Source organism: Spea bombifrons, chromosome 9 (genome assembly GCF_027358695.1).
Source record: "Spea bombifrons isolate aSpeBom1 chromosome 9, aSpeBom1.2.pri, whole genome shotgun sequence".
NCBI classification, from domain to species: Eukaryota; Metazoa; Chordata; class Amphibia; order Anura; family Pelobatidae; genus Spea; species Spea bombifrons.
Window position 1 is genome coordinate 17,502,897 of NC_071095.1, and position 72,089 is coordinate 17,574,985.

At 40.4% G+C, this 72,089-nt stretch overlaps 2 protein-coding genes across 3 annotated transcripts; one reads left to right on the forward strand and one right to left on the reverse strand.

Moving 5' to 3' along the window:
• The first annotated feature begins 8,308 nt into the window (after positions 1 to 8,308).
• SV2A (synaptic vesicle glycoprotein 2A) lies at positions 8,309 to 41,189 on the forward strand. The gene is made up of 13 exons (XM_053474318.1): positions 8,309 to 8,435; positions 21,436 to 22,317; positions 31,466 to 31,646; positions 32,031 to 32,182; positions 32,571 to 32,704; positions 33,162 to 33,251; positions 33,557 to 33,667; positions 33,856 to 33,944; positions 37,092 to 37,256; positions 37,776 to 37,909; positions 38,374 to 38,580; positions 39,561 to 39,720; positions 40,489 to 41,189. The coding sequence occupies exons 2-13, from the start codon at positions 21,735 to 21,737 to the stop codon at positions 40,670 to 40,672; spliced, it is 2,190 nt and encodes a 729-aa protein (XP_053330293.1). The 5' UTR covers positions 8,309 to 8,435; positions 21,436 to 21,734; the 3' UTR covers positions 40,673 to 41,189.
• A 6,090-nt stretch (positions 41,190 to 47,279) lies between these two features.
• On the reverse strand, positions 47,280 to 48,820 carry BOLA1 (bolA family member 1). Of its 2 annotated transcripts, none has more exons than XM_053474319.1 (2): positions 48,726 to 48,820; positions 47,280 to 47,849 (listed from the first exon to the last, which is right to left on the reverse strand). In XM_053474319.1, the coding sequence occupies exon 2, from the start codon at positions 47,831 to 47,833 to the stop codon at positions 47,396 to 47,398; it is 438 nt and encodes a 145-aa protein (XP_053330294.1). In that variant the 5' UTR covers positions 47,834 to 47,849; positions 48,726 to 48,820; the 3' UTR covers positions 47,280 to 47,395. The 2 variants fall into 2 exon arrangements, with proteins under 2 accessions (XP_053330294.1, XP_053330295.1); XM_053474320.1 differs by lacking the exon at positions 48,726 to 48,820 and adding an exon at positions 48,623 to 48,695.
• Between the last annotated feature and the right edge of the window lie 23,269 nt (positions 48,821 to 72,089).

Below are 72,089 nucleotides of genomic sequence, written 5' to 3' on the forward strand. Positions count from 1 at the left end.
ATATATCCCCATGATCCGCTGGTCTCCCCGCTGCAACAGTTAAATGTCCACACTCGCGGACATTAATTCTGTCGAACTTGCAAACTAGTTTTTTGTTTTTTTTTGTATTAAACCATTACACGAAAGGATCATGGGAATATGTTTTATTTGAATAAATGCAAATGAGCACACTGCCACATATGGCTAATATATGTTCGGACAGAATGCTGCCCTCTGTTGGATTTACATTAAGTAGCATTGTTCCATATGCTTGAAAGAAATCCAAAGTTATTATGCAACTTAATGTTAAACCAACAGAGGGCAGCATTCTATCCAAACATATATTAGCCATATGTGGCAATGTGCTCATTTGCATTTATTCGTGCGAGTGAGCCTATTGGTCCCTTGCACAGCCCTTTAGCCTACGGATTTCTGCTCTCGTTATCCAACGCAGCATCGCAGGGGTTAACGGGAGCAGAAATCAGGAGTTAAAAAGGCAGTGCGAGTGAGCCTATTGGTCACCTGCAGGGTCTTCCTCTGGCATCAACCAATTGGTTGATGCCAGAGGAAGACCCTGCAGGTGACCAATAGGCTCACTCACACTGCCCTGTAACCCCTGACGACGAACCTGCGGGTTTCCACTTCAGTCAACTCCCGCGATGCTGTGAAGATAAGGTAAGTTAGATGGGGAAGGGACCGGGGAGATTAGTAGACGAAGGCGAAGATTCTTTGTGTGTGAGTCGTCGTCTTCGCCTATGTTTTACCGGCACTGTCTTCTCTTCTTCATGTCTTCAGAACGAACACGAAAACGCACTCTTCGTGTTCGTTTTCATGTTCGCCCGAAGATGAATGCACAAGTCTAATAATAACCTGAAAGTCTTGGAAACGATTGATAGAGCACAGAAGAAAGGCACGTCTGGTCTGATCTTGGGGAAGGAGACATCAGAAGCCAGTCTGGTCTGAAACTAACAGGTAGCCTTCTGAAGAACCCCGGCCTTCCTCCTACTGGAATACAGGTGGCGTCCCACCCTTATGCCGAACCCTTAGGATCCTGGGGCTGTTTGGGAAAGGAATCCGTACAATCTTTTTTTGCCAAGGGAATGGCCTCTGTGTCCCCACTCCCTGTGAGTCTTTTGGTGCCTGGAGCCATATCCCTGGTGCGGACCAGGAAGGTACGGACAGAAAAGCTGAAATCTTTTCACCACTGTGAATACCTCAAAGAAAATCACCTGTAGTTCTTTCTAACTGGGATTCAAGATCTTCCCCAAACATGGATCTGCCCCTGAAAGGGATATTAAGTAGCCTATTCAACCATACAGCTCTTCTGACAGCAACAGAAAGCAGGAGCACTGGCCGACATACTAATGGATTTGATAGAAGCGTCACACAAGAAGTCCACGGCGAATTTGACGGCAGCGATACTCTTGATAATTTCTTCTTTAGAAGTCTTAGCAACGATGTTCTCCTCCGTCTGTGACAGCCAAGACCCGACAGCTCTACCCACTGAAGCAGAGGAGATTTCCGTTTTGAAAGCCGAGGTGGAGGCTTCTCAATAACCGGTTCTGCCGACTCCTCCATCTGATCAGAAAAATTAGAACCATCTTCTAGCGGCAAGGGGGTCTTATTGTGAAACTTCCATGACTGCCGGATCCACTTCAGGTGCATCACAAACCTGATTAAAGCCATCAAAGGGAAACAAACACCCGGCCCGTCGGGACAGGTTCATCCGCCTTTCAGGTTGACCTCACTCACTAAGGGGGGGGGGTGTCACACTTTGGAGCGACATCTTCATAAACATGCATAGTGCAGGAAAAAGCACTACTAACACCACCAACACTACTAACACCACCAACACCACTAACACCACCAACACTGAAAATACTAATACCACCAATACTAACACTACTAATACCACAAACACCACCAACACCAGAGTGGCCCATGATCGTAGCTTTTATTAAACAGTAAATAGTAAAAAAATACTAGTTTACATGAATTAATATTTACTACTAAAACTTTTTTCCTATAAGGTAGTCTTATAGTCAAGCTTTTTTTCCCTAAATTAATATTTAGCTTTTGGGGGGTCGTCTTATAATCGGGGTCATCTTATAATCAAACAAATACGGTATTCCCCTATGAATACATTCATCGCTGTCATATGAATATATACTATCATCTTTGTACAGTATTCACGTAAAATAACATGACACCAGTTTATCTTTCCAGTTTCCAAAGTATTAATACCTAGGGTTAGCTGTCCTAGTGGATGATGTGTAGAATCAGGGTATACTAAAAATTAATTACAGTGCATTTGTGGCTCTTATATGAGGTGCAACTGGAACATTAGATAGGAAAATGTCAACTCAAATCTAGAAACCATTGGTACCAGTTTCTCCTGTAGGAAGGGTTGAGCTGGCCCTGTGTTGCAGATAAATTACTTTTCCAAGCTTAAGCACGCATTAGGCAGGCTCAGCTCTTTTTGCGATAGAGAACACCTCAGTTGGCCTTCATCACCCATATAGTGGTCAATACCTTCCAGGGGCCACCTCTGCAAATGCCTTAAAGTGTTTATGTACAGGTGCTTTTTCAGGTTTGTGAACAGACTCCGTACTCATGAAAGGTGTATAATTATTTAAAAAAAAATAGCCAGAGAACTTGAGTAGGAAAATCGATCAACCTACATTTGGTGGATTTGCGCTTTGCTCCTGATTTAGAAGGTATAGCATTCTAATCTGGTACATCCATCTTGTCTTCCGTTAATGAAGGTTGGGGTTCTTGTATCACCTTTCACAGCCTGAAGGCATAATGAGCTCTTTTACGTCTGTTAAGACGCCAAATTGTAGTTCCATTTTCCAGTGAGTAGTCTATGAAAAGAAATCAAGAACATTAAATGCGAAATAATTTTTTTGATATATATATATATATATATATATATATATATATATATTTTAAAATACACAAAACACTGGTTGCGCTTCTAGTATGTTAAGTAAACTATCTTCTCAAACCAGTCAGTCTTTCTGAAAGTTTTAAAAGTCTGTGTAGCTGGAAAACAATTTGTATTCTGATCATGGAGGGCAGAAGATATTTAACATATGATCAAAACAACCCCAGATGCATTCCTCTGCAGTACCTGGCCTTCAATTGATGTAAGTGCCAAAAGCTGACCCTTTGTTAAATGTCTATAGCGCCAGTATGGATATTTTAATTTGAAACAATCACTTTTATAACATACCGACTATGTTTCTTATAAATTTCAGAGCATCCGTCCTGATGGACTACAGTAAATATCTGCTTCAAATAATTTCGACAACAAGGTCTACGCCCAGGTCCTCCGTCATAAAATCTGGAGCCATGATTGGTGGAATTCCAGTAATGAAGATACATGTGAAACCTTGTCACATCAAACAACATAACAAATCATAAAAAGTAACAAACACTTTTGTGTGTCTTAATAAATGAAATCATCCAAACTATATTGTCCAAGGATCAGTCTGTTGTGAAATTGTCTGTGTTACTAATTTAGCTGAAGAAAAATGAGGGGGTTCCAGATCGAACTAGTTGTGGGCGCAAGTGGGGTATGACCCTCGTTCAAAACAATAGGTGGTTGCCTAACAATCTAGAACAATTCCAGGAAGTGTATTAGAAGGTTTCCCACATCTGAACTTTAACCCCTTCGAGACATACCTGATACTTCCTGATCACGTCACCCTCAGACCGGGACATACCAGGTACGTCATGTCAGAAAATTGCCACAATCGTGGTGATCGCAGGGGCGCTGCTGCTGTCTGCCCGGTTGTCTGAGCAGAAAGCACAGCCACCCAGAGCACGCCCCAAGCCTTCAATCCCTCCCACAGTTTTTCAGCGCGGCATTGAAGGGGTTAACGCTGCACTGACGCTCTCATGGAGCGAACAGGCAGCTTCAGGCAAGTGTTGGGGACCTGACACAACATTCCCCTGCTGCCTGAATGCTCCATGAGAGCGTCAGTAAAGCGTTAACCCCTTCATTGCCACGATCGCAGCACTTTAGGGGTAAATACCCTCACCCTAGCTACGGCCCTGATGTACGTGTCTCAGTTGAGACCCGGACCCAACAAACTGATCAAAATTCCATGTTTGAAAACTGAAATGCGCATGTTCCACTTTTGAACCCGCAGTGCCAAAGAGACATGTCCTACTCATGTATATGAGGTATTCCTGTATTCTGGGGGTGTTTCTAAATACAAATCACAAGTTGTTTCAGTCATTTTATGTACCCAGGATAAAAAATCAAAGCAGTTGTTGAGCAGTTTTTCTTTTTCTGGCCGCTATTGGGGCGCAACTCCCAGGATACCATTTCTTGTTTAGAAACAGCGATGCGCGTCATTCATATTTAACCCTGCAAGTGCCAAAATAAATGAAAATACCAGGCATATGAGGTGTTTCCAAAAACAGGACAAATACCCAAATACATTTTTGGAGTCCCCCCGCCCCATTTGCACTGGTTATATTAAGTTTTTATAGGTAAAACTGTGAAAATATTTCGGTTTTTCCCTAATTTCCCCCTACATTTTTTGGTATTTTTCATACTTAATGATGGTTTATATATATATAATTATTATTTCAAAAGAAATCCCTACTTGTGCTGAAAAAAAACAATATGATTTGTGTGGGTGCTCTAATTGAGAAGAGAGAATTTACAGTTGAAGAAAGCAAAAACACAAAAAATGGCTCCGGTCTTTTAGCGCAACCTTAGTAATGAAAACCCGGTCCTGAAGGGGTTAAAGGGTTGTCATGATCCTGTGGACTAAAGGTCCTAATTTGTGAATTGAGGTAGCCATGTCTCTAAATATATCAATGATGTCGCAGAGACAGTCCCATCAGCAGCGACCTAAATCATATCTAGGGCTCAGAATGCTGACTTCCAGCTTTCTTCCCCTTCCATGTGAATTTAAGGAAACAAAAGACCAGTTTGTCTGATGGGGAGTACTGGAAGCATCTGTAAGGGGTGAAGTAGACGTCCTGAGAAAGAGAGATGCAAGTGCGCCCGGTTCTATTCTGTTTGAATTTTCTAAATTATATGGGAGGATATTTAATGAATACAGAAGCGAGCGGTCTTTTGGAACACAGAGCCATAAATAAGTCACAAAAATGTCCCTTGTCTTTGCAATATTTATTTAAAAAAAAAATCCTTTATAGTGCCCCCTCTTTCCAGTAAAAAAAAGAACACTGCATCTAAATAGGATTGTGGATTGGTGACGTGTAACAGAGATCATCTACAAAAGCAGACACCCTACTATCCCGATCACTGTCTTATCCCATCAAAGTTATCAGAATCCTAATCAGAGTGTCGAGGGTGATATCAAACAAATAGGCCATGGTGTGCATCCCTGACATACCCCCTCCCCATTTCAACTAGTCATGAATCCGGTCCATTGACTGTTTTGCAGGTGACCTAGTGGCCATCCTCTCAAAACCTCCCTCTGTGTCTAACCAATGCCAAACTACAAGCACCATTAGTCAAATGTCCCAGCAGGATGGATGTTAGCTGTCCACATCCCTACCACTGTTAGCTATCCCTATCCCTACATGATAACATTTATTTTTGGTATACTCGATTTGTCTTTTGGCCCAGTCCAGTAGATGAATTCCCAAAAATTGTTGGGCCTGGAGATATTCTTATCCAAGGTATCCCGGATGGCTGACTAGAATGTATTAAAGGCAATTCTTAGTTGTCAAATTACCCCAAGTCATTTCCAGAAAAGTAATGAATTTCGGATCATGTGCCAGATAGGCGGAAAAGGACCGATGTCTATTACATTACATTTATTTATAAAGGGCCACCCCATTTTTTTCCACTGATTTTGACATGGGGGCATGGTCTGAAATATGTATGGTATGAATCTTAGTATCCCTGCTATGTGGGAGCATAGAGAGGTCATAAAAAAAAACAAAGTCAAGTCTTGCTAGCATATGATGTACCCCTGACAAAAAGACGAAAACCCTTACATGCAGTTGAAGGGCTCTCCAGGGATCTACTAGCCTTACATTCCCTCTGTAAACTAGTGGGGGTTCTGGTGGAAATCTGTCTCAAGTAGTGTCCAATACTGTACCAAAGTCACCATTATGACAGAGGTGGGAGTAGTCAGCAAGTACATCCAACAATTTACAATAAAAGGCCCCATTTGGTTCATAGATATTTACCATAAGACATTTGCATTAATAAATTGTTACTTCCAGTATAATAAATCTACCTTCAGGATCCAGTGAGCTAGAACCAATTGTATAACATAAGTATTTATGGAAGACTATGCCCACTTCTATCTATAGATCCATAGGGGCAGAGACACCTTTCCCACTCAAAGTGCTTGTATCCCCCAATGAGTTTCCTGAAGATATACAACAGAGGGAGCCGACTGACAGTCTATTGGAAACTTTTATGTGTTTGGTTAATTTAACCTGTCTACGTTGCTAGTAATTAGTCTAAAATGGTCCTGTAGGAGAGTAGCAAAGGAAGACTGAGAGTCATTAGCCATGCCTTACCAATGCCTCTAAGGCAAATGGTTATGAGAACAATGTATGTGAGGCATCCCCTGTCCCAGCACTGGGGGGGGCCAGTATTGTTGCTGTTATTCAAATAAAAGCAATTAGGTGGGAAACCAACATAAACCGCCGTAACAATAAACAGGGAAATTCTAAAGCAGCCATACACGCGCATGTGCAGTGCTCCGATGACATCTGCTGCCAGTTTTGAATGCAGCATGCAGTATTCTCAGTTGTGTAACCTCAGTTTTATTATTTCATGCGAGAAAATTCCAAGGCATTTATTCACTAAGAACAAGAAAGTGGTAGTTGGGTGCAAGACTTTGTAGTGGGTCCCTTGGGCAACGAGGAGCTACATACGCACTACCGCACGCTACGTTTTTATGCTTATGTAGAATGCAGCCGAGCATTTGCCCGATGTGCCAGACACATAGTCTGGGCCTGCTGCCAACCACCCATAACTACCATAGAAGTAATTGTATAACAAAGCCCACTTGGAACGTTTCAGTCCGTAATGCATGCCTTAACCTGCCCAAAACAGATGCCACGCATCAGTCTCGCGTCCCCCTGAGGATTTCTACTGTGTGACAGCATAATGTAGGAGATCCTATTCACATAAGTCTTAAACAAGATCAGAGACCCAATATATAAAGCGCAACATAAAACATTGCTACAGTTACTTTCTGGATGAACAATATCAACATCCAGCTGGCTGTGCTTTGTTAGTGTTTACATTGTAACAACACTCAGTTTGAACGCTGCATTAAAGGCGCACTCCAGTCTTCATGCACAGAATCCTCACAGCTCCTTGTCTTGTAGGAGATGTATTCCAAAGCCACAGATGCTTTAGAAGTCTCTTCTTCACATGTAAAGCCTTTCAGATTAGACCTCTGAAGCCCTTAAACCTTTGCCGACTTTTTCTGTGCTGGCCCAATAATAGGTACAGTCGTCAAGTAAACACTTTGTCGTCTTTTTAGACCAATACTGCTACATCCACTTTCCCTATGAATATACAATGTAGTATTGTACAGCTGGAAAGCTTCTCCGCCTCCTGCAACAACCAGACCATCTGTGGTGTATGTGCAAACAAGCATCAGCCCCTGTGTTTAAGGAACAGTAAACACCGTGGAAATGGCAGATAACTGGGACAGGAGGGCAAGGTTAGGTTGAGAGGCATATTAGAAGGCAATCCTGGTGCACAACATGGTGCAGCCCCCCAAGTAGCTAATAGAATGTTCCAGCATTTATCACATAATCCCGAAGATCCTCATAGACCGGTGCTATTTTGCATCAGTATAATTTTGTGATCCCTGGCCGAAACCTTGAAAAAGATCCAGATCTGGCCTTTCACGCTCCATCTTGTCCCCTTTTCTTGACTTGTTGCTCCCCTTATCACCCTGGGCCATTACCGCCCCTTCCTGTCTGCATCCCATTCAGCCTGATACCATCCTATTGTCCCCTCCCCTCCATGCAGATCTCTTAGTCAGTGGAAGCGTCAGCTGGAACCTACTAATAATAACACCCTATTTGTCAGGTTCAGCTACTCCAGTGCATTTCAATGAGATACGTTAGGCTTGGCATCAGTGCAAAGAAATACGGTGGAGGTGGGGGATGCCGCGGCCAACACCTACATCAATGATTCCACCCTGCTTTCTCCCAGCTACCCCCTCTCATTCGGTTGGATGTAAGGAGAGCACAAATCAGCAGCTCTTGGCTGAAGCCCTTGGGGAGGCTGTGCTAAAGATGACAGATTGAAGCTCTTTGCCCTCCCCCCTCCTCGGCTGTGCACAGTGGTTCTGCCCATTGCTCTGTTGTAGGATCCCTGTTAGCTCCCAGTCTGGTACCCACACTCTCATCCTCCAGCATCCTCAGCCAGCAGCATCCCTGTTGCTCCCCATCAAGCAGCAGATCTCCCCAACGATAATGAACTTAAGGTAAACCACAACAAAAAAGCAATGCAATACTTTACCTTTTATCCCTTTTCTCAACCCTGTAATGACAGCCAAATTCTTGTATTCTTATTGGTGTGGCCATTTTGTCCTGAAAATCATTGGCCCTATATTAATTTGGGATGCTGCCTTTACCTTGCGCCGCTGCCTGTATTATTATATTGACAGGTCCTGGTTCTGTGCATCCTTTTTGGTTATATTAGTGAATTTTATATAGGGTTTTTTGTGCACCTGTGCAGTTTGACCTTGGAGAATGTACCCTAATACATCAAATGTTTCACTTCTATGGTGATGTCTGTGGAGTGGGCTTACATGGCTGACATGTCAGCGTGCAAAATATCTCTTCTCTAATCTCAGGGTGTCACATTGTCACGAACAAGGTATTTTATAGCAAAAAAAAAATAAATGAACCCATGCTTCTTGTCTGATGATTTGATCTATAAGCATCTGTATAGGGATATTTTAATGTAAGCATGACCGTATATAGACCATATGGAAATCTGGCACTGAAATGCAATATTGAAACAACTGCTGAATTGTATTTTAAGAAAATTAGGGCCAGGGTGACCACAGGAGATTAAATGGGGAGAAGGGAATTCAGTGTGAGAGGTGGAGGGGCTGACATAGAGGAGAGACAAATTAATATATATCCATGCAGTGTGTCTGTGTATTAAAGACACACACAATGCAGACTGAAAGGGTTATCAATTGGCATGTTTTCTATATCTTTATACATGTAGTGTATGCTCGGGGTAGGACCAATATATTATTATATGTAATTTCTGCTGAGTTGGCCAAAATGACCTTGGCATATTGATGCTTGATAGTTCCTCTGATTTACGGCTAATGACAGCCCACTGTTACTATTAGGTAAGATTTTAACCCTGTTAGTTCTTCTCCAGCGCTTCTATCTTTAATTACACTGGTTAAAACCAATATATATATGTATACATACATTCCGTTATAGAGTGAAAATTGGAGTTCAGAAATCAATTCCATTCAGGGGTTAGAGGATGGGGGTAATATGGTTCAGATATGCAATATATGAAATGTGACAGAACTAATTAACCCCCGTGAACTAATGATTAGATAATAGGGATATAGCTTTGTTTTTGGTATTTTGCAGCTTATTATTTGATGCTCACATCTCGCCCCTGCGCCAATTTCCAAAAAAGGGAATTTCATTAAAAAAAATTAAAAAGAAAAAAAAGTCTCTACATGTCAGGTTAATGTAGTCATAGCCTTTGATAGATGTGCATTGGCTGTGCCATTGGTGTTGCTGGCAAACAGGGACATATGTTAACGTGGAGGAATTTTTTTTATAGATGGCAAAGACACAAGAATGACCATATCTGTCTTTTCTTGGGGGATTGACATAAATTGTACAAGACATAATAGATGTAATGTTAGCATGTTTTACTTTACTGAGGAAGTAGTAGATAAGTGGTACAGTCCTCAACCAGAAATGTTAGAGGTAAATACAGCGAGAGGATTTCAACATGCATATGGCTTCCGAGTCTAACACGAGACATATGACTGATTTGGGTTTGAGGCAGGAAAAACAGACAGACTAGATAGGCAGCATGGGTCTGATGTGCCGGCAGATTCTATGGTTAAGTAGCCAACCTTATATTTTAGGATCCAGGAAGCAGTACATCCACGTAGAAATGTTCCTAGCCAGTTAGTAGTCTTATTACCTTCCTGGCCCCTGGGTGTTCTTAATGCCTCTGAGTGATCCCCAACTAATATTGCAATCCTACGATTTTACTGGCCAGCTGTGGTCTACCAACCAATAAGCTTTGGCATACCTGAAGGCTCTGATCTAAATACCCCAGATAATTAACCGACTAACCGCCCAGCTGGGGCAACACATATTAAATCACTGTTAATGAAAATTGAATGTGCTCTGATGAAATATTAAAGCTGTAGACACTATATATATACATAGATCAGCTCGCTGGTCTGGTGTGAAAATGCAATGTTAACACCCTCCTGTATTCACACATCTGAGGCAGTGTTAATGAATGCTGACGTTTTTAGACACTCTGTATTAACAAAGCTCAGCAAGGCCATAGAGAGGATATGAGTTTCTAGTCAAATAACTAAAGTGTCATCAGAAAAAGAGGACTTTCATAAGGATAATGTGGAGTGTGTATAATGGTTAATTCCAAATTCTTGTATGTAAATGGTTGTTTAGAACTTGTAGCTAAAAAAACAACAAACCAAGGGGTGGCCAAAGACTAAATAAACTATGTTTTTTAGGAGGATATAACTAACTTTGATGTCCGGTCTTTTCCTTAATTGACATTGGCTTCCATGTGTTCAACTGGTTGGCGATGGCGGCAGTTGGAGGAGGTATTGTAGCCTCAGCTCATAGTGTTATGTCGAGACCTTCGACATTATGTGTTGCAAATTGGAGTGTGTCCAGATTGTGTGACTCTGAGAAGCTGCCCATTAACCCTGAGACCCTGATATTGGGGTAAAAATCCTGAAACTCAGGGTCAACCCCGAGAGTTCCCAGGTATGACACTACCAAATGGGAGGTGGGATTTTTACCCAAAAATATATATCAATATTATAATATATATATTTATATATTAATATATAATAATATATCAGAGGAGCGATGCAGGTTGAAGAGAGATGGTCCCAGGCCTAGGGCTGGGTAAAAAGCCGGCAGACTAAATTAAAAAAAAAAAGGGAAAAGATAAAGTGGGGACAAATTTATCAAGGCAAATATGGGCTGTTGTACTGAAGCAAAGTGCAAAATTTGTTGAAATCAATGTTGAAGACAAGATCTGGACCAATTTAGGGTCACAATTCTAAACTGGGACAGTTATCAAAAAATTAATCACGTTTGTCTTGGTGAAGATAGCCCACAGCATGTGCATGGGAGGGAAACAGATCGAATCAAATATTTTTTCTTTACACAGAAAATGCTTGGACATTTTATAATATACAATAACCTCAAATGCTGTGCGATTTGAGGGGTACATTTGTGTGGCTATTGGGCCGATTAAAGAGCGCTCAGCAGAAAGAGGCAGCACAGAGTAAGAAGATGACGGATTTAATCTATGTCAGGAGCGCTGGCTGACAGCTTGGGGAGACTGCAAAGTACGGTATTTTTCTGACAACCATAAAAATAAGCGTGGTCTGCCCGCATTACTTACAGAAACGGTAAAAGCGCAGAGATCTGTAATCAATAGTAAGGATGTTTACTATATCTGGCCCGGGGAGTTATCAAACTGATTAAATGGAGCTTGTCTTACAAGATCAGTTCTTTAACACAACAGGGATCACTCTGTTAACAGGACTTTCACTTGAGCCCAAAATGTGGCTACCATGGAGCAGATGATTGTGGTCCACTAACAGAAGGTGGTGTGTGTTTGACATCCTCTGCTATAGATGCCTGGGGGAGCCCAATGACCTGGGGGACCCTACACTACAGGGACCCAGGTAACGTCCCTGCTTGTATCCTCCTGGTGCAACAATACACATTGCTTTATGGGACATTAAACATGTGAAGGTCCAGTGCTTTTAGAACACCTTATCAGCATGCATGCATTCTTATAATGATAAGACAGAATGACACTTGTTTCTGTGACCTATAGGTACATGGCTAGATATGTGATATAATTTACAGACTTCCTATTGGGTGCTCAGGTTGCCATGGACAACTGTGCATCCAATGGGTTCCAAAGTGCCATTGGCATTATGCATAAAGTCAAGGTTTGTTTCATTTCCTGATGAACCTTTCCTTAAAATCCTGCCACGTGCATGCCATTTTTTGGGGGGTTACAAGTCAACGTAACACTCTCTTCCCTTTTGCACGCAAGTTGGGATGCATGGGGTCTCATCTGCATGACTCTAGACACAGGGCACATCATCCTTCATTTCAAATGCAGCTGTTGTTGCAGTCAGTGTGCCTATAAATATCTCTTTCCGTGTTCCTTACACATGCTTACACGCTGCCCTCCCCCTTCCACACTACACATTCTGCCAGGGCTAAGAATAGCTCCCTATGAAAAGGTCTGTGTGACGGGGTAACACTTGCTGCGCCACGGGTCCATACCGCGCCAACACGTACATATTGTGTGTTTGACACAGCCAATACAATGTAACACATCAGGATTTATCAATTCTCTTTCTGCCAAGGGAATTGAGGGAGGATATTTAAATCACAGGCTTGAAGTCACCTACGAGCCCGATTGTGCCTTCAAAACATGTGTGTTAGGAAAACACCAGCTTGGTTTATGGTTTGTAAGGTAACAGACTTATTTCACAATTTCTATAGAAAACTCATATATATATATATATATATATATATAGTGTTCATATGAGGTTGATATCTTTTATTGGGCCAATATAGCAAAAAGATGTAAAATGACATAACCTTTTGGGAGCTTACGCTCAAACACTCACACTACCATATCCAATCACTAACACACACAGACACCTGAACATGCTAACATACCCACACACTTAAACACTTGCAATAAAATACCCAAACATACGCAAGTGGCACCCCAGACAAGAGAATATTATTTTCTTCACCCTCCCCCTCCATTCTTTTACCTATATGGCAATATTTTATAAAACCTAGCAGAATGGAGCTGTGAAGAAGGGAACTCACAGCATGAATGAGTGAGGGCAAACAGGAGGGGCACTTATACTACAGGTACAGCATTGAATAGAAACTTCATTGGGGTGAAGAAATAATATGACCTTCAACTACCGCAACTTAAAGAAACTAACAGGCTGTGGGGGGCGCATCTTCCATTTAAAGAGATGCACTAGAACAGGGCTGCAGAACTCCTGTTCTCGAAAGGGCCATGCTTTCTGGACACCCCAGCTTGAAACTACTTGTTTTTAGTCAAGGATACACAGAATTCCTGGTCTGTTTGTGGTCTTCGAGGATGGAAGTTGTGTAGCCCTGCACTAGAGCACAAGCTGGTAGGGAGGTTATGTGCAAAAGTGGGATATCAGACCTGGAGAGTCCTTCCAGACGAGACGGAAGAAATAGTCACTCAAAACGATTTTTGTTGCTACAATGTTAGTCTGTTGTGCTCCAGTGAGTCATTCATAAGCCCTAAGGCCAAGGAACACTGTTATGCCTGAAGTATGAAAGTCTCTACACAAGCGTAAAGGTCACAGAACACGCTGGATGCAATATTCTCCAGATAGCCCTTTAGCAGTTTGGGGGTTATTATTCTATTTTTAACAAAAGCATAAAATATGTATATATTTTATATTTAGTTCCTGCGAGAACAGGGCCCTTCATTCCTCTTGTATCTGTATGTCAATTGCTGTATTGTACTTGTCGTTATCTGTAAAATTTTCATCTTGTACAGCCCTGCGGAATCTGTCGGCGCTTTATAAATAAAGTATAACAATGATATATATATATATATATATATATATATATATACACATTATATACCCATCAAATATGACTTAAAAGCCCATACCTGAGGCATAAGTACTGGCGTGTCTCTCACACCATATGACCATCAAAGTACCCCATTATTGGAGAGTCCTATTTACTCCTAACGTAGCTGACACCACATCGCTTTTAACCTGCTGACGTATGTCAGATTCAGCCAGGTCTTTCCCCTTGACTGAAAACCTGTGCCAAAAAAATCCTGGGCCCTCTGGGCTTTAAATGTAGGAACCTCTGTAAATTCCCCCAAGAAGCCAGTTTGAAGAGGAATCTGCCACCAAGTTCCTCCTAGGTGCACAGTGCATAGGTGATAAACGTAATCTAACAGAAGCGGACAGACTAATACAGGCTCAGGATGGGATCAAGACAATTTTCAGACACAGTGTTCAATGTTGGGGAAGAGACATCTTGGGCTCTCTACTTGGCATATGGACTTTTCTGCATCCTTACAGTTACACACATAAATAAGAGTGTGCAAAAAAGGGCCAACCTCCAGCCAGGGCCGTAGGAAGAGTAAGGCGAGAGAGGCACCCTCCTCGGGCGCAGCTGTGAGGGAGCACACAGCCGTCCGATCAGCAGCTGCAGGACTGGTTGGGGAGGTCACAATCCCCCTCTAACGGCACAACATTAGGGAGCACGAGGTCTGTCAATGCTTCCGGATCAACATCAAACCCCCGCACTCTGCATAAATAGCTGGCGTGTAGTGATGAGGAAGTACTAAAGCACAGCCCTGGAGTGACAGACATGTCACGTATGTGTATGTGTGTATGTGTGTTTATGGGCAGATGTGTGTAAAGGCAGTGTAGGTGTATATGCATGTTAATGGACAGGTGTGTGTAAGGGCAGTGTATGTGTATATGTGTGTTAATGGGCAGCTGTGTGTAGGGGCAGTTTATGTGTATTTATGGGCAGGTGTGTGTGAAGGCAGTGTGTATGGGCAGTCGTGTGTAAGGGCAGTGTATCTGTATATGTGTGTTTATGGGTAGGTGTTTGTAAGGGCAGTGTATGTGTAGATGCGTGTTTATGGACAAGTGTGTGGGGGCCGAGGTGTGTAAGGGCAGTGTATGTGTATATGTGCGTTTATGGGCAGGTATGTGTAAAGGCAGTGTATATGGGCAGTCGTGCGTAAGGCCAGTGCATATGCGTGTTTATGGGAAGGAGTGTGTAAAGTCAGAGGTGTCTAAAGGAAGTGTATGTGTACATATGTGTGTTAATGGGCAGGTGTGTGTAAAGGCAGTGTATATGGGCAGTCGTGCGTAAGGGCAGTGCATATGCATGTGTATGGGCAGGTATGTGTAAAGGCATTGTATATGAGCAGTCATGTTTAAGGGCAGTGAAAGTGTATATGCGTGTTTATGGGCAGATATGTGTAAAGGCAGTGTATATAAGCAGTTGTGTATAAGGGCAGTGTATGTGTATATGTGTGTTTATGGGCAGATATGTATAAAGGCAGTGTATATAAGCAGTTTGTGTGAAAGGGCAGTGTATGTGTATGTGTGTTAATGGGCAGGTGTGGGTAAAGGCAGTGTGTTTTATATGTGTCTTTATGGGCAGTTGTGTGCAAAGGCAGTGTGTGTGGGCAGTCGTGTATAAGGGCCGTGTATCTATATTTGTGTGTTTATGGGCAGGTGTGGGTGTCTAAAGGCAGTGTGTAAGGGCAGTGTAAATAAAATAGCCCCTGTAAAGAATAAAAAAAAACAGAAATAGCTGGGGGAGCAGAATTTTCTATTCTTGCCTCGGGCGCAAAAGGAGTTAGCTATGGCTCTGCCTCCAGCACCTAGGCCACATCCAAGCATGGTTCCAACACTAGGACATGTGGTTTGTCTATACCTAAACTAAAGACTTAAAACAGCCAAAGGTGGTCATTCTGCTATTAACTTATTGAGCACAAACATCAGAAGCCAAGGGGGAAACAGACAAAATCTAATCATAAGAATTACCAGAGTTCTGTAGAAAATCCACACAACCCCAGTCCATAGACATTCACTTTACTCCAGCATAACCCAAATTGTCATCGTAATACGATGTAATACATATGTGATATAATGGGACCATTTACATCAATAAATAACAGCATAATAACTACCATAACCATACATATAATTAGCATGTAGTTAAAACACATAGTACAGTCTGAAGCTTACCTAATGACATACAGAGAGACCTGCTTCCTTGTAGACATTGGCAAAAAAAACATGATGGGTCAACCAAGCCAAAAAGTTTAGCCAAATGTATCAAAAGATCTGTACTTCAAGATCAAGAAAAAAAGGTAGGGGTTACTCTTTGCGTGGCATAGGCTTCTGGGGCTACAACTGTTGGGGCCCTACAGACAGAAGAAATTAGATCTTTGACTCCCTATGGACGTGATTTACCCTCCTCCATCAGTGGTGGTGGTGGGTGCCTGGTCACAGCTCTACCAGACCATCTTTGGGTTCTGGTGTAGGTCCTAAACCAAAACCAAAACATAGCCCCCAGTTTGGTCCAAAGTATTCGATTGGTTACTGTGCTTCACTTTTATCACTTTGCACCAAAATTGTTCTTCATATGTAACGCCCAATGAAAGCTTTTCAAAGGTACTCTAATAAAAGAGGATTAAAATAAGCAATAAACATAAAAAAAGGAAAGGCTGGAAGCCGGTACCACTGATGATAATTCAAAAATCCTGCGAGAACAAAAAAATTGCTGAAAGGCCACAAGGAAACGCTTGTCATTACGTGCTTTTATCACTCACTGCAGTTGCCATGGGGACTGAATCGTGAATACATATTACGCTAACAGACTGATGATTTTTCCACCTCCCCCACTCCCTCCCCTCGGAGACGGTTACTCTCTCCCAAAGAGAGACGGGAGGGTGGTGGTGAATGAAATAATCTCGTGTTATTAAGAAAGATGGAAAATATTCCAGGCAGCGATGGCACCGGAGCAGAAGGCGTGACTGGTTTCCACCAGGTGTGTGAGAGGCATGGTCCCACATAGCGTATGGGAGAAAAGAACGGTATAGCAATGCTGCCAAGTGTCCCTGTTGGCTAGTCCTTCTTTGGACTTCAAATCTCTGTTTCCTTGGAGCTCAGAATGTTTTTTGGGGGGTATGAGGTTATCACAGGGTTCCATAGCCATAAACGCCCCATAAATGTGTATAGAAACAGCAAGAAATGGCTGTAAATTAAACCGTGTAAATAAAATAAAGATCTAGTTTATGCATAATATGTTTTTAGGCAGCTGCTTATGAGCCGTTTGCATGAATTCCCACTCTTTTATCAGAGTCCAATCATACTGCCTGTGGGGGAAAAAAACAGAATGGCTCAGTCCTAATCACCCAGCCAGACACTCTGATTAATGGAAGTCTATGAAGGAGCGGACTTTGTTAGCATTGCCATAAAGTATCTGCTCAGTGTGGTGTGTGAGCAGGAAAAGTCACCCACAATATTGCATAACTGACAATAATGGGGACTTTCAGGTTTACAGATAAAGGGAGTTTATTGGGATATTACTGTATTCAGTACTGCGTTTCATGCTGAAGGAGGGCAGTATTTTTATTTTTTGATGGGACTTCCCCTTTAACAATGCTGGGCTTTGGCAATTTTCTTTAGAAAGACTGAGAGAAGCAGAATCAGCTTGTTCTCAAAACCCAATTAAAACATGATTTAATCCTCCCCGTCTTAGTATGCAAGATAAAAATTTAGCTGGTGTTTACGAAGCACCAGAGGTTGTTTTCCTAAATCCCACGGGTTCAGATGCTGACGGAACAATAAAAAGCTTACAAGTAGTTCTCTAAGTGACTCACTGCTCCGTTTACATTATTATACCATTGGATTAAGAGTTTGCAAGAACCCAGTGTATTTGCCGACCTGCCACTTGACTGTGTCACAGTATACAGCAGGAGGAGAGAATAAAGCTGTATTTAAGCTGCGGTGAATTTTCCGTTGAATTTGTATCGTTACTGCATGTTTTCAGAAAGCCTCTTGAAAACACTATAGCAATAAAAAATGCATTTCAAAATGAATTTTGAAAACAAAAGCCCAAATCGTATATAATAAATCAAAATATGTACTCTTTTAGTCATACACTGGTTTCAATTGTGGAATTTTAATAACGGGGCATAATTCGTTTTTCTCATGAGGTTTACAATGAGCAAGGTGAATTTGGTACAAGAGTGATGCCTCTCATAATATTTTTATGGGAAGAACATTAAAATAAAACCCTATAGACACACATTGGACTGACATTTCCTGCACCATCATAAACATCATCTTGCTGCCATGAATGCACTTGACCATAAGTCCACAAGCCTTTTGGTGTCATTACGAGATCGTCCCTAGACAGAATGATGGGTGATCAGAGACCCTACAGTGGTTCTTGGGCTACAGGTCTGTTCATCATCTTGGGTGGATGGGAGTTCTAGCCCAACAAAATTACATTTAGGCTACAAGATGTTATCTGCTGATGATCAAGCCTTCTCGTGTCCTTTCCACATGGGAGAAGTAGATTCCAAATTAAATGATCCCACTTTAGTTCAGGGATCCTCTAAGAGCCAGTAAAGGATCCCACTTTCAGTGATGGCCAAGTGGCATTTCTAAGAGAGACACGCTACCTCTTGACATTCATTAAACCTGGTCAGTTGGATGACACAGAGAACGGGTGCAATTCCATTAGGAAACAAATGGGTCTGCCTGGTCTTTTAAATGATCTTACTACATTGTGGGTGAACCTCTTCCTCAGGCAGCAAAGGGGCGAGATGCGTTGTAGTGTGTGGGTAGATTCTCTAGCATGCAATTAAACAAGGGCTGTCAGGCTTTACAGGAGAGCTGCAGCATCGCTCTGCTTTATCCTGCGTAACACAAAGAATACACAAGGACCCAAAGCTGGCGGAGGGAGATAAGATTAAAGCAGACTTGGCAGCAGTGATGACTCCAGGCTGACCGTATCCCTCCCCCTCCTCTACACTCTACACTCCAGCTTCCGATTTGCAGTTTGTTTAAGAGCATGCTGAGTATGTGAGTACATCAATACTGAGCAAAATTGTGTTTGTAATGTTTCCAGCAGCTCTTTAAATGTATCCAAACCTGAACATAACATTTGGAATAACATATGCCATTATTATTATTATCCACTTCCCCATGTGCTTCATCACTTCCTGCGCACAAAGCTGTGGTTAGGCAGAGCAGGAAGTGAAGGGAACAAACTAAAATGGCCGCCACCAATAGGAGAAATAAAAACCATTATTTAAAATATTATCAGTCCAGACACACCTCTGCTTACATCTACAGCAACTTGAAACCTCATTAATTTCACCTTTCATGTCATATAATCACTGTGGTTCTCAAGAATGGATGTACATATAAAAGACACTTGCTGGCTGCAGATGAGCTGCACCTATATATTCACTTCTGATTTTCCAGTACAGATTATCTGTGACTCCTCTGCATTTAATCGCTACTCTGGAGGCATAACACCCACTCTTTGCACAGCACAGAGTAAGGACGGGGAGGAAGGAAAACAATGTTGTAGAACATGCGTTTAGTTTGACCAGTCCCTGTTTGGTTCCCAAATCCCATGATGCACCTCTTTTCTAGGAGCTCAGAATGTTTGCCGAGTATGAGGCAGTGGCTACAGGGAGAGAGGGGTTATGTATGTTTGTATGCATGTGAGCATGCTTGTCTATGTATAAGCGTATGTGAGCATGCTTGTCAATGTGTAAGCGTATGTGAGCATGAATGTCTATGTATAAGTATATGCAAGAATGGATGTCTATGTATAAGTGTGTGTGATCATGCATATCTATGTATAAGTGTTTGTGAACATGGATATGTATGTATAAGTGTATATGATCATGCATGTCTATGTATAAGTGTATGAGTATGGATGTGGATGTGTATGTGTAATTCTGTGTGAGCATAGATGTGTATGTGTAAGTGAAGTGTGCATAAGCATGTGAAGGAGGGAGTGTGCGTGTTAGAGTGTGTATATGTGTGTTAGTGTTGAGAGTAAATATGTGTGTTAGCATGTGTAAATTTGGGTAAGTGTTTTTACATATGTGTGCCATAATGTACATTGCAAGGGGCAATGACGGCACATACAAGCTATTTGGAGGCAAAGATGGAACAGATAAGATGACGAGCTGGAGCAAAATTGACACAGGGAGGCTGTCTGGGGTACTGATAAGCTGCTTGGGGCAAAGGTAGCACTGTGGGACATGTTGCATGGTGAAGTTGGAGGGCCCCAGGGCAACGTTCGCCCTAGTAACTCCCCTGTTTTAGACAATGTTTACTGACTCGAGTGCTGCTGTGTACTGGCGAGTGTGCATACAAGGCATAATTTTATTCTGCGCCAGCAAATTCGTTGCATTGTGTAATAAATTCTTCCTGGCGAAATTAATTCCTTTTGGCTCATTTTGAGTGATTACACGTTTTGGCCTGTGGCTTTCTTACAGACACTCTGAGAATGACGAGCCAGTTCCACAATCTAATCCGTCGAGGTCTGATCTTAGCTCAGAGGATAATTACACTTTTTTAGTGGCCTTTCTTGTGACTCACAATGTTATGCAAAGGGAATCAAATATAGAACATTTATATTAACAAACAGAAAAATAGCTTACAGTGATAAAACGCCACACGGAACATGTGTCACACTTCTATTATCTCTCTCTTCATCCTCTAAGGGACACCTTAAACCCCATGGTCATCATTTTCTAGAAATGGTGTGTACGTATATATATATGTATATATATATATATATATATATATATATATATTAGGCATACACACACACACACATACCTGCCAACAGTCCCAAATTTCCTGTGACAGTCCCGTTTTATTGGGTCCTGTCCCTTCTAATTCTAACTTGTTTAGGACACACACAGCCTAAATGTTTGTTAATGAGCTCCAAACTACCTATTATCTGTACTGGGTAGCCTAGAGCTCATTGCTGCAAGGTGAGTTTGTTATATATATATATATATATATATATATATATATATATATATATATATATATATATATATATATATATATATATATATATAACTCCTAAACACTGTCTAACTTCCATACGTACATGTTAACATTCTGGTAGTGAAAGATAAGACGGCCTTACCATTGTAAGCTTACAGTCTATTAGGCAATAGCAACAGAGTCCAGATGAACTGTCCCTTTAATAAAATGTATCTATTTTCCCATATGTTGCTATAATAGTTCATTGCATATGTGCATGTTGGCCATAGAGGTATTCAGTTCCCTGCCCTTGAAAATCCTTTCCTACCTCATTCCAGGTCTTTAATAGAAATATTTAAACTTTTGAGTTTCCTTTGCAGAAATGTTTTAAATAGCGTTGATTATTATAATATAGGTATTATATATTTGTTTTACATGCCTTGGAACACACACAGCCACAGCTTTACTTGCAGGATTATTTCTAATTTTATATTGACTGCCTATGAATGTCTGACTACCTAACAAAATGAAGCTCTTGGTTGGTACTCTTACAGATCTATAATGTTGACAGATAATGTTTCATACTGAAATTTTCCACAATTTTCCTTTTTAGGAGCTAAACGTATCGAGGAACATTTACTTCTTGCAAAGTTCGAAAACAAGGATTTGCCCCACAAGCGCTGAACATTGACTTTTGTTGTTCAAGGCGCTAATGGGATGTTTTCCAAACTTGTACATCACCAGCAGCATCAGGGAGGAGCTGTCCGCCTACACCAGTGCTGAAACTTCACTTTTATTTCTAGAAAACTAAAGCCTGCATTAGCTGACCTGAAAAAAACATTAGTTTCCCCAAAGTTTAAGACTCTAATTCTAATATTTAGTTTTTAATAGAAAAATCTTTTAAAAGTAACCATGGATGAAGCATTTAAAGACCGGACTGCATTTATAAGAGGGGCTAAGGATATCGCTAAGGAAGTTAAGAAGCATGCAGCCAAGAAGGTTGGCAGGGGTGTAGACAAGGTGCAGGATGAGTACACAAAGCGTTCCTACACGCGTTTTGAAGAAGATGATGACGATGACTATCAGCCACAGGATGGGTATTATAGAGGTGACCCACTTAATGACGAAGAAGGTGCATCAAGTGATGCCACAGAGGGTCACGACGAAGATGATGAGATCTACGAGGGAGAATATCAAGGAATCCCTCGGGCTGATTCTATGAAGGGTGACAACCTCGTTAATAACCAGCAGCTAGTAACAGAGTTCAAAGACTTTGAAGATTTGGAAGGGCAAAGGAGAAAAGACAAGGAGGAGCTTGCCCAACAATATGAGTTGATCCTTCAAGAATGTGGACACGGTCGGTTTCAGTGGACACTCTACTTTGTTCTTGGACTCGCCTTGATGGCTGACGGGGTGGAGATTTTTGTGGTGGGGTTCGTGTTGCCCAGCGCAGAGAAAGACATGTGCTTATCAGACTCCAACAAAGGCATGCTTGGTAAGTAATGAACAGTATATTCATATGCAAATTGTTGTTGTTTAAGGCAATTCTAAATGGACAAATAATGTAGTTATTAATGAAAATTATTCTCATCTGCAAAAACAAATACCTTTTTTCTGGGTTATTTAATGTTTTTGTAAAGCCAAGCTGGACCCCTGCCTTAGGCTCAACCTAGGACAGTAGCCCCCTCCATAGTTGGCGTCTTCACTGCATTAAAAGATGTCATATCCTGGCAATCGGTGCCTTAAAGGCGCACAGGACCTTCTAAGGCAGTCTGTGGAGGCTGTGCTGAGCCGGCTCAGCCTCCATAGTGTAAATGGGCCAGTTCAGGAGATCGACAAAGGGCCTCTTGGGCAACCTCCCGCCCGATTTTGCAGCAGTGGGACTGCTGCCCTAGGCCTAGGCCAGGATATGCTATGTATATTCCCTCGGTGTGTAAATCTATTAAATTGGCTTGGATGCAAACAAAATTATGTGTGTCTATTACTAAGTGTAGCTAGTGTTTGAAAGTTGCCTTTTGGCTGAACCTATAATATATGCTGTAGAACCACATGATACTCACACTCAGCAAACACTCTTAGCTTCTACAAAAGAGGGACATCAAGGAAGAGAGACTGTCCCTCCTAAACAGGCACTCTTGGAGCTTATGGGTTACTGATGAGAGAACATCTGCAGAAGCTTCAGAGTCTCTGTTACTATTTCCTGTGGCAATACGTTGACCACACCAATTAACCCTTCCAAGTTCTACCTTACAAATGACCTTCAGATTCTTCTAGGGAAACCTGCAAGCTCAGTACGAAGAGAGGGTAAAAACACTCTTTGATCTGCCTGGCATTCTATGTCCGAGAGGCCAGAAATCTCCTTCACAAACTACAGAGTTTATCGATCTCTTAGAATCCAACAGGGAACGGAGCTTTAGAACACTTCTTCTTCCAGGCGACCTGGATTTGTGCCTAGAGTATATGCGCGATTCATTCATATTTAGCTGCGCTCGCCATATAAAAGCCACTGTATAGCAAGTACATAAGGGAGATTTAAAAAAAGCCGTACAAAAAGAATATAAATAAACTGCAATCTCTGGGTTTAGATCCCAATGTTGTTGAATGGATTAAGGAGTGGCTGAGTGACAGAAAACAGAGGGTTGTAGTCAATGGCGTATATTCAGAGCAAGGTTTTGTTACCAGTGGGATACCTCAGGGATCTGTACTTGGACCCATTCTCTTTAATATTTTCATTAGTGATATTGCAGATGGTGTTGATGGAAAGGTATGTTTATTTGCCGACGACACAAAAATTTGCAACAGGGTTGATGTTCCTGGAGGAAGAAGCCAAATGGCAAACGATCTAGGTAAGCTGGAAAAATGGTCAGAGCTGTGGCAATTGGCATTTAACGTGGATAAATGCAAAGTAATGCACCTGGGGCATAAAAACCCAAGGGCAGAGTATAGACTATTTGGTACTGTCCTAATCTCAACGTGTGAGGAAAGGGATTTAGGGGTAATTATTTCTGAGGATTTAAAGGTAGGTAGACAATGCAGTAGAGCAGCAGGTAATGCTAGCAGAATGCTTGGTTGTATAGCGAGAGGTATTAGCAGTAGAAAGAGGGAAGTGCTCATGCCGCTGTACAGATCACTGGTGAGACCTCACTTGGAGTATTGTGTACAGTACTGGAGACCATATCTCCAGAAGGATATAGATATGTTGGAGAAAGTGCAGAGAAGGGCTACTAAAATGGTTTATGGATTACAAAATAAACCTTACCAGGACAGGTTAAAGGATCTTAACCTATATAGCCTGGAAAAAAGACGGGACAGGGGGGATATGATAGAAACATTTAAATACTTAAAGGGAATCAACAAAGTAAAGGAAGAAAGTTTATTTAAAAGAAGAAATAAAACCGTAACAAGAGGACACAAGCATAAACTAGAGGGGCAAAGGTTTAATGGTAACATCAGAAAATATTACTTTACGGAAAGGGTAGTGGACGCATGGAATAGCCTCCCAGTGGAAGTGGTAGATGTTAATACAGTAAAGTCGTTTAAGCTAGCATGGGATAGGCATAATGCCAAGCTAGATATAGGATAAGGGCAAGTACTAAAGGAGAGTACTCAGAGGTTGGGCAGACTGGATGGGCCTTCTGGCTCTTATCTGCCGTCACTTTCTATGTTTCTATGTTTCTATATGACATGCTCACCGAGAACAGACAGCTACTCTTTAGCCTGCCTGATCCTACCCAAAAGTGCAGTCCACAACTGAAATCAGAGGCACATTTTGTTTGCACAAGGAAACCAAGAACCCATGACATAAATTTCATCAGTGGTATACAGTTGATATCCTTTTAGGCACAAGAGATCAAGGAGGTCCACTTCTAGACTCACCATTACACTTGTGGTGAACCCCAAGAGATCCCTGAAGGGTGAAATGCCAAACAAAGATGAGTTGCTCACCAAGAACAGACAGCCGCTTCCCAGCCTGCCCTACAGTGTGTCCCTGCTTTGGAGCATCTCAAATATTAGCTATCTTATGCCATTACAGCAAAAAATAATCGCCATCTACATATCAGTCTGATCCGATCCGAAAGGACAGTCCAGAACTGAAGTGAGAGATCAGACTGATATGTAGATGGAGAATTTTCCTGATCTAAAAATGACAGCTTGCCATTAAGATCAAGTCAGGTGCATCCTGGCAAATGTTATATGCTGTAAAGACAAGTTACTGGGGCAGGATGAAAGAACTGGTGTTGGTATTTCTTCCAAATGTTATAGTAAAAGATCAGAAGAAAATAAAAATATAAATATAAAGACAAATCCAGTTTGGAATCAAGAGATCCACATCCACATCCTGGTGGTCCTTGTTTATAGAGAGGTCCTTTGCCACACCACCCAACTCAGCTTTCTTCCATTTAGCTCCCGCTAAAATATTCAATGAACTCATGAAAAAAAATATTTTTTTAAATGATGAACATTTGCAAATAGACTAAAATAAATTAATAAAAATGATATATATATATATATATATATATATATATATATATATATATACACATACATTTCAGGGTGGAAAAACCAGGGACACATGGCTAGAAGCTTATCCAAAAAGCCTGGAAAGTTACTGTAGGCTCCGGGCAAGAGCGAACCCATCCGCACACCCACACAGAAATCTAAGTGACTAGCAAACGAAAATGAACCGTAGCAAATCGAGTGGATGGGAAACAGTCCATGTGTGCTGATTTAAATGACTGAATTTGTTGCTTTGTGAAAAGTAGGTCAGCTTTGATAGGATGTCACACACAGCTTCCTGCTCCCTCCCAACCAAACCTGGGTTACTGGGAGCCTTTCCCTATAATGCGGAAAACAGGTGCTCGTATATTGACTGCAGCAAAGCGCACAAAGCCCGCTTCCTGCGTTATGAGTAGGAGGGTCACAGAAAGACATACAAGACGGAGAAGCCAAACTATGAAGACCTATCTAGCATCTATACGGGAAAAATCTGCCAACTTCACTTCTATTAATAAGGACTCAAGCCTTTATCAGTCATCAGTCACATTTTAGATTGCCCCATCCCACTCCCTATTGAAATGCCTGCGTATATATTCATGTATACATTTGTGCATGGGTCAATGGGCATCAATGTCTCCATGAGTGAAAAGTAATGATCCACGCGGAATAATTGTTTTCTATGCCCCTGTGTAGGTTGCATTGGAGATATAACATCATCATTATTACGGCAGAACACAGACATGCTTTGCAGATGCATTGGTCATCTAGATGACGGATGGGTCCTCCATTTATGACAACCGCTTGCCTAAGGGCTAAACAACCCAAATCAAACATCTCAGACGGCACAGAGCAGGCAGAGCAGGCAGACCAGACGTTGCCAAGGCATTGGCTACCTGCATTTTTATTAACGCGCTTAGTAATTAGAACTCCAAAAAGAGACGTTGAAACGTTTCTAGGGGGTGGCGTCGGGTTTTGTGTTTCAGCTGCATCCTGCCGCTGACACGGGCTGCGCGAGACGCGCTGATTACTGTGATTTCCGGATATTTCAATGGGAACGTCTGAGCAACTAGAAAATGCTTCCCTCCAAGCCTGTCATTAATGCAACCGATGAAGCGTCCTGTTAGGGTTCGTTAGCCAAATAAATTGGTATGTTAAGAAATGTGGCAGAGTAACCATTTGGTAACCGTAGGGGACCTGTGGATTTTATTAAACTCTATTTTGGAGCTTTAGAAAAAATGTATAATTTGCGTGAAATTTTTTTATTAGTAAAAAGTGCAAAGTTTGAAAAGTGGTCTTATCACCATAGCAACCAAGTGATGTCATTGCTGATTAGACCATTATGCTGGTTCCTATGGAGCTCAGTGATGTATTTAACTTTGGTGCTGTCCTATGCGTATCACACGACAGCACTGCCTGCACCCCACACTTCGGGGTGTTGGAGTATGACCTGGGGCTGCTGTCCCCTGGGGCTGCTGCCCCCTGGACCTGCTGCATTAATCCTAGGCCAGGATACATCACATATGGATATAAGACATCTTAACACTGGACCTTTTTATGCACAACTACTGGACCTTGAGCTTGTCCACTTAACATGGTTAGGATAAAGTACAACCAGACGCAGAGGATCTAAAACATCAAGGTTAAACACCTGGGAAGAGTTCATAGCTCCCTAGGGTGCAAAACAAAAATTGCCGATATGACTGTATTTTGCCATTTGTAATTAGTAATCAAACACTGCGCCAAAACACAAGGTGACCCCCTTCTTTTGCTACAGACCCTCACCACGCTCCCTATTATATGGGGCGCTATTCAGTCCTTCCATCTCATTCAGCAGGGCTAGGGGATCACATCGCAACAAATCAATCAGAATAAATTCCACGCTCCGCAGGCCGCCCGCTGCTGATGCTGACTCAGAGCCCCTGAGGGAGGGGGCAAAAAAAGAAAATCCACATTTAACCCCCCTTCCCGACTGCAAAAGGGCCTACAACTCTGCCAAAGCTAAGGCAGCACATTCCTTCTGGAAAAGGGCCGGTTAATTTTTATTTTTTACAAACATGTATTCTACAAATCGCCTTCAGGGTTTCTATTTAGTCCTCATTACATATTCATGCTGAAATTCTCCAGTGGGATTTCTGTTTTGTAGCAAATATTGATGTGTTGTTTTTTTTTTTCTCAGACGGCATGAATGAAATATAATATTTATCAGTGAGTTGGGTTTTTTTAATCCCAAAAAGCAGCTGTAGCTAATAATCGGTACATTACAGCCACGTCCCAAGGAAGGGTCCTTTAAATTAGGACCATCAACCATCACATCCCGTGTGTAGGAAAAGATACCTCTTAACATTTCAAAATAGCCAAAAAGCTTGTTTTTGGGGTTGTGGGTAGAGGGGTTGATGGGGCCAAGACTAGTGTGACCTATTGATCGCTATTTTTGTTTCTAAGAACAATAAGTGATTTTATTCACATAGTTGAATTTATAAAGACGTTAGCTGCTGTTTCTATATACATTATTGGGGCTTTTAGGGCTGTGATACCCCCATACCCTGCAAATATTCTGAGCTCCCACAAAAGAGGGGCTGAAAAAAGGAGCGCTTGCTGTCTTGACACGCTTCGGTCACCAGCACGTGTACTGTGCCTGATACGGGAATTGTGCGGGCACGGCTGCCAGAAAGCCTCAGAATCAAGATATGTCAGTTGTGGGACTGTAGGCACCATGTTCTCAATATCTACGCCATTGACTTTTATGTGTCCGTTATGCCCCCAAGTGCAACCCCCCATTTAGTGAATTGTTATAAAACCTATAGAGCTACAGAGCCTTAACCCATCTCTGCCCACATGCTAGCAGGGGTACCAGACACGCATCAGAGGCTGCCTACAGCGCTGTACTCATGTGGAGCTTGAAATGCCAAATCTTATGGGGAAAGCGGAGTGTACGCGCTGACAATTGGGAAATAAAAATACAGCTAGCTGTAGACAGGTCTGTCCGCTCCCCCGCGTGGAAGAAGTGAGAGATCTACTTTTAACGGCTCAATATAAAGCTTTCCGAAGCGAGAACGCGCAGGAGTATTATCCCTGCGGGTGCATCTCTGACATCTTTGCTTTCTCAAAATTAACACTGAGGATAAAAAGCATTAACCCCTAATGGTGGTGATACTACTGCAAGGAAAAGGTGAATGAAGTGATGATTGCAAGCTCTTTAGGACAGAAGTCAGTGTGCTTAGCCTCTTTTCTTGAACATACTGTAGTATACAACAAGTACATAACTATACAGACAACAAGTACATAACTATACAGACAACTACATAACTATACAGACAACTACATAACTATACAGACAACAAGTACATAACTTTACAGACAACAAGTACATAACTATACAGACAACTACTACATAACTATACAGACAACTACATAACTATACAGACAACTACAACTACTACATAACTATACAGACAACAACTACATAACTATACAGACAACAAGTACATAACTATACAGACAACAAGTACATAACTATACAGACAACTACTACATAACTATACAGACAACTACTACATAACTATACAGACAACAAGTACATAACTATACAGACAACTACTACATAACTATACAGACAACTACATAACTATACAGACAACTACTACATAACTATACAGACAGCTACTACATAACTATACAGACAACTACTACATAACTATACAGACAACTACTACATAACTATACAGACAACAAGTACATAACTATACAGAAAACTACATAACTATACAGACAACTACATAACTATACAGACAACAAGTACATAACTATACAGACAACAAGTACATAACTATACAGACAACTACTACATAACTATACAGACAACTACTACATAACTATACAGACAACAAGTACATAACTATACAGAAAACTACATAACTATACAGACAACTACATAACTATACAGACAACAAGTACATAACTATACAGACAACAAGTACATAACTATACAGACAACTACTACATAACTATACAGACAACTACTACATAACTATACAGACAACAAGTACATAACTATACAGACAACTACTACATAACTATACAGACAACTACATAACTATACAGACAACAACTACATAACTATACAGACAGCTACTACATAACTATACAGACAACTACTACATAACTATACAGACAACAACTACATAACTATACAGACAACTACTACATAACTATACAGACAACTACATAACTATACAGACAACTACAACTACTACATAACTATACAGACAACAACTACATAACTATACAGACAACAACTACATAACTATACAGACAACAACTACATAACTATACAGACAACAACTACATAACTATACAGACAACTACATAACTCTACAGAAAACTACATAACTATACAGACAACAACTACATAACTATACAGACAACAAGTACATAACTATACTACAGACAGCAACCAAGCAGGTTATAGAAGGCTGCCCTCTGAACAGCTTCTTAGGGCCCATATTGATATGTGGAGCCCCGGTTCAATGGATAAAGACACAGATGTATAATTACGATGTTAATATGCTTTTTATTTCTTAAAACGTTACTGGCTTCCTCAATGACTCAGCTCTCTGGCTTTGCTACATATTGTGTTTATCACCAGCAAAGCAAACAACAATATTTTGAGATTCCAACCAAACAAACACACAAATGCAGAACCTTGGTATTCTTTACATTCCCAAACATAATGTATCCCATTACAGAGAAGGACCATACAGCGACATCCCAGCGCAGGTGGGCCAGAAACATGATTAACTATTACCACCTGCGCTGAGGCCCTGTGCCTATTGAATCTCCTTTCCATAACACAATATGTCAGCACGGACCCTCAAGCAATGAGGCAAATACATGCGCTTGCTCCCGATCACAGAGCTTTATACAGCGCAGATAACACAGGGGGCTCCATGATTTATACATGCCCGGCGAAACCAATCAGAAAATAAAATAATACATCTCCATTTCCACTGGTATAAATAGTATTTCAAGGGACACCGAAAGGCAGCTCAACATTATTGCCGCATTGTCACGACATTAGCTGTTTGCAGTCATGTCCCTGTACCCAGACTGTGTACTTAATCAGCTCCCAGTGATTGCACAAGACCCCCTCCCCCACTACATACAGTGAATACCCCCACATGTGGCAGTGCCCCCCTTACCTAACATCCAGGGTCCTGGGGGCTCCTCAACTAACAAGCTCAGACTGGTCTGGTAGGACTGGGGTCTTCCATGGGGGCGTGGCCTAAAGCAAGGAAACGGGGCTTTACACTACAGGGTATGAGAAGTTCAACTCCTATGACCCTCAGACTCTGCATAGTATTAATTATGGGAGTTTGACATGAAACGACTATTTCAAGTAGGCTTAGTTGGGGAGTCTCAAACTGTTGCTGAACTTCTACTCTCATGACTCCCAGACTGTAGCTTGAGAAAGCCAGAATACATTATTAAACATTATATGTTATCCTGCTTCCCTACTGGAATATCCCCCTGCCTCCCACACAAAACGTATTTATCACTGGAACATACTCCGTAACATTAGAACTGCTTTATAATAAGTCCTCATTATAATTATATAAATGGTGCCCCAGTTTAAAATTCACACAGATATAACGTAGGCTTAGATGTAAAGTAATAAAGTTTTACTTTATTGACAAGGTGGTACATAAGTGACACAACCTCCCAGCAGAAGTGGCAGAGATTAATCTAGTGAGGGGGTTTGAACATCCATGGGATAGGTTTGAGTCTTTAAAGCAGGAAAAACAGGCCGACTAGAAGGTCCGAATGGGTCTTATCTGGTAGCAGATTCTATGTTAGGTCAGGACTCTTACTTTTGCTTCTGTTAGAGGGACTGTGTTATGTCAAAATGATTTGCGAATGCTTAGCTGGTTGCTACATAGGTTTTAAAATGCTCTAATTTGTTCCAGAACCGGTGCAGGACTCTGGAAAGAGTTGGTCTGCCAAGAAAGGGAGGATTAATTAGATGACAAAGAAAAGAAACTAATTTGATATCTTAAGATCCATTGCATTGTTGAACATACATCCCTATGAAGCTGTATATTACAGATTCTTCTGCATTTGGAAAGATGACTCTCATACTCTTTTTGCAGGCCTCATCGTGTACCTTGGGATGATGGTTGGTGCATTCCTGTGGGGGGGACTGGCTGATCGCCTTGGGCGCAAGCAATGTCTGCTAATGGCGCTCTCCGTAAACAGTGTCTTTGCCTTCTTCTCCTCGTTTGTCCAAGGATATGGAACCTTCTTGTTCTGCAGACTTCTTTCTGGAGTTGGGTGAGTATTTCTTATCCAACAATGTGTGTACAAATCCATCCAATTATTAGCTCATTCAATGTCTCCTTTGTGCATGTTTGGCAACGTTTTGCCTTTCGACCATTGGGGCACCTACCTCTTGTCCAGTCATGGCACATCTCTGTCTATATACACGGGTAGCATGGTGATGAAATTATGCATCAGCCACTTTATGTCCAGTGTCCCAACCACTTTGCCACCACAGAGAGACCTGCTTTTAGTTTCCTGTCCATCTCCCTACCGCTCTATATCCATTTCTTAAGTGCGTGTCCCAGGACATGTTATCTCCCCACCAGTCTCCCACACGCTGACGTCATGCAGGCTCTTCCTGGCCAGTAATTCTGTTTCTCATTGTCTTCATCCTAGAATCGGAGGATCAATCCCTATCGTGTTCTCGTATTTCTCTGAGTTTCTGGCTCAGGAAAAGCGAGGAGAGCACCTGAGCTGGCTGTGCATGTTCTGGATGATCGGGGGAATCTATGCTTCGGCGATGGCTTGGGCCATCATTCCTCATTATGGTAAGGAGTGGGAACAGATGAGTTGGCATTAGACCTTCATGGTCTGCAAAGGTTCCAGAGACAAAAATAGCTTTATTAATCACAAATGTTTTGCTTTAGGAATTGTATTTATATTTTTACTCCCTGTATCTTGATGTATAAATGAAGTATCCGACCTTGTTTTCTATGACCAAAAGAAAATAGGTTATTCACTGTCTTGATCAAGTGAAAGAATTATTTTCATAAATAAGTTAGTGCGTGAAGCCTCAGATATTCTTCACTCATATCACGTTATATGAATCGTCGAGCTATTAGCACATCCATATATATATGGCTCCTGTTATTCCTTCATTATTTTTCCTCTGCTCTACGGTACATTTTGACCAGTTACACTTTGCATTCCTTGCAGGATGGAGTTTCCAGATGGGTTCTGCATACCAGTTCCATAGCTGGCGGGTGTTCGTGTTAGTGTGCGCATTCCCTTCCGTGTTTGCCATTGGGGCTCTCACGACTATGCCTGAAAGTCCTCGTTTTTACTTGGAGGTAAGATGGCATCTGGCATTTTCTATATGAAAATAATATTTTCAATAAAAAAAAATATTTATTCCTTCTCATGGCCAAAAAAGTATGAGCAAAACCGTGGCGTACCTAGAAAAGTATAGCTTTGGGAATACATCCTGCAGTCTCCAAGTCCCATTACAAAGATTATTAACTGTCTACAAGGTCTGTTCATATCACAGACCTTTACACGATCTCTTTATGCACATAAATGCATTTGGAGAAAAGTTTCACAGGGAAGGAAATCTACAAATAAGAATGCTTTGGAACATTGGAATTTTTGTGTCTTTTTTGGAATCAGGAACTTAGAAGCACATAAGAGAACAAAACTACCAATGCACTGGGATGACAATCTGGCTTCCCTCACGTGTTGCTGCTGGCATATAGTTGTATGAAGTCTTCATTTGTGTAATAAATCCATCTTTAAATCTTCCTTTTCCAGAATGGGAAACACGACGAAGCTTGGATGGTGCTGAAGCAAGTTCATGATACCAACATGAGGGCCAAAGGCCACCCTGAGAGAGTGTTTTCTGTAAGGAGACTTTCATTCAAACACCTATAAACGCATGCATTCCACATTATCTTAGTCCTGAATGAAGCAATGAAATACATCTGATATGTGAGTCTGAGATGTAACTTTTGCTCCCGACCTAAGGAGCAGAACTGGAGATTACAATTGGATTACTCTTAATGCACAGCTCAGCTCCTGCTGGCAGGATCAGCCCAAGGCTGATTCCATTTGTCTTTAATATTAACATCTTTATCGAGCAAACTGAGCACCCTTTCCCGAACCTAGAGTCCTAGCAGGTAATACAGTGTTGCGTTTTTTAATTCTAGGTGACACAGATAAAGACCATTAAACAGGAAGATGAACTTATTGAGATTCAGTCAGACACAGGCACCTGGTATCGGCGCTGGATGATTCGACTTCTCAACTTAACACAACAGGTAGGATTGGATTGTCATTGTGAGTTCAGTCCCTGTGGATAGCAAGAGTGACTTAACCAAGCATCTAAGCACTTCAGGAACCCATGGGGCCGCGGGAGACTGTCCTTCTATAGGACTAATTGAGTACAATTAGTTAATCCAACAATTTTGTATTAACAATCAACATCTCACTATTTATGTGTTTTCAGGTCTGGGCTAACTTCCACCAGTGCTTTGCTCCAGAATATCGGCGTATCACCTTGATGATGATGGCTGTTTGGTTCACTATGTCATTCAGGTAAGAAGGCAACCGTAAAATGTAGTGGAATGCAAAGAGGAACAGTCACCTATGAAATGTACTTATTTCATTTAGCTTAACTCTATAGTGAGCTGCTGGGCTCAGCTCATGTAGTCCATGTAGTCTAACACCTTAGTGCTGCTGAGTTCCTCCACATCTAAAATCTGGAATCAATGTCATCTTAAAACTAGTTCCACACTATCCAGTGCATAACTAATGAGTAGTTTTAAGATGCTACACTCTAAACCAATTTGTTCATCTATAACCTAAGGTTCTATAGCGAATATGTTGATATCACATGCTTAATGCAATCTTGAGGAAGGGTAGGTTGAGTTTTTGTTGGCTTTTTATCCCTGTGCTAAATCTTATTTTGCTGTTTAAAGAGAATCTCCACAGAACCTTTGAACTTGCAGATCTGTCTGCCTTTGTGGTTTTCTGGAACAGTCGTGACATGAAGTGTGTCTTCATACCGCTGGGGCAGAACGCCTGCAAGGCGCCTCCAGCCCTCAGATACTTTGCCTTTAATTAATCTTGACAACACCTTATCTGGAGCGCACGCATTTCCTTCCTCTCTGCCAGGAATTACAAACTGATATAAAGAAATTGTTTTGGAAAAAAACACAACAGCGTATGATTTGCCCGATGCATAGAATATTACATGTCATTTTAAAACAAATGTAATTATTGTTTTAGTTGATGCTCACAAGGGGAAATAAAACAAGGCAATCAGTAGTCGCAAATGTATGGTGTGCTGAATTAAGACAACGCTGGGTGAGAAATAGTGTCTATTAACAGCAACAAGGTTACAACCAGAATTTCATGAGATTTCTCAGTGAAGGTATTTTTACTCAGAAGAACTATTTTCTGAATTTGGGAAGTTTCAAGAACTGATCTAGATTACTACGGTGACCTCCTGTCTTTTCTTGGTATCCAGCCTAGGTGTTAATGCAGAAATATTTAACCTAACCTTCCACTCAAAATAGTAAGAGGAGTGTTGAGACTCGATTTGGAATCTGGTGGTTCCAAATCTGGACAATGACGACACCAGATATAGTTGGATGAGAGATGGGATACAGGATGGCGGTGTTACTGATCTGGAACCAGTAAAATGAGCGGTGGAACTCTTATTGGTGAGAGATTAGACTGGAGCTATTAAGATGAGTTATGGGACTTACACTGAGGAGATAACAAAGTGAATGGTGAGACCTTGGTTAGGAAACTTGCCTTAGCTAGATTAGGTAGATGATTACTCTAGAACTAGCGAGATGGATAGCGGGGATTTAATTACATGTCTACTCTAGAACTAGTAAAGCCAGTGTTGGGACTGGGATTGGGACTACTCTAGATTAACTCATTTGATGGCATATGGATTGAGAAGCGTGAGGTTTTGTTGACACTTCTGAGCATTACAGGCTTGTGATTTTTTCACAGATCAAATACTACGGAAAAAAAAAGGACAGTATCTTATCACAACTTCCCAGATGGCAAAGAACTAAGCCTCAGGGGGAGAATAAATGAATCTCTCTACTTAATTGTTCCAATGATTGTTTAACAGAAGAAACAGATCATTTTTCAAAAAAAAAGTTGTAGCTGGCAAAGCGCAAAGATTAAAACGCGTTGGTCTTTTGAAAGCACAAATCCCATACAGATTTATTAACATTGATCACACGGCACTTGGACAGTTCACGCTGTAGTCTACAAAAAGACATTAGTAAATCATATTTTCTTCCCCACTGCATTTGAATCCATTACAATTTGACTGCAAATTGTAAAGACACGCTATAAAGATTGAACACTGTGGTCTCTGAGCAGTTTTGAAATTGGAATTTTTAAATTAAAAAAATGCCTGGATTTTTAGAAGCATCCTTGATTAGGATGCTGTTTTTCCATAGGGCCGATTGAGGGTTTCACAGCTAAAGAAGAAGCTGGTTAGATGCCGCTCTGCCATGAGCGCCGAGTAATGTCTGCACGTTCTAATCTAGATTGAGGCTTCTAAATTGATTCCCCCAAATAGCTGTTAATTCAAAGTGTCAGCGAGGTAATTAAAACGCCTTATTCCCACTTACCGGTTCCCGTTCCTTAGATGCACATTAAAAACAGCAGCGATCACTAGCTAATGAAGTTATATCGCCTTGCGGGCGACACTGGGACCAATAATGTGAATAGATGTTTGAAGAGTAAATAATTGAAAGTCTTTGCGTGATGCATTTTACAGGCACAACAAAGGAGGCTATATTGAAAAATACAGGCCTATATATTAGACGACCTGACACATTTTACAATTTACAGTGTTTACAGACTACAATAAGCAATACTTTGTGTATATACCATGAGAGCAGTCATAGTAACGTCCTGTTATCAGGATATGCATGATAACTGGATATATTCTTCCTAAATTCGTGGCAATAAAAGAGATGTAAAAAGTGAAAAGGGTTACACGAAAAAAACATTGCTTTGAAGTACTTCAATGAAATATCGATGCGCATTCTTACCAAAGTAGAATATCCAGGGATCTAAGGGGTGATAAGGACATGATTGGTTATAGTTTGTTGATCCAGTGAGAAGTTGGAAGTCATTTTGGTGCCGCCATTAGATATCTCTTCAAAGTAGGGTTTTTGGCTCTTCGGGACCAGCGAGGTTGACCTTGATGGGCGTGTCTGTCTTTTCAACCTAAATTACTATGTTACTATGTTTCACCTGGGTTTTTTGAAACCCTAGGGCTGGCCCTGGTGTGGATGGTGGTGGATTCTAGATCTGGTCAAAGCGGCAAAGAGGTCCTACTCTTTTTGGTATCTTTTTTCCATCAAAAGGGTCTTTATCTAAGTATTGGAGCAGGGTGTACAGCAGTTAATATGGCCTCTTGCTTCAGAAGTGTACCAAAATGACTGCCTCCCAGTGACGTGTATGTATAAGAACATGGGGGTTCCAGAAGATCACCTTCCGATGGTGCTTATGTGTTTCTAGCACACTCCTGCCTCCTACTGGTCACCTGATATATTTTCCTAACACCAGTCGTACACCACAATGTCAACATAGCTGGATCTGATTATTGATAAATGCAGGGCAAAGCATCAGTGAAGGATGTTTAAAGGATGGTTTCTTTACCCTCTTTGTGCTTTTTTTTCTCTTTCTTTCCTCTTGCCTCAGTTATTACGGGTTGACGGTTTGGTTCCCAGACATGATAAAACATTTGCAGAACATCGATTACGCCTCTCGCACCAAGTATTTCACAGGCGAGAAAATGGTGAATTTCAACTTCAACTTTACGCTTGAAAATCAAGTCCACAAAAACGGAGAATACCGCAATGACAAGTAAGACCACAGACTTACTTCTAAACACGTGCCGAGCGGGGGGTTTTCCTTAATACAGATCATGAACTTTAAAAAAGTTCCAATTAAAAGAACGCAGGTGTAGATGAAAGTTGAAATGAAAATAGATCTGGAGCAAGAAGCCAAGAGTTGGTGGATAAATGGAATAGTCTTCGAGGAGAAGTGGTAGACATTAATCCAGGGAGGGGACATCAGCCTGCATAGAATTGACATAGAGCTATCCTGAATATAAGACCAAGGACCTAGTAAGGTTTGAAATCTGATATAAAATATTGATGGTGGAGTTCTTGAGTTAGTTGTTGCATGTGTAATATTTATGTTATGAAATGAGATATGGCCTTATAACAACAGTGCTACCAACTGACTTGCTTTGGGAGCCAAGAACAGGCTGACAGCGTGCAGCTGCCAGATTTGTCCCCCTGTTAATCTCACCATCATGCGCAGTAAGAGACTGATGATTTGCCATGGATTCATTGAAGACTATGTCTCTCCTCTGGGCAGATTCATGCGTCTCAAGATGAAGTCTGTCACTTTTGAAGACTCAATATTTACTGATTGTTATTTTGAAGATGTTACCTCCAGCAACACCTTCTTTAAGAACTGCACCTTCATTTCAACGCTGTTCTACAACACAGGTAAATGGCTCGATTTAATATTGTAATTGTGGTGTGGCTCTAGCAGACATTTTCTATGGTACAAGGCTTTTTTTTATATTTCTCTCTATATTCTAGATTTTAGTAGGGTTTGTGATAAATGGAGCATACTACTGATTAGATGCTCTTTAGATGTGACCCATATTACAAGCTCTGTTTGGAGGTTAATACAGTGAGGATATTAAACATGCATGGGACAGGCATATGGCTCCTGAATCTAAGACGAGACCAACGGCTGATTAAGGTCTGAGTCGTAGAAATAACGGACAGACGAGACGGGACGAACGGGTCTGATCTGCTGACAAAGTCTGTGTTTCTCTATTACCGGCAGATACCCACTGTTCTATACAGGGAATTTTGACATCTCATACACATCTGCTTAAATAGTTTACAAGTCCCCCAATGCAGCCCTGGTTATGACAGCACCTTGTTTTCTCAATTTGCAGACTTGTTTGATTACAAGTTTATCAACAGTAAGATAATTAACAGCACGTTCCTGCACAGCAAAGAGGGCTGCCAGCTCGACTTCAGCGACGATATCAACAACGCCTACATGATCTATTTCGTCAGCTTCCTGGGAACCCTGGCTGTTCTGCCGGGAAACATTGTTTCGGCCTTGCTCATGGACAAAATTGGACGCCTTCGTATGCTGGGTACGTCACTATTTGGCTTTACACTTTTTTGGATGTATCTCGGATTTTCCATTTTGGAGTTGTTGGTTGAAGCTTTCAGAACCTCAGAGGTTCTTCAGAACGGCTATCTGCAGAAAGACTATTTAGAACATATTTTAATACAAAGAATTGTGATTTCCCTTGATTTTCAAGAGTCCTGTTGCTATACTTACAGGGTTAAAAGTTACACCACATAAAGTACAATGGTACTTGGTCCGGTCTGTGAATAGGACAGCATTTTAGACCCATTTAAGACTCTTTTCTTCTAGTGTGCCTTCTAATGCCACTATCACTTCTTAAGTAAAGTAACTTTGCTTGAGAAACGTGCATGTCGCATTGCCCAGAACGAGTCCTTGTTAAGGATAACCAAGACTTTACTGCCAGTGTGTGCGGAAAGTAATAGGTAGACTTGTGCATTCTGATGCGTACCAATTGAAAATTTCGTCAATATGTACAAATCCCCCAAAATGCGGCCAGACCACCCCACGAAACAGACTTTGAATTTTCATCCAAAGTTCACAGGCTCTTTCAATCACACTCTCTGATTGTCTCTGATTGTCTTCTCTGCCCCACCCGTGTCTCGCAGCTCCGCTTCCATGTCTCTCATCTTTTTGTTCTTCATCTTCTTGTTCTTCTCTGTTCTTTCTTTTTTCTTCATCCGCATCTCTGCAGACATAACCTCCAGGGAAAAACTTCCTCCAAAAGGAGCTTCCGGGGACGTCCTCAGCCCTGAACCTCACTGGAAGCTCCACCATTTTCCACTAAGATAACCTTGTGTGAACTTCAAAAACACATGGGCAGGAAATGGAATTTGTTGTCCGGAAAGGAATGAGCCAAAACCTGAAACATTTGTCTTAATTGTTTTTGGCCCATTTGCACGTCTGGTAATAGGTAATCCACTGTCTGTCTAACCAATTGGAAATTGCACTTATGAACAATAACTACAATGTTATGTCCTTCAGCTGGATCCAGTGTCATGTCGTGTATCAGCTGCTTCTTCCTGTTCTTTGGGAACAGCGAGTCGGCTATGATTGCCTTACTCTGCCTCTTTGGGGGAGTCAGCATTGCATCGTGGAACGCTCTGGATGTCCTGACAGTGGAGCTCTATCCTTCTGACAAAAGGTACAAGCAATTCCATGATATACACATGATCACAAACTTCAATCCAGTTTCAATCCAGGGTCCGTCATAGATTATAGCAATCCATTTCGCCATATTGGGAAAACACACAAAACTTGGCCATGCTTGGCTTTCAGCTCAGAAACATGGGTTAGGGACCATAAGAAATTTAAGGATTTTAATAGAAAGTTTTAGAGAAAGTGACTCTTTCATATTAGTGCTCAGAAGATGCTTATAAAGAACTTATAATTAATGTTCTGGGCTTTGTTGACAAAGGCAAATTGACGTGTGCCTTATAAATAAAACAGAAATGATATATTTGAGCCTTCCATTTGTACAGGTCATACAAGGGAACAGTCAGCTTGGTTTCCTGGTCTAGACAATCTCCATTCTTTCAAGTTGGGATGAGGCAGCATTGGGCTCGGGCCACTGGTCCCTGGAATAATAACGTTTGATTCTGGCAAGTTGTGAGGGGTGTTTTAAAGTAGAGATTTTACGGCTACAGAGGAGCTTCAAATTGATTAGACATTTGCTAATTCTGCACATCTCGTGTGCTCTCGGGCAGTGGAGCTTCAGCGCTGTTTACAAGCTTTTCCCATATGCTGTCCTCAACGTATAATCATATCCTAACTCCGGGGATTGACCTGATGTTTGACCGTGATTTGCGCAGTCGCATATTATACAGGCATCACAGCATTTGTATTCCAGAAGTATTCTTATGTGTCCTCACATTTCCTAATGTATCTGTCTTTTTCATTTCTTTTATTACAGAACAACAGCCTTTGGGTTCCTGAATGCCCTTTGCAAACTGGCTGCTGTCCTTGGAATAAGCATTTTCACATCTTTTGTTGGAGTGGCCAACGCGGTACCCATCTTGTTGGCCTCCGCAGCACTAGCTTTGGGCAGCTTTCTAGCCCTTAAACTGCCCGAAACTCGAGGCCAAGTGCTTCAGTGAAGTTAGCCCTTGTAAAAAGGAATTAGAATTGTAGACACTGTGATATGTCTTTTACTTTAATTTGTTTGTTTTATGGCCTTTTGTGGCCTTTCCCACATCCACTCCCCACAAATGTTGGTAACGTAACATACATCAGTCTCATTCGCAATGTAATTAGGAAAATGGAAGTAGGAAATTGTTGCACCAGTTTTACGTTGAGGGCTTCCCTGAATATTAGCTTGCGTTTGAGATACTAAAAGACATTAAACATAGCTAAGCACGTTCTTGAGAGCAGGCTCATCACCATTCCGAGGTTGGAGGTTTATATCAAGCAAATTCGACAGAAGCCTGTAGAATTAGTGGTATTCTGTAACTTTGTAACAGATGAATGCTATGCACAGGGATGATACATTAATATCCGATTCTGATCGTCACAACTTAAACGTCCCATCAAATCTACAGCCATGACTTGGTGAATTGTGACCTATGACATCCGATTTTAATGTGTTCCATCCCTTAAAAAATACTTGTTGTGCTGTGTATTAGTCTCTTTAAAATACTTGATGTCTGATGCTCTACTAAGTTTTCCGAGTGAGGTGGCCATGAATGTTAAGGGGTCTGATAGGAACGCTAGATGGCAGTGGTTTTGTGGGAATGCATAAATTCCATAGATTATATATATCGAGTAAAAAGTTCTATCATATCAGTTTATGTATGTTAAACATTCCTTTGTGGCTCAGTGGATTTTGGAATTAATTTAGCCTCTAATATCAAATGCACAAAAAAACAGCATCCACTGAGAAACAAGCCTTACATTCCACAATGCAATTGCATGTTTTTAAATCATGGGGGGGTGGGGGGGTATTTACACTAACAGAACTACTGTCAATATTTTAAAGCACACTACAGGGGACAGAACCCGGAGAAATGAAATCACCCATTGATAGGATTCACACATTTGTTGATGTGATTTACTGGCCGAAACAATTTACTATGCATATCCAATGTTGTCCCAAGAGCCAGGAGCAGTGATGTCCCTTAAACCCTAACAGTCCTTTCCTAGAAGCTTTCCTTCTCGCGTGTCAGAAGTTAGATCTTTCTGTTACCCCTATTAATGCTTGAGAAGCTCTGAACTCTAGCAGGGCATCTAAAACATAGGAGCTTTCGGTGGTCCCATGGACCAACATTGAAAAACTATAATGTATTCTCTAGGCCAGGCTGTTAAAATGAATGATGGTTAGCCAGGGAGCAAAGTGTTCATACCTTTCCTAGCTGAGTCTTTCTTGGACTCTCAGCCTTTCTATTAAAGCTCAGCTTCTGGTATCAGTTCACGATGCACTTCCCATTAAATGCGTTTCCAGCATATCCCCCTAGTCCCATATCCATTAATAAGTAGCCAACCCATTGATCCGTGCCAAGCACGGTTACAAAGAAACACTTGTTTCTATATGAGATCTCTCATAACTGTGTAAGGTGTTGAGATCACATAATTGGTTTTCATTGGGCTTAGTGGGAAATATTGTTTGTGCATCTGCTAGAAACTGCTATAAGATGTAACAGGAAGTGATGAGCGCGACTCAAAATGTCACCCCCTACCTTGTTGAAGACAAGCAATGCAAATTCAAATGTTTTACATGTTGTGAAATTATTGGAAAGCTATATACAGACATGTAGAAGAAATAACAGCTGTGAGGGGCATTGACTGTCCATTCTGCTAAACTTGGCATTTCGTCTATTGCAAAATATTTCACGTCTGCAAGTCATCTGCTTCAAACATATCTTTATATTGTGCATACTTTGTGAATGTTATCTATTGTATTGTTTCCCCGTTTCACACTCAGAAGGACATCATATGAAAAGTAAGCTTTGTTGTTAAGATAACAAAACCCAATTTGTCTGGGTCAAGGACAGGTATTCCTGATTTTTATGATAATTTTTGAAATCGTCTAAGATGAAGGAGCATAATATTGAAAACATGGTAGTATTTTGGTGGTTCTGAGGATTGGAGCAACAGAGCATGACTTAATATGGAGTATTGATTGACACGTTTAAATATGTCAGCACACAATTGCTCTTAGGTGACATACCTTTCTTAAGAATCACAGCTGAGCTTTTCAACCAGATGTCTCTACTGACGTGACCACGGCTTTTTTTTGGCCTTCAGAAGATGAAACTCAACATCAAGTTCGGACTTACTCTGAACGTTGGCTGTGAAGCTGACAAACTCCTCAGATACTCTTTAGTCAACTGGCCAACGAGGTCGTCTTGGGTTGGTAAGCTGTAACAAGCAAATTTAACATATTAAAAAAAAACGACCAATGTTCAAGATACCAAGAAGAACTTTTGTAAGACTTTCTGGCCTTTCATGGCTTGATGCACAATACTTTGTATAGCACAGATAACTTAGGTAGTTGATATTAGAGTATTTAAATGGACAAGCCAAAATGGAACTGCTGATATGAAAGGTGATTAGAAGTTAGAACTTTTAATATTTTAAGAAACACTGATTTCAAACAAAAAGAAGAGTAGAGCAGATCTCAACTTTTCATGCTCTGGAGAGCTGACACTGGAGAGCTAAATCTGTAGCCTGACTTGAATTAGTCTGGGTAATTCCCGTACAGCTATACGTGTCAGTGCTTTTAACCAGAGCGACGTACTCATTTGTACAGAAATGTAAACAAAATATGAGAAAAACTATTTTTCAATGGCAGGTTTACGCGTATGTAATTGTGCTGTATCTTGCGTCACTGTGTAGCGATCAGAATATGTAGAGCTTATTAGGATTTCTATGTAGAGTTTAGAGAAAAATTGTGTTTAGAGTTGCCATAAACAAACAGGAGTTCACCTCTGAAAAGATTTCGCCCCACATTCATATGTTTAAGTAACAGATATGGACTTTTTAACCTCTAGTAGAAAAACTATTTTGAAATTGAGTTTCTACAGATTGCCTGTTGCTGAAGATGAGCAGAAAGAAACACTTTCTACCCCCGGGAAACTTTAGCAGAAGATCTTCTTCTCCCACGTTGGAGTTTCCACCAACGTATCTGCCACAAGCTGTGTGATGCTGACATCACATTTAAGGAAGTGTCTTATGCGCCATGATCTCATCGAGTAGAAGCTGGCGTTTTTTTGCCCACTTTAGCAGGAGCTACTGAAGCAGCAGGCAAAAAAGAACCACTTTTATTTTACCCCCCCCCCCGAAAAAAAAAATAGGGTTACACAATGTCCACTTTCATGGTACCCATCTTCCATAAATTATATATAGTAAGAAATCAGGAATGCGATACCATTCTACAGGTTATTTAACATTGCCAATGAATGCATCCAAATTATTATAGCGTTTTGATGTTACTGTCAACAGAATAACAGACGCTGTACAGAATGGTATTAGAATACTATTAACATCGATGCGTCTTTGGACTTCAGGAGGTAGCGACTGACCCTCCTTTTAATAGTTGGTCCTATTAACAATCCCTACACAACCGTATGATGGGTTCCAATAGGTTATGGCCGATGTGAATTCCGTTCTTGTACATAAATACATCTATGGCTCAAATGCCTACTTTTATCGTATCTGTTAATACCTAGACAAATCTATATTGTGATAACTCTGGATCCCAATTCTAGACTCCTTTGCTGCGCATAAACTTTTGGAATGCATATTGGGAAAGCTCGTTGAAATTCTGTACCTGTTTTGTTGATTTTCACCCATGACAAAGGTCAATGTATTGCTAGATGAATCGGCTAATTTAAAAATGCTACGTTACATGTTTTGCTAACAAGGCCTGGAAGGAGAATAATATAACCAAAAAGGCAATATAAGAAAATGACATTTCAGCCCAGCAATACATTGGTCTTTATCGTTAGTTCTGTAAATAGCTGCGTAGAACAATTTGTGAACATAGTATAACGTGCGGAATGTTGTGGTTCCAAGCAGTCTAGATTTTTTTCCCTCTGTTTTTTGGCGTCACTGATGACATCGTGTGTAAACTGTTGAGAAAGGAAGAACTTACTTTCTAACTCAAAATCCAGGTGATTTAATGAAATGGAAAAAAGAATCCTTTTTTTTTTGCTTGGAACTGGACTCAAGAGACTTAAGAACTATAACACAAAAGAAACAACTACACAATCTTCATCAGCTTCTCATGGAACACATTGTGACAATCAGTTTGTGTGTCGTGTATACGTCACCTGTTATTTATTGCCAAATATTTTTATACTATTATTTATTTTTGTTCATTTTTGTCTTTCCGCTGTACCAACTGATGTTGCGGTAACTGTCGTAACTGTATTTGGAATACCATACATCAAAGACACGGAGGGGTACAGTAGCTGAGGGGTCTTACAAATATGGCACGGCTGAGCAAAGCCTCCGTGAGCACAAACAGCAAGACTTTTGGTTACTATAGATGTAAAGTACAGTTAGAGCAGACTTCATGTCCTCAAGGGCCGGTGCAATCTAACATGGACTTTTCCAAACGTAAGCAGATACTTTGGTGGAGCGCGGGATGGATGTAGGTAACATATAACAGACTTAGGACGTAGTGTAAATGCTATCAATAGATAAAACTAAACACATATCGGATAATCTCAATGTTTCATATAACAGGGTTAAGACTACATTTTTTGTGCTTGTTGAAAATGTGGTGTTTCATCTTAGGTAAAGGGACATGACCTATTTAGAGATAACATAGTTTGATAGGAGATAAAACAGAAATAATAATTAGTGATTACATTGGCCAAGTTCTCCGAAAGACTTGTGTGTGTGGAAATAACATTGAAGTCATGACTACAGGCACTGTAAAGGCTACAGAATTATAGGCTTTAAGTTCTGTAAAGATAGTCTGTGGCGAGTGGGTACTCGTGGCGAGTGGGTACTTTAAAGCACCTTTAGGAACCTTTCTTAAAACAGATAAGACCTCAACCAAGCTTAGAAAGGTAGCCTTTGTCTGATGAAGACCAAAACCCCTTCTCCTACGTGCCCCTCCGGTCTCTATTTAATGACAATTCTTATTGTCCCCTTCTTATTGTATGTTGTAGCCGGTCTTCACATAAGTAGTACCCGTTTGTTAGCAAACTGTACCGTGGTGTAGTTTTAGATATCTGTAAAAAGCAGAGGCTTGAAAAAAAAATTACAATTGTTGTCTTGAAAATGATCCATTTTGTCTATTAAAAGAAAAAAAAGGAAACAAAAAAAAAAACTCTCCAGGGGGGATTTTATTGTCATGATGATGCGGTGCTGTGGAAAGGTCTGTGTAAGATTCATCATTTTCCGGGAGATTGGAAACCTCCATTGTGCAATAGTCCTATTTCCAGCGTGAGGAACAATATCAATGAAATAAATGTATACAAATGTGAAAACGTTTGCCAATTGGTCACTTTTTTTGTTTAAATAACACATGGAATATTCTCTTTGTTGTGGGAGAAAATAATTTGGCAAGTTTGTGAACCAAAGGCATAGCACAGGTAAGATTATAATAAGTGGACGAATATCCATTTATTTGGCAGCCATTGAATTAAAGTAAAACACACCTTATTCATCATTCTGTGGGACACAAATGACTCAAGCACAGACCCCACTAATAGAAAATCAGGAGCACAACACACAAGTAGGACGCGCGAGTAAGAAAGAGGCATTGGTGATGTTTTCAGTGAGAAAAGGGGAGCTGATCCTTTACTAAATCAACTCCCATCACCACAAGACAAGATACTTACCTTCTTAATCAGTTATTAACACTACCGAAAGCCGTGTTGAGAACTAGTAATGTTCATTAGTGTGGCCAGTTATAGCCAAAACTAACTCCCCCTTTCTGCCCAGGGCTGATGAGTGCATAAAAGACATGACCCCCCCCCAGTACCCAGATTACACACATAGGATTTGCCCCAGCTCTGAGATTGCATCCACAGAACTGCCCAGCACCCAAACCACGCACACAGGACTGACCCCAGCACCTAGACTGCACACGTAGGACTCGCCCCAACACCCAGATCTCCTCTCATGTCTCTCTGATCACTTTTTATTATCTCTTATTTGTCTTTATGTCTCACCTTTCTCTTTATATCTCATCTTTATTTGTCCTTGTATTTACCTCACTCTTTTTCTCTACCTCTCACCCTTAGGTTTATCTCTCCTCTTCCCCTCTTTTCTCCCTACCTCCCCCTCCTCTCTCCTCTTCCCCTCTTTTCTCCCTACCTCCCCTGCTCTCTCCTCTTCCCCTCTTTTCTCCCTACCTCCCCCTGCTCCTATGTCTGACTGAGGAAATACATTTTAACATTCCACCTAAGCCACTGACGCTTTCATTTCACAATACGGCCTCGTCTCAGTATTTCTTTTAACGATCGTCCGCTCATATACTTTGTTTAATCCCTTTACGTATTTGAAGGTTTCTCTCCGTCTCATCACTCCTCCGATCTGTTCACGTTTAGTTTCTTATTATCCGACTCACACTTTTTATCCAAGCAACTTAAGAAATATTAAAGGACCGAGAAAAAAAAAAAAAAAAGGAAAAATCATCCCTGGTGGTTTAACGGGTGTGACGTCACAAAACCAAAAATCTACAATATGATTTTAAGGACATGCCTGGTCCTGCTAATAAATTTGGGACACAATAACCCCCAGCAACAACAATTTGCGAGTCAGAAAGGACATTAATATGTATTTGAGAACATGCAGTCACATTAGATTACCGTACATACAATCCATGAACATATAGGTAAGTAGATGCTCAGTTCAATGGTATGAGTCTACGCGGAAGTGCTTATCTTCTTGCTCATTTCGGGGTCATGCTTGGAACCACCCATGCAAGCCGGACTCTTGCTAACAGTGGGGTTCTCTTCCCACTGTTGAGGAGTCTTGGCTTGGATGGACAACGCATGGACAGACCCAGCCAGCTCTTCCTTCAAAAGTTCATTCACCAGTCTGTGCCTCTGGATCAGAGTTTTTCCATTAAACATCTCGGAGACCACCACCACTTTGAAGTGGGTCTCAGATCCCTTGGGTACCGCGTGCATGTAGCTCTCATTATTGACCTCTAGGTAGCAGGGTTGAAGACTTTCACTCAGCTTGGATCTGATAGACTTCTCCACTGGCTTTTCCATGTTGGGTTGGGCTGTAAAACAACGCCCAGCGACCAACGTCCAAGGGGTCTTTATGCGAGTCTGAAGCAAGCGCACCGGGAGCATCAGAACAGTAAAGATACTAAATCCAAAAAACAGGAAGAAAAAACAAGTTCTCACCCAAGAATTGATTAGATTCAGTTTCTAAATAACCCAATATGTGGATCACTCACAAAAACACTTAACTATGAACATGTTAAATAAAAAAAAAAAAGATGATCAATATAGTATGAATAAATGATACCGGTCATCACAAATTCAGTCCTGGAAGCTGGCAAGTATTTGACTAATCAAATAAAGTAGAATAATTACAACACCCTTTGCATATAATTATGGATGATTAATGCATGTAACTGCTCCTAATGTTAACTATAACTCCCAAGGGTCCCCGTTTAGTTTGACCAGGCTATATTTGGTTCCCACATCTTTGTGCCCCTCTTTTCTAAGAGTTCACAATGTTTTCCGGGCATTAGGGTATTACAGGGTTCTACAGCCCTATAAGTAACTATAATGTTTATGGAAGCAGAAAGTATAAGTAGAAGAAACTGAAGTAGAAGAAAGTATGTTTATCAACAAAATGTGTAAACAAACATTCTTCTTGTAAATAAACAACTCACTCAGTTACCTTTATAGCAACATGCACAAAGTTACATATAAAGTCTCGCTAAAGCCCTGCCACATCTCCAGCGCAAAGTGTCCCTTTAGATGGGATGCGTAACCAATAATGAATGAAGGTCCTGGGTGCATCCTACATTATCTCTCCATAGTGTTATTCCTGTGCTAGGCAATGTATGGGCAAAGGGGGCAGGACGGGGCACCTAAGGGCAGTAACCCCTAAACCACCATTGTCCTTACCTAGTCCACGTACTTCACATGCATAACACTACACTTAATGCCCTAATTGCCCAGTTGGTATGTTCTATGTGACCCCAGTACCCTGCGAGTCCATGTGACTTACCGTCAAAGGCAAGCTCCACTCACGGCCTTCTGTCCCTGGAGCTGACGATTTAACGTAAACACATGGCGGTGCCTGCTGGGAAATGTAGTTTCTTCACTCGCTTTGCCCAACCGCAAGCATCACACGGCACAATACTTAACTACATAACCCAGAATGCACCTGGCTCTGGAATCACATGGTCAATAGACCATTAAAGCACATACAGGAAATATATAAATAGAAAAAAAGCCTTTCATAATATTTGATAACCAATCGAGTATATTTAGTTCTATTTAACACGGTTTATTTTAACATTAATTATAGCATTTACAAGGCTATTTTCCTAAAGGCCACTAGATGGCAGGCTTGCCTCTATTGTGTATCACATTACATCAGCTTTAATACGTCATGTAAGGGTATACTGAATCTACTCGAGACATTTGTTTTTGTTACAATAAAACATAAGACGGTTTATGTGTATTTCTGTTGTTGTATGCTCATATGTGTTTGTTATCTAACATATAATTTATATTTACAAAATTCACGTATAGAGGATGATATGTTTCAGATTTTATAATAAATAAATAAATATATATTGTATCTAATTCTAACGCTCTCCTCCTGGTCCTTTCAGCGTATGACACTATATGGGTTTTACTTATTCCCATCATTGCATTAACCTACCAACTTCAAATCTTCAATAATCAAAAAGATTTACCAATATAGATATCCAGATTAATTATTTTTGGTTATGAGTATTAATACAGGTACCAAACAGCAAGGAATCAGATTTAAAGAGTTCAAGCTATTTCGCCCCCCAGTCTCTGGCCACATCATATTTACCAACTTATTATATAAGCTATATATGTTATACCTGGATTCATTCCCCTCTAAATCTTTCTTATTCCTTGGAGCCGAGGTCGGGGGGTTCATACTCAGCCGTTTGTCTTTTCCACAGTCCATGTGCTTCTAAACTATTTCATACAAATGAAATATTTTTGTGTTGAGCAGAATGCATGTTAAACGAATTCGACAAGACTTCAAGGAAGAAAACATTGGTGGAACATGTCACATTTGGTAATGATTTTATGGGTCAAGGATCCAAGAACCAACATACCTTGGTTACTTACCCCAGTGTTTCTTTTTGAACATGTGACGCGTTAGAAGATATATCACTTAATGAATTGACCACATAATTTAATAGTACAGCACACATGTTTTTTCCGTGGATCCAGTCATTAGCAGCGCGTCGTAGAAACTCAGGACCGAGTAACGTTCCAGGCTACGTAAATTCAGACTTATTATTGTTAATTGATTTATATAGCGCCACCATATTACGCAACGCTGTACAATGAGTGAATAGGACATAACAAGTAGCGCATCACATAACAAATTGTCTTATAGAAACAAAAGGAAAGGAGGGTCCTGATCAAAGGAGCTTACATCCATCTTTAATTGAATTCAGAAAACAAATGATTTGTAATGAATTAAAATCATAAAGATTCATTTATCTGGTGAAACTAATCTCTATTTTCTGGAGGTTAGTAACTTGCCTATATATATATATATATATATTTCTTCCGAGCGGAATATATGGATACTCTACGGAATATATGGATACTCTACGGAATATATGGATACTCTACGGAATATATGGATACTCTACGGATTACAAGCAGTTAGTAAATCTTCCCTATTGTGTTTGCCTACTTGTTTGACGCAGAATTGGGTAGAATTAGTGGGGTCCTTATTTGAAGTCATATCACTTTGATGTCAACCAGTCTAATTATTGAGCTTCATTAAGGTCCACCATCTATGCCTGTATTAGTCTCGGACAATACATGCTGAATTCAGTCGAACCTGCCTCCGTCACCTTTCACTAATACTTACTTAATTGTAATTAATTATAATGAACCCTAATCCCCATTTCATTGTAGCAACTATTTGGGAGAATAATGCCCCTGAGTTAGAGCAGCGGAGCATTCATAAGGAGTAAATATACAAAATAGCAGCAAATGATTTTCTTCAATAACTGTTTGAATGCTTTGTGTGCAGAAATGACGACATAGTATTACAATTACTACAAATAAAACTAGCTTTGGGGTTTCTCCTATATAATGATAATCATTTGCACTCTGTGGTTTAGTCCAAAGTAATATTTTAGAGATTATTTACATTTAATATATATAGATTACACATATTTTGCCTCACAAATAATGTGGCCGGAATTTACGTTTCTAATTCTTGTTTTCTTATCCTAAAAATTTCTAGGTAAAAAAAAAATTGCCTGGGAAAATCTACCAGTAACAGATGGAAATTATTAGCGCTTAAAATAACAAATGGTAGATACCAGGTCAGTACTCAATAAATTGCACATGTAGGATGTTATTCTACTTGTCAAATTGAATGTAGCAAATCGAACAAAAAAATAGAAATTGTCAATGTGGCATTTATCTGTAGAATGTTTTTAGAAAATCAATAAAACTCAATAGCAAAACATAAAAAGGAGCAACATTATTTTTCTTCCTTTTCACTAAAAACACATACTATTTTTAGTTCAAACGAAAAGTAACGTTAAATTAAACAATCCCTTTGGACCACAACTATGAAATAAAATAATCCGCTCTTTCAAACTGATTAATACGAGTTTTATTTGTAAATTATTTCTAGAATATATATATATATATATACACACACACACACACACAATATTTATGTGGAATAGGTCAAATAAATTCTCATTCCAATTTCTCATATTTTTAAGCTTATAAAGTAAATTTGTATATATAGAATATTAATTTTTAGTTTATCAAAAAATAACATTTTTTCTTCTAGGAATATTATTAGATGAACATAATCAAATGCACTTTCCATATGACAAAGGGAATATTATATGACTGCATGTGGATAAAACACGGTCAAATTAAAGTAGCTTAATCAGCAGTAGATTATGTATATTATTTGGGGGTGCTTTTTTCTATTATTTGAGAACTGCATTGCCTTTCTTGCCCCCGTAGTAAATTCCCGAATTTTTGTTGATTAGAAGACAAGCGGAATACATAAAAGTTATTGAAATGTACATCAATGTACAGATTCAACTATTGAATTATATGCATGTGATGTATACATATTATATATCATTTTAACATTATATATATATATATATACATATATATATATTGTTACTATTGTAACAATTACTTTTAGCATTTAATAATTTTAAAATATATTGTAAAAAAAAATATTTTGCATTTATGTTATTTTGTCTTCTTAAATCTAGTCAGTTTAATGCTTTTAGGAATAATTAGTGAATTAACGTACGCCACAAACAATCATAATACATGGAATTCAAAGGTGTTATAATTTTAAACGGATCTTAAAAAGCCGAAAAAGACCAGTATATGTCAATCTAAACAAATTTATGTGACTGCAAAGAGAAATATTATTGACACCTTGGCTGCTTATTTTATCTTTTTTACGTAAGTTGTATCATTTGCTTTTCTGTTTGTCTACGTTTCGGATGTTAGTCGTGAGACATCATAAATAAGTTCTAAATGTTCATAGTAATCTTGATTTAATCGGTTCCAACTATTTATTGTTCAACGCTAAAAGTAGATTTTTTTGTTCAGTAACCAGAAGAATAAAAATGCTTATTGTTCTATTTTTTGTTTTTTTCCAAATAACTGACTAAATCCATTTAATTAAAATGACAATTTTGCAAACGGTGCCACCAGTTATCATTTTAATTTACACTAATAGGTAAGATAAATATAGTGAATACTCTCCATTGGGAATCAAAGAGAACCTAGCATGTATAAATAATAATAATAATAATAATAATAATAATAAATACATTTGATCCAGATACATCATTATTATTTCTGTATTGGTCTGAGTCAACCTATTTTAGTTCTCTGCGTCCCCAGTACATATATATATTATTGTTATACTTTCTTTTGGAGGCACAAGCAAATTATGCATGCTCTCAAGCTAAAATAGATTGTATTATTTAAAAAGAATTAGATTCATTTAAAATATAAAACAATCAAAGCGCTCCATGAGAAAAAATAAAATAAAAGAGATAACACAAATCTATTTTAATCTTCCGTTCATATTGAAGAGCAGCTTGGCTGGTCGCTGGAGGAGGGGGGACTGCAGGCAGAAGTGTGGCTATGTGTGTCTCACAGATGGTGCTTATAACCTGTTACACTGATCCCGGCTCCAAATCCCTCTGATAAAAGTATATAAAAGCAAAATGTGTGAAAATGCTAACATTTGCCAAGTTTCTTAAGAGCTGTGGATGGAGGTGGAGGAAAGAAGCAACGATTTACTTTGTCTCTCCAGAGCGATGACACTTTTTTTTTTTTTTTATACCTTGCTTTATTGTTCACGCTGGTGTCCTGTTTTGAGCGTCGGTATATTGTGTGAAATTAGAACCAGCATCTAATTAGAGATGTGAAATATCCAATTAGTGAGGAAAATACTAAATCTGTGAGATGAATCTGTCATTCAAATGGTCGAAAAGCGAAAAAAAAAAGCAAAAAGGAAAACTTGCTTGTACTATGTCGTACACTAAATGAAATGATATTATATCATATTGTATATTTGGTATATGCCGTCACTGTGCCTGGGTAACAGAAGGCAGCTGCGATGGAGGGCATCCAAGAATTAGTCCCGTAGTAAATGCAAGGCCAGTTGAATTGGTGGAGGGGCAGTTAGGGGCAAACTGAAGAGGGTGAGTAAGGGCGCGGGAATCAAACCAGTAAGCCAGGAGCGGATTTAATGACGTAGGGCGATGGGTTAAATGCAGGACGGTTCTAGTGCAGGAAACTAAACATTAAGCATTTTTTGTATTTCTTTGTCTTCGGGGTATATTTGAATAATGTCAAATAATTTCCAAAACAAAAAGCAAATGACATATAAAAAGCTCCTCTCTGAAAAGAAAATGCCTACCTCTGAACATTTAGAACTACCAAAGAGGGATCATTTTGTTTTACGTGGTTTGGTTAGATGCCACGGTGTGGGGGGCTCTATCGCTTCTTTCTAAATACTGATGTGACCTACTGACGGACATTTCTAAGAAAAAAAAATGTCTTACACAATTGAATAAAAAAGCCTATTTTGTTGCTTATAAACATAGCAGCGATGCGTTTTAAGGCTTTGGAAATCTATGATACATTCTGAGCACACAAACAAAACACATTAGCAAAGAAAAGAGAGACAGAGTGATTTGTGTCCAAAAAAGAGACTGTCTCAGCAACATAGGGGGATTTGGGAGGTATGGAAAATGACCATTTAGACTTAGAATTCCATGCTGTTTTGCTAAATGGTGATGGCTTAGAGAAGACACAAAACATAAATAGACGAGTAAGGATTTGGATTGTAATGGAAGGAAATTGCTGGGATGAGTGTGAAGGAGCGGCACGCAGGACCACGAGGAAACACTGGCGGAGAGCCGTGCCTCGCAGAAGGAATGGATACATGGGGTTGACCCCTGTGTCCTATGAATTTTTAGTGTCAGTCGAGGCACTACATTTAGTTATTTTTAAAGTCATCTGGACAGCATAAGGCTGGACATTTCCACCTGTCTAAAGTTCTTTAACTGGAGAAGCTTCAGAGATGTCAGGGCAAACAGCAGCCACGGCAGGGGGTTGTCTCTGACCCCTTAGAATAGACTGACTTACAACTCATGTGTGAGCATTTACAGGTTCCTCTGAGCTCTAAGGAGAAGACATAACCCCTTTACAGGTAAAGACTTGTATTAGTCAAGAAATCCATACTGGGGACAAAGGAAAGCGTGTCATTTCTCAAGGTCCAGTTTTTGACTTTTGTGACTTTTGAGACTACAGAAGCTACTGGAGACTCTCGCAACGCGGTACTTAGAATTATTATTGTATTTAATTGTTTCTAAACGTAAAGCTAAAGAGAGAAAGAACTTGTTGTGAAATGTTCCTCTAGCCCCGGGCATGGGTAATTGTTCTGCAAACTTCGAACCGTTTTGCTTTTTTTTTTTTCTACTGCAACTTATTTTAGACTTGACTTTTCCTGTCTTTGCTAATCTACAATCCATAGTTGATTACACTACAAGATGAGCAATCGAGAGGCTTTAACACCAAATGTACTTTAATTTCTAGGATGTAGGAGCAGGAAGTGACATCATTAGATGTCTTCACCTGTAACTAGCAGTATAGATGATGAAGTCGGTGGTGATCTTGCAGATGAAATGCTATGGGTTTTTTTTAGGATATCACACATTGTGTAGAGATAGGCCCAGATAATTAGTTAATTACATGTTAACTAGCCCAGTTTTCAAACTCTGGTGAGATTATGGCCTTTGAGGACAGGTTTGAACCACCAGGTTGTATATCATAGCACCCGCCTTGCTTTGACTTCTGCTTTGTGGCTTTTAAAGACCTCTCCACAAAGCGGCAGGCTCCATCCAGCCAGGTGACTGATTCTGCTGAACCTGTTAACAATCTGGACCCCAGAAGGCATCAGAAATTTCCACCCAAATCACCAAAGTAACTGATTTATGTGAAAAACTCAAGGAATGTGTTGTTGAGCCTTGCAGCAAAGGCTGCAATCATCCTTAATTAAGAGTTGCATGGGTCTCAAGAAGCTGTCGGCCTGCGGCTTGTTTCACAAGAGCCTGACAGGGGTCAGGTCCTGACCTTTGTGCAGGGGGGTTGAGAGGGTAAGTAACATGAACTCATACCAGGTGTAAGCCCTGAGGACTATCCCAAGTCAGATCTCATACCTCCCTTCCCTATCACTCTCCTTTCAAATGCCCCTCTCTCTGTTGCTCTGCATCTTCTCCTCTGCTCTTCCTTTTGTCTCTAGCTTTATTCCTATGTTCTAATGAATTGATTAGGTGGAAACATAGCGTGAGAAGACAAGTGTGTGGATAGAGGAGATGAGCAATGTGTTTAAATAGGGGACATGAACAATGTGTGTGGATAGAGGAGATGGACAATGTGTGGGGATAGGGGAGATGGACAATGCGTGGGGATAGGGGTGATGGACAACGTGTGGGGATAGGGGAGATGGACAACGTGTGGGGATAGGGGAGATGGACAATGTGTGGGGACAGGGGAGATGGACAATGTGTGGGGATAGGGGAGATGGACAACGTGTGGGGATAGGGGAGATGGACAATGTGTGGGGACAGGGGAGATGGACAATGTGTGGGGACAGGGGAGATGGACAACGTGTGGGGATAGGGGAGATGGACAACGTGTGGGGATAGGGGCGATGGACAATGTGTGGAGATAGGGGTGATGGACAATGTATGGGGATAGAGAAGATGGACAACGTGTGGGGATAGAGGAGATGAACAATGTGTGTGGATAGGGGAGAGGGACAATGTGTGGGGATAGAGGAGATGGACGTGTGGGGATAGAGGAGATGGACGTGTGGGGATAGAGGAGATGGACGTGTGGGGATAGAGGAGATGGACGTGTGGGGATAGGGGAGAGGGACAATGTGTGGAGATAGGGAAGAGGGACAATGTGTGGGGATAGGGGAGAGGGACAATGTGTGGGGATAGGGGAGAGGGATATTGTGTGGGGATAAGGGAGATGGACAATGTATGGGGATAGGGGAGATGGATAATGAAACATTATTGTCTATTTGGAAAGTAAGACTATTTTTGCTAGGCTTTCTTTCTTAACCCCTCTACCACAGACAATGGTCTTCTTTGATCATTGGTTCCTCGATGTATGATTTTTCAACACGTTGGTAAATATCTGTACAAGGAAACCAACGAGGTTGAGATACCTAGTACATATGATTGCACATTACACTTTTTTGCACCAATATCTGAAGGTTCTCCAAGGTCCTGGTAAAACAGGGGTAGAATTTTGTGTGGATGTTTCAGTAAATGCCCCAAAGGCACCAAACCTTGACAGTGATACGGAAGTATTTGTGAGAACAATTTGCCTATCCTTGGCAATACCCATTTCACCTAACTAGGTCTGCTGGACTTGTCCTCCTCATACCTTTGCCCCATGCCTGCAGGGGAGGGTAGTCTTTATGAATGAAAGACAAGACATGGTATATGTCTTGGTATATAGAAGACATGATTAATAGAACACTTGTCCAACTCCATCGGCAGCCGGGATCCTGCAGAGCCGAACACCACCTGGGATCTGCTGAGTTTTCCACCTCCTTTTTCATCAATTAGAGCTGATATTAACGATCTCTTTAAGATTGTGAAGCAGTATTTACAATGGGAAATTCACAAGGCTTTTTTTTTTTTTTTTTAAATAAAGAGAGTCAGACATAATAAGTGGTTTAAACTGAATCAGCAGATACTGGGTGGGCCATTTTATTTCACATGTTGAAATTATACGTTAATGATTGAGATTTGGGGCGCGCACTCCAATTTCTGTAAAGATGTCACATTGCGGTAATATGTCAGCACTTGGGGTTATTTGCCCCTTTTCTTTCAGTTACACCAGCTGCTGATTGCAAGCCTTGTATCGAATAAAGCGGGCATTATGCACAAGGCATTTTCCGAACTCATAAATAAAACTGAAAAATGTGAAATCAGGCAGGGCAGACCCATTGTTTGGTGGTGGCTTGTGCTGAAATAAGCTGGGTTTGTGGAATTCACGGCTCCATTTTACCACTAATGACTCAGATGTATGGATTCTTCTAATTCCTTTGTTACTGCGCATGTTGCAGGATGACTTATAAATAGCAATAAAAAAGTGGTGGTGAGGTTCTAACCACTGAAAATAAGTCACGTCCGTATTTATTAAAAAGTAATAATCCAACTGTTGGAAAACAGGTACCGTCCCTTTGTGGCATCTTGACCGGTTTTCTAGCTGCGTTGCTAGGAATGTTTATATTTGCATTCTTTCATCTGAATAACAGATTTACACAATTTTCTTTGGCGCTCTAATACTGAAAAACACAAGGCGATGAATTGAAGTACAGCTGGGGAAACCAGGAAAACGCTTCAGTCTACTGTATGAGACTTTTTCAATCATTTTTCAGCCATCACAATTCTACTTTTTGCAAAATATTCTTTAAAAATATTTTGGGCCTCTTAGCTTGATTTATTTAGACAGCATAGAAAAATAAGGTTCCAAATCTGTTTTTTTTTTCTAAACATAATTTTTTTATCGTAAATATTGTCCCAATCCTGCAATCTTCGCAGGGTAGAATAATTTAGAAATGTTGTGCTTGCTCAGTGAGTTATCACGAGTAGATGACAAAGAATATGTTAAATGTTTCTAAAAATCCTCAATTAACACAGCTGGTGGTTATTTTTGTGAGCCTTACGGAATGAGACGACATGGTATGAAAGGTCCGTTGTAATCTTTTCTTCTCCGGGAAGTTGGGTTTTAGTCACATAGCTGAAGGTTTAGATATTGCAGATAACACCATTATCCAATTCCTCTCAGGCTGAGGACTTTGTAGGTTACCTCTTCATGGACAGGGGGAGGTTTAACCAAACACATACCCGGACTTATACACCTTTTAATCAGGCGGGCTAACATGTCACCTTAAAAAAAGGCCAGAGACAGATAGAGGTAAATTAGGAGTGTCTCTTTACCTCCAAACAAAGTGAAACTTAAGCCCACCTCTGTAGGCTCATGACAAGCCAGTCCTTATCTTGAAACATGTATCTGGCTTATGTGTTTATGAGTGGAGGAGGTGAGTGAGTGACATTTAAGGGCTAATGAAAAGAATTAGCCCTGGAGAGGTGTTAATCTGTGACTCCTTTGTGCTTTGATGTGCCCCCTTTCTTCATGGTGACTATTAATGGTGAGAATATGTTCAGAGGGGAAAATGAGATCTTTGTCTTAAAAACACACTTTAGCACCTTGTTCTGTTATTGGCTGATGTGCTCCTTAAGTGTCCTGCTGACATGTCTTCTCACTCCTGGACCTGCTTCTTATCAACAGGCCAAGTTACAATTCATTGGCCACGTGTCAATCATTGCTTAAAGAAGAAGCAGCACTAATCATTAAACAAAACGCCCCGTTGAGCCTTTCCTCGATGAATAAAACAAAGTTTTGCTTACTCTTATTTTGTTCCCCTGTAATCTGTATGAGGTAAGGTCTGAAAGGCGCCCAAACATTTGATCCAATTTCCATTTTGCAGAGAATGGGAAACCTCCCTACTGGTGGCCCCTACTTGGTTCCTACAAGAATACCAGATGGTTTTGTGGCCTATGTCATACACACTCCAGAATTAGTGGACACTGTTAAAATTGTGTTTGAATGTATACCGTGCCATGTTATTCTGTCCGCTCTGTAGGCTGGTCCATTTAAAGATGGCTGCCCGCATATCCCTTCTTCCTGAATCGTTGGAATGTTAGCATTTTCATTGAAAGCTTCTTGCCCGAGGAACCCTCCTGCAGGGAGTTTCATTTCAGTTACTGCCTCCCTGCTGAATGCACTCAGTGGGGCATTCTGGACTCATAAATGTTCCAGTGACAGGCAGAACCCGACATCACAGTAAACAGATGTCAGACATTTTCTGGTCAAGTGGTCCCGAACAAAGGTGGACATTAGAAGGAGAAAGGGGTGAATGCGTGAAAGGGTTTGGGAGAATAAGAAAAGAAACTGCTAAAACTGCAGTCTTTTTCTGACAAAAATTGCAAATGCTACCAATACGAAAACATACCATTCAAGGCAGGAGCCTTAGGAGCCTTTTCTACAAAGAGATCCCAGCTGCTCTTAGATAGAGAGATTCCCATAGGCTCCTTGGTGCCCTGGATAAACTGGGATATTGCTACCAATGTAGACTCTCTCATTAATGTTTCTAGCAATTGCCCAGGCTTGGTGCTAATCAAAGCTTGAAGCCTCTAAGCATCCAGCTTTACAGTTTTGGTCCATGGTTTCTGTTGGCCATAGCAATCAGAAGAGGACGAAAAAAGATGGGATAATTATGCCTTAAAACACACATGGAACGTGAGGTAGATTCTTTATAATGGAAGTATGAAATAGCATAGAAAAGAGTTATCCATCTATTTCTTGGAGGCTCTAATCTCCAGATGTCTTCACCATAAGCTGCTTAGTGTAAGTAGTTAGCGAGGAGGTTTGGACCTCTTTGGGGGGAGTTGTATTCAGCAGTAAATAGTGTCCACCCACTGTGTCACAGAGAAGGTTAGCATCATAAAAGGCCAAATTAGCAGAAAGTGATTAATAGTTGCTCCAAACATTCTCAAGTAAAGCTGAATCAAAGAACAAATCCTTTTCAGAGCAGCATTTAGTAATATATACGAAGTGTTATACAGGGGTAGCCCTATGTACCCTGGTGGGGGTGATGTAAATTTTAGTAGTTCTAGACTAAAAGATTTAAGGAGTCCATCTGTAAAACAAGACATAGATTTTTAACTTAGTTTGCCAAACGCTGGCTCACATGTGTTTTTTTTTAATTATAGATGGCCAACTCATCCCAAATTTACAACCCTTTTTCCACAATCTTGCTTACAAAGTTCTTATTAACCCTTCACACCAAAGTCCATTGTACATATATATATATATATATACATTTATATAGTATTTGGATAAAAATATTTGGTTAAAGTGGAAAATACGCAAAGAGCTGACAATGCTCTGGAGTTTTTTGTTTAGCCGGACTCTCGTCCTGTTGCCATTTTGCTAAATGACATCCTATGACTCTTATCACATATATCAAAATCAGAAATGATTTTATTTTCCTGAAGGACACGGCTTTAATTCATTGATGTATATTAACATATTGTGTCTGATTCATGGCTCCGTGAGTGTCTAATAAGTTAAGTTAAATGGACTCTTTCATCTTAACACTGTCACATTAGGTCTTCTCAGCAGAAATTGGGCGCCGAGATGATCGGTCCGTACCGCCAGTGGAAAAACAAGCAGGAATTACAGACGCTGAAACGTTTATTATTCTCCGCATACATCCGCCGGTGACAGGGTACCTTTTAGCGGGGGACAATATTTGATATATACAGTAAACTCCCATAATTGCTAGCAGTTTTCCAATTAAAAGCTTCTGCAATGATCGCCTCAAACAAAGATGGGATTCTTTTTTTTAAAGTAGATATTTTAGCAATCTTTGCAGAGGTTGGTTATCATGACCCATGCCGGCGGGAGAACTGCGTATCTCATGATAATTTAACCACTACGGTGCCAAACATGGCAGGAGCAGTGAGGTCGTTTGGTAAGGACCTTACTTGGCCCACGTAAAGGTGCACCACATAGGGGAGCCCGAGGATAATGCCCCGCTGGCACCAGATAAGTACCCCTTCCAGTAGTTCACATCTCTGTTCTTACATAGGAGGGGCGATCTGCGGTTTAGAATATAGAATATATATCGTGTTTTTATTGTGTTTCTGGGCTACAACAGATAAAGAATTTAGGCAAATTGGGTAATGAAATCCAACATTTGCTCACATTTTTAGCACTGTTGTGACCAGCTATATTTAAATAAACACCGTATTTTACAATTTTCGACTAAAGACCTGAGATTCCCTAAAGGGGTGCATTGGAAGGAGCATTTGGTTTTCACGCGTCTTTGTTTTCTATGTATCTTGCGCAGGTCCTAAGTCCTGGGTAATACAGTAACCGAGTTAACTCACATTCAGCCCCTTTCCTCCGTTTCAAGCATGATTGGGTTAATTCTTCAACACAGGCTGATCAACAAAACCCCATTTACCAGCAGTTAAAGGTTGATTTATTTAAGGGCTATTATAATGTCACAATGGCAAAAGGTGATTCTTTCACTTAAAAGGGGTTTTTAACTAGTTTAATAGGAGTCAGTTTGTATGGGGCAGGCCGCTACCCCGCTGGGGCATTGTGCTCCCTAAATTGAGTGGCAGTATTAGGCTGTAATCAGTGAAAGTGGAGCTGTCTGCCAACCACTGAGATGATCACTCAGTATGTCACTAATACCAGCTTTAATGCCATCAAGAATGGGCTCTGAGACAGAGGAGAGGGAGATGCCGCTTGTCCCCATCTCCCAGCTACCAATTCTGGGTGTATACCCTGCCAGGGACAATGGCAGCGTGAAATGGACTTCTTCATTCCGAGGAGCACCGGAGGGTTTACTTTTAAAAAAAAGAGCCTATTGGTTGGCTAGCAGCGGGGGATTTCACAAAGGCTCTTTGCTGGGCTTCTGCAGCGAAACATAGCGATGTGGAATTTAGCTGAGTGGGAGCTGTGGGGGGCGCAAGAACAATGTGGGTTTAAGGGAACCACAGCATGCAATTCATCCTGGATCCTTACAGTGCAACTGTCAATCGAAAATTACCCCGTGTTTGATCCATACATCAACAGAGGCTGTGTGTGTATATATATCTATTATACAATACATATATATATAGTCTATCTTTCTATCTATCTATCTATCTATCTATCTATCTATCTATCTATCTATCTATCTATCTATTTTAATACAAATAAGTGTGGTGCTTCACCTTCTCTGATGAATTTAGTACTTTTGTAATTACTACATTAGAAACATCATCCCTAGTACCAACCCCTTCCCAGAAACAATTCTTTAATTATGTAAAATCTAGTCTTATTCATATTTTTTGTTGGGAAAACGTAACTGTCATGTGACACAAAAGTAGGCACTGATGGAGTGTTGCCATAGCAACTGGGGAAAATAACCCAACTTCTTAAAACATTTCAGTGCTTTTGCAATTAAAAGGAAAACATGAAATGACATGGTGGCATTTTTTTCCCCGGTGTTATTCAATAATTCTTCCAATATAGTATCGTTTATTTACACAGCAAAACAATTCACTTAGTTCTTGGAGGATTGACAGAGACGAAGCACTATATGGAGACAGCTCTGCTCACAAAGACGAATAGGGACAGGTGACATTTATATTACGTCTCATCTGCTTTAAACATACTATTTCATAGCACGCACCTGGCCCTTCCGCCTGGCTCGCTCTGTGCCTTTTAAAGCTTTCGTTGTGTTTAAATAACCGGTGCAGGGCTTAGAGCTAAAGACAGGGATCCTATTGTACTGCGCTGCTGAATATGATGGCGGTATGTAAATTAACAAATACGTGTGCCCGAAGTACCCCTAGAATAAAGGCCCCCATGGCAGACGGGTTACTTAAACAACCTTCTATTTTACTTAGCGTCGTTTTGTAAGGTTCACATTAATAATAGTGTAACATGTAGCATGGAGCACGGGGGGGGGGGGGTTGGTCCACTGCCGAAGATCCCATGTTTCTGGAGCTTTCTGAAGATGTCCTAATGAAATCGCTTCAGTTTCTCTCGTCGACTATTGCCAATTAATTATAAGCTCTTGCGACTCATAATAATATAAATATCCCTTAAATCGTAAAACCCTTTCAAAGTGAACGTCTAAACTTCTTACAACAATGCTTCATTCTATAGGGACAAAGCCAACTAGTGTTAAAGGTAAGTGTTATGCCAAAATGACCCGATCCCAGAGGAGTCTTTCTTTTTGATTGATGTATATTTTGACCTCTCCAAAAATCATTTCAATTTCTTCTTTACACGTGCATTAGGAACGCGTTGCTACCAGGAAGAGTCCATTTAAACAATTTTCCCCACTGTTGAATCATTCATGAGATTTTCCATGAAATGTTTTTAACCCAACTAATTAATTTAGAAGACGCCGGCTGGCCAAACACCATTAGCAGCTTCTGCAATTTTACTGCCGGAGCCGAAATTATTCCACTTTTTATCTGTGTCTGTGTATGAATGCATTACCGATTCCTAATAAAACCAAGATTTAGCCCAAAATGATTCGTCCAGCCCCTTAATGCTATAGACTTACATGGATTCTTTCTAAGAGCACGATTTGTAATTTATTTTTCTAGCTTTAAACAATGTTCCACTGTAAAAAAACAAAAAAACAAACATTAACCAGTTTTGCAAACATAGCCCAATATTCTTTTAACCTTTTGAGATCTAAAGTATTGTCTTCATTCAGACATATTTCTAAATCAGAACCCTATTTATTACATTTAACATGCAATCACCGTGCTTTATCTTATTTGTTTATTATTTTGTTTATAAAGTTTTATTTATAGGATTAAAAATGCTATTTTTTTAGCTTTGACAAAACCAAAAGGTATTGCCTGGGAACGTCATGCACGATGTGCTTCCTTTCCCATGATCCCTCAGTAAAGGCTGCGTGGAATCCCGCTGGCAGGCCAAGTTGCAAGTTGTGAACCACTTCCCGGGCACTCCCTTCATTGTACAAACCCAGTACGTCCGCGCCTCTAGCATCTAGAATAAAGCTCTATTCGTAAGAATAAAAAAGATAGGCGCATGCTCAATATGTTGTTTACAGGCTTAGAAATTAAGTTTCAAAGTTGTTGCCATTTCATTTTGAATAATAAACTTTTTAATGTTTGCAAAAGTTTCTGTAACTTAATACTTCTTTTCAGACTGTTATTCTGTTAACAAAAATAAAAATGCTTAAAATAATGTTGTAAAAACAATCGGTTGGATATATATATATATTTAAAATGATTTTATTACACTTCTAACAGTGTTTAGTGGATAGACTCCGATTCCCTTTTCCAGATCTTTTATTGTTTTGGAAATGACTGGCGTTAAAGAAAAGGTATGTTGGTAATATATATCTAATCTAGCTGTAGCTGGAACATAGACTTTACATTTTATTGAAATAATGGGATTAACCCTTTACATGGTTATGCATCGGTCTCCAGTCTGGCATCCGGTTGTTAAACATTAACCGTGTATTTTGTATTTAACTAGATGTCATGTGGCGGAGTCAGGCAAACTCATCCTTTTTCCCATCACCATGCAGCCGGTAATCTGGGGGAGATGGCAGCTAGTCTGTTTTCTTTGAGTAAGTCCCAGCTTGGATATTTCTTCCTCTTGAAAGGAACAAAGTCCTTAAAAAAAAGGAATTTAAATGAAAACCAAACACACCCTGATCCTAAGAGAGAATCTCCCTCCTTTCCAGATCCGATAACGTGCTCTGGGGGTCTGCACTTTTAATTAGTCTGGAATGGGTTTGAAGGCCAACTCCACAAATATTCCGCTTTCCTGGATGTGTTTTCCTTGCCATGCATGGGTGAGCGTAGAGCAGAGCTAGGAGAACACAGCTGGGATAGTTCACTGCTTGGACGTTAGAAAGCTTTACCCTTTATGGGACCAAAGGAATTCATTTGCTTGTTATTTTTATGGTTGTCCTATCTCCTGAGGGACACTGGCATTTGTTAAAAAAAAAAAAAAGTCCCTGTTGGCCAGAGCGGGCCCAAATGGACATAATTCTTGAGTGATAACCCCACAATTGTCGCTACAGGTATTTATTTAAAAAAAATATCTGGTCCAAGTCAGGGTTCTAAACAGTAATGTTTCATCAGTAGAAACTGTAATAATTATCAGTGGCTTAAAATGAGATCCCCAAGATCTACTGTGCTTTCGATTCTGAAAAGAATTTCAGGAGGCCTACGAGGTACAAACGTGTTCACATTTATTTACACTTCGACAAGCACCCCCGTTGTCTCAGTTTTGATCAGTTTTCTGAGCCTTCATTTTCCAGCAGGGGCTGCAGACTTTAGTATCCCTTTAAATGAAAACGATTAAAACGACTAATTACTAGCAGTGGTTATTTTCCTGAAGTCAGGCTGCAATATGGAGTGTTCATGCGCATCCAATATTTAATGGACAGACTGGCAGCTCTACAGGTAATAATTATCATTATTGATATTAATATGAAAATAAGAGGTGTTAAGTGGGTGTCAACTTTCGCTTCCCTTGATGTTAATAAACTTAGCTATCCCGCTCCATTAGAAGCACTGCAATAATTGTCGTTACCTAGCAGATGGGGGCTGGATACATTATTACCCACAGAGGACCTAGGAGTGAGTTTAACCAGTCAGTGGTCTTCGCTGATAGGTATAGATATAACATCCATCACTGGCATGATTTATCTAGATGATCCTTTATGGGTCAGGCATGACTGCTTGACACCAGGGACCCAGGGGGTAGACAAAGTTAGTGATGATAGGGGCAAGCAGGCAAAACTGTCTGGCACAGCCCTCCCCTTGTACAAACAGCCTGGGAGACAAAAAGCAAGGGTCTGGTAAGTATTTTACCTTATGTTTACTTAACTCCTTCAATGACTTGGGAATATGCAGCTGTTGGCAGCACAACTATACCTAGGTAATACCATACCAGAGAGGTACACTGAGTTTTATGAGAAAAGAAAAAAATAAATGAATAAATATTAATAATCATTTGTCTTATTTGAGGGTAGGTGAGATTAGACATCTTTTTTTGTTTTTGCCCCAGACTGTATTTGGTTCAGTGAAGACACGGACCTCAAACTACAGAAATCCCTTCTGACTGCCGCCAAACTACACAATACTCCAGATATGTTCTGTGAACTTCTTCCTCCCGTACAGTCTCGTAAATAATAAGAAATAAATCACACCCTGTCTTTTACAAGCTGCGAAACCAGCAAAAAAAAATCCAAAATCTTCGATAAACATGTCTGACGTCTTTAGCGTCCCCTCCCAGATAACAAATATTGTTATTTGTGGTCTTTATAATAAGGTGGGTTATTTTTTGTTCCTGGTCCCTATTGTTTTAATGGGAATGTGAAAAGGAAACAGCATGAAGAGGGGTTAAGTATCACTTTTCAAGCAATTTCCTAAGGGCAGCTGGGGGGATCACGGTTGAGATGAGTCTTTTCCCGTCTGGATAAGAGCTTGCCCTTTGTAGCACTGGCTAAGATTGGGGGCGCCTCTGAGGTCTTATGACCAACATTTATCTCCTGTCCTGTCGGACGGCTGCAAGGAGCATCCACCCTTTGTTAGGAACTCATTTCCGATTGCTTGAGATGGTTATTTAGAATAATCGCCTTGCGTATTACAGTACGGTTAAGGCGGCCAGCACCTTTAGGTCTCTGTGTCCAATCTATTCCTTATGGACTTCCACTGTTGATTTATGGATCCCCTGTAGATGACACCCAGAACGTCCTCTTTAGTTACGGCTTAACTGCCTAAGAACATGCATTACCACGAGCATTATTACATTTTTTAAGGGACAGAGATTCTTTAATGTAAGTCGATATTAAAAAAGCACACAAAAAAGGTTGAAACTTGTATGTAAAAGTAATGAACTTGTACATTTTTATTGCCCCAGGAGGTCTGCAATTTATAGTAGAGACTGAGATACCATTAGCTTTTATCTGTGATAACAGAACATTGTTGATTTCATAATCATAGTCTCCAACCTAGAAGATGTTCAGAAATCAACTGTGAATTCAGATGTTTTTTTTCTTCTTCTGAATCTCAGTAACTCTCGTTACCTTCTTTTCCTACAATGAAGGCTGTATTGCAGTCCTTTAACTAACACTAAATGAACAAACACCATCCGATCCTCCCCGATATGCGTTTGTGTTACCAAATGGTAAGGAAGAAAAATCATGAAAGCATCAAGTCAATGTGTAAATGATGTCTAACTCTAGACAATTTGGAAACCATAAGCAAGTTGAATACAGAAATAGAAAATAAGCTTCTGGTAGTGATTGGAGAATCTTCAAATCATCACAACCCCGGTGGCAATAGCTCCCCTGCCCACTTTGCTAGCCTTCCTATAAATCAGAGACGGTATATTTACCTTGGAAATGTATACATATCATGTAGGATTTTGAAATTTGCTCCAGTCGCTCTGTCATTTGATAGTTAAAGGCTCCCTGATGTCTTCATCAATGCTGAGATCCCTTTTACAAATAAAAGAAAACCAGAGGGGTTCACAGGCCTGGTGTAGACACCTCCTTGATCAACCAAGGCTACAGGCAGCTCTCCACAGTACCCTTCCTGTGATACAATCTACTTACTGACCCGTGAAGTCACTCAGGATATAAGCCTGGACCTCTGCACGGGTGGCATGGCCACTGACTGTGTGCGGAAAAGTACCTTGCATTTCATGTGCTGCTCTCTTTTATTATTCCTCAAATAAATTACATGTAGGAACACAAGATTCTTGCCCGCCAGTTCCAATCCTTTTCTCGTTGCAGCAGAACGTTTAAAAATGTGTGTGTTTTTAAAAAATCTTTTTAAAATGCTTTAAGGGGTTTCGGTCTACCTACTTGGCAATTCATCACGCAAATGGCGCAGGTGGTGACGAACCCAACGCCTTTTGGAAAGAAACCTCCTTCCCCCAAGTCTTACTCAAGATGGTGGTTACATACAGGCCGAGTTTTAGCTCTAGTAGTTCTCATAGTGAGCCTCAAAGTTTCACCTTGGGTGACCACATGAATCAAGTTCACATCATGTAAAAAAGAATACAGAACAAATTAAAATGAGAAACTGACAAAGAAGTGGAGAGCAGGTGTCTGCTGGTAAAAATGTATTATTATGGAATGGATGGAATGAAAAAATAGAAATTAGACTTCATTTAAATTCCACCTTATATAAGGTGCCATGTTGCAGACAGTTGCTTCTAATCAAATGCCTTGATTAATTGATCATCGGCAAGTGTGACCACCTGTATAAAAGCCGAAGTGTTAGCGGTTGCCTGGTCTGGAGGATTCCGTGTGTCAGGGAGAAAAGACATCAGCAATGATCTAAGAGAAGCAAGTGTTGCTGCCCATCAATCTGTGAAGGGTTATAGGGCGCAAAGCATTCAAGATAGTTGCCAATCTTCCCAGGAGTGGACGTCCCAACTAATTCACCCCAAGGTCAGACCTTGCAATGCTCAGAGAAATAGCAAAAAGCCCAAGAGTTACATCTCAGTCAACATGTTAAACGTAAAAGTTCATGACAGTACAATTAGAAAAAGACTGAACAAGTATGGTTTGTTTGGAAGGGTTATCAGGAGAAAGCCTCTTTTTTTTCAAAAAAAGAACATGCCAGCACGGCTTAGGATTGCAAAGTTGCATCTGAACAAACCACAAGACTTCTGGAACAATGTCCTTTGGACAGACAAGACCAAAGTGGGGATGGTTGGCCATAATGCACATCTCCACGGTTGGCGATAACCAAACACAGCGTATCTAAACCATAGAATTCCAAAAGGGTGTACAGTCTTTTTCACAATGTATATACAGTATATAAATATATACACACACCTATGCCATTAGGATGTTAGTGGGACTGAAATGCCTGTCCTGTTGTCACTTTACCACTTTAGCTCAATTTTGCTGGCGCACGTCTGAGACCCTCTTCTGCCCCAGCCCATTTGAGCTGGGCACTCCTTGACCCCCCTGGGGTCCTGAAAAAAAGGAGCAGAGAGGGAGAATCTATGTGTCTGGGTAGATAATTTACAAATGCATCCTGACCTCCTTGGCTGGGTCAGGGACCTTCGCAGTCTGGGAAAGAAATTAACTTGTCACACAGAGTCAGGTGCAGGGTGGCTCTAATGCATTTGTTACTCCTTATAGTTTTTTGGGAGCTGTCTCAGCAGTCTATAAATGGAGGGCTTCTGCACACATAGTGATAGACCATGGATGGAGGGGCGGAATTTGCTAAATGCCCAGAAATTATTCTGAGACCTTAGGAAATAAGGAGGAATAAAATGGCACCTGGATTAGAATCCCAAAGAGGGAACTTCCAAGATAAACACTTGGTGATTTGTAACACTATCTATATCTATATCTATCGTTATATCGTTATCTATAACATCATGGCTACTCTATTGCAAGACATACTGGTAGTTATAATGTTATAAGACACTAGGTAGGGCATCAAATTTGCCTCCTCTCACATGCCAGGCATTTCTTCCCCCTAATATCTCTGCTAGGAGGCCATTCCAGGTATTATTCTTACGATAAAATATTGCTGTGATTTACCCCAAATATCAAAGAAATTGGGAGTGATAAAGTTAGCAGAAGAGAATATGTCTACCCTTACTCTGAGATGGAAAGGGTTATGTGTATTGAATTTCAGGCTAGTAAAGTCATTTTCAAAGCTATTATTAATACAATTCACTCCCGTGCAGAGGGAATTACTCAGACGGTAATCTTATGCCAAGTCCCCCTCCTGCACACACCGCCTGAATGATCTGACAGCTTAATTCATATGTGTTGCTTTTGCTACCAGTAAAAAAGGATACTTCCTCTAGAAAAAGAATTAAGTGTTTCCACCTATTGTCACAAAGCGTTAATATGGTTCCTTTAGAATCTAAGCAGTGGTACGTTAGTCAGACAGGTCAAGATGGGGATGACACTCCAGAAACTGATTTAAGACTAGCACCTGGAACAACTGAACCTACTTTTGTTTTTCTAGACCTATGTCTAGGGGTATAGTTATATGAAGGTGCTGGCGCTGGGACAGTTAGACACCACGGCCAAGTGGGTTATGTTTGTTTGTCTATTTAGAGAGCTAAGTCAAATGGTGGCAGCACAATTTCAGGTTAAAGGCTAGAACCTTGTCTTACCCTGTGGACATCCCTAGCTTAATAGATGATTCCACAGTGATCATACAATGGTTTGGTCTCACACATAATCACTTGTTGTCCAGGGTCCTTCTCTATTGTTTCTCAGCCTGATATAACCCTTTGTTTGTGTGTTTTTTTTCTAAGAGAAATGCTTCTTCTTTCAATAAGCTTATTTACCAAGGTAATTAGTAAGGGTCATTACTTCCCAGGATAGCCAGACTACAACTGTGTGTGCCTATTCCAATGTCAGCAAACAGTTTACAATCGCTTGAGGTGCCAAGGCTGGGTATAAAGCCTAGAACACCTTCATAATGTGCAGGAGGTACTCAAAAATGAATTGCTTATTGTTGAAACAGTGGCGACTGGGAGGGGTGAAGTTAGCATTCACCCCAATCCCTTCATTTTCACCAAATCCTTAAAAATTGCCTTATGGGTAATATCAGCTCTGTGATTTGCTTCCCGGTTTTGATGGCTGATTTCAATGGGAGTTCCCTCTCCTGCTGATCTGACAACAAACGCACCACACTAGACAGTATTCCATGGAACTCAGCAGGTGTTAAGGGATAATGCTGAGTCCAGCTGATCCTAGAGCTTGTTCCTTATTAGTTAAACTCAAAAGTGATATGGCCAACCTTGGCATCTACTTCACCATGCCTCTTCTTCCATTGTAACAATGGTGGCAAAGGTTCTGAAGGACAATTATAATTATCTGAAAGATAAGCAGTGTAATTAATAATATTTAATATATTGGTTAGCATCCTTTGTTAATTACCTAAAAGTTGCCAGCAGCATAAGTCCTTTCAATGAAAATATTATTATTATTCAAAATGTTTATATATATACCTCTGGAACCTTTTTTTCCATCTGAAACACAGCACATGGTCTTCTCCTTCGAAACACCCCAATCATTCCTCTAGGCTGTCTCATCTATCCCCCACCACGTTCCTACAACACAAGATCCATTGAGAACCCTTCACATCAAAGCACTTACAGACCCACAATAAAAAGTTCACGAAAGTTCAAGTTTGACGTAGCCAAGAAAAGAGTTAGTTGGTCGCATATGTAAAATATGAGGGTACGTTCTGTACTGGCTCACAAATTCCTCCAGCGTATAATACCATACTTTCAACTGTCAGGAGAAGGAAAGCCCAGCAGGTCAAAGTGATGAATGGAATAGAATTACGGGACACCCAGGAATAATGAACTGTCAATTAGAATCTAGGCCTAACGTCAGAAAAAAGCAGATAAACTGTTGGCGGATTTAGCCTCCCCTGAGCGAAAACAATACCTCTTATTGTAAGCACACAGAAACTCCAAATTTTGGAATTTCACGAAAAAAAGAGAGCTTAACATGAACCAGTCTCTAGAAAACAAGTTGGGTCCATAATGAGGATAAGCTGGGTTCATCTATACATCTTCCCGTATATAAAGATGTTACGGGCTTAAGAAACGTCTTTGGGTTGCTTCTTGACTTTTTAAAAGCTCCTAAAGCAAAGGAAGAAAAACCTCCCTTTGGTTATTCACCCGACCGAATATAAACTATATTATTACTATACTCAAGTATTAAATACGGATATGCAACTTCATTGTTCAAAAACGCGTGTTTCTTACATATTCTCCAAAAAGAAATCCACATATGTTTTCTAGAAGGCCACAGTGGTTAATAATAGAGTTTCATTTGCTGAATGACCATGATGTGCACAGAAATATTTACACATGGATTGTGACGACAGACAAGGACCATTTAGCCGAATTCGTCTGCCTGTTTTGTTTCTCGTTATACGCGTCTCCGTAATTCCTGTATTATTTTCAGACAAATTTATTCCACTGAAAACATGGCTTTTGGGAAAAAAAATGTACATTCTCAAAGCTCCTCAGTGTCTTTCACGTTAAAACTTCAAATCATGCGCTCTTCCGACAGTAATAATCCGACTGCTGGCAGCTGTACCGCCAACGACCAGCTCTGCCGACCGGGTCAGAGAGAAGACAAGAGCCGGGTAAGGCAAGTACATTTTTTTTACTGACTCCATTGAGA

What these genes read in the sequence shown, in the direction of transcription:
- BOLA1 (XM_053474319.1), bottom strand. Translation starts at nt 47,833, where the DNA reads ATGCTCCCGGTGCGCTTGCTTCAGACTCGCATAAAGACCCCTTGGACG.
- SV2A (XM_053474318.1), top strand. Translation starts at nt 21,735, where the DNA reads ATGGATGAAGCATTTAAAGACCGGACTGCATTTATAAGAGGGGCTAAG. An exon ending in TTCTCAACTTAACACAACAG is followed by an intron (nt 33,668 to 33,855) that starts GTAGGATTGGAT and finishes ATGTGTTTTCAG; the next exon opens with GTCTGGGCTAACTTCCACCA. An exon ending in TGGTTCACTATGTCATTCAG is followed by an intron (nt 33,945 to 37,091) that starts GTAAGAAGGCAA and finishes CTCTTGCCTCAG; the next exon opens with TTATTACGGGTTGACGGTTT.